Source organism: Passer domesticus, chromosome 2 (assembly GCF_036417665.1).
Source record: "Passer domesticus isolate bPasDom1 chromosome 2, bPasDom1.hap1, whole genome shotgun sequence".
Lineage (NCBI taxonomy): Eukaryota > Metazoa > Chordata > Aves > Passeriformes > Passeridae > Passer > Passer domesticus.
In genome coordinates, this window is record NC_087475.1 from 64,351,821 (window position 1) to 64,423,616 (window position 71,796).

Here is a 71,796-nt window from a genome sequence, read left to right on the forward strand (position 1 = left end):
CTTTTGCATAGACAGGGTCACTGAACTTAAAGCTCTTCATCATCTTCCAAGTTGAACACACCTCTGTGTCCATTCACGGGAAGGGTGGAGCAACAAAGCCTCTGCAGAGTTGGTTTCAGGGAGTCAGCCTGAGCCTTCCTCTGGCCTTGTGCATTTCTGAGCTCTGTCAACTTAAACCAACATACACGTGAGGTGCTTTCTAGGGGAAGGTCTTACAACTCTTGAAAAGTACTAGTCAAGACAGTTGAATCTTGCTTCATTTCTCATTGGGAACGGAGCTCAGGTTGGCCTGCATTGCAGGCATTTGGACTGTCTATCCCAGGAGCCAACTCTTGCTCACAGGAAGGCCACACAGCAGCTTTGTTCCTGGCAAAACCATAGCAGGCTCAGGCTTACATGAATAAAAATCGGTAAGATGTTATTCTTTTGTGAGCCAATACAAATCAGACTCTGAGCTGGTGCCCCTGAATCTTATCCCATTTTGTGAGCATACAGTCTCAGGGTTTTGACTATTCAAAACATGTCAGGATGAGCACATCAAAAGATAAAAAGGGTAATAATTTTAATGAAGGCCTGGGTGATACAGAGTTAATAAAAACTCAACAGAAGGCTAGCCACAACCAGAATTAGTGCTAGCAGTCTGCTTGATCAGTTCTGGAGAGTGTGTTCAGGGTTAGGATTAGTGGCTAGCAGCATATTACTACAGTGAGGCTATTTGTGTAGTACTGGGCTTAGTTCACTTGGAAATGTGAAATCATAATTATTGGGCTCTTTTCAGCTTAAAGAAATGCGGAAATGGTGCATCTTTTGGGTATGTGGGAGGAGATTTGCCTTCTCTTCTTTCTCCCTGGCTCTCTGTCCCACATGTTCTTTTCTACTTCCTGATACTAATGTGTGACAGTAAATAGTACTGCAAAAATAATTCTTACTGAATAATTTTGTTGATATATTTCACCCTGAAAACTCTCCAAGCACATTACTATTTCTCTTGAAGTTGTTTGAAAAATGTTGCTAACTGTAAGCCACATGGTATGGTTTTCTTCTCTAGTTGGATGACTGTCTCTGTGATGATGACACTGATGGGAATGCTCAAATGGGTCAGAAATGTGAAGCATGTCAGGGTTTTGCCAATTTTTCCTGAGTCACAGAATTTCCACCAGGTCAGAGCCTATTCCTTTGGCTTAAAAAAAAACCCCAAAAAAACCAAAAAGGAAATTTCATCTCTTTCATTAATTTCAGAAAATCCCACTCACCCTCCCTCTGGCTGCCTGTTTTCTTGTGTTCTAGGTGAAGAGCAGCCCATGAGAGCCCAAGTTGGCCAAGTTCATCCCAATTTCACTAGTAGTTGTGTTAGGGATGCTTAGTTCCTACGTATTTCCTTTAGTCACTGTAGAGTACAGAGGGTTGGGAAGAGCAGCCTGAGCAGAAATCCAGTGAGTCTGCTGGGAGAGGAAGTGTCACACATGCTCCAACAAAGTGCAAATCTTCACAGCTCAGGCTTTATTCCTGGACAGATAATCCCTCAGTGGATAACAATGAACTGTGGATGTTGTAGATGAATAACATCTTAAACTGTGAATGCTAACAGACAGAAGAAAATTATGTGTATTTATGTCCGTGTGAATGGCCCAAAATGAGCTTTTGAACATCAGGAAGAAGCCTGCTGCTTGCTAGTTGCAACTAATACGTGCTGGTTATCAATTTTGGGGTTAAAGTCTCATGTCCTAAATTCTCCTGTTAATAAAGAGATGTGAAGCAGAAACACCTGTTAGGAGATTAACGGCATATTGTGCTTTTAGTTATGTGCACATAAATTATTTAGATTGTGAAACGTAGGCCTTGATGGCTTGGAAAGCAGAATTGCCCAAAAAAAGTCTCCCAAAAGAAGTGGCACTAAAAAAGAGAAGACAGTAATGGTCCTGGCAGAAGGAAATCACATGATAGTGGGAAGCTTTCCCAGACATCAGGGAGATGGGGGATCATTGCCACCAGTCCTGCTCAGTCACAGCCCAGTTCAGAGCAGCAAGAAGGTTGTGGATGAAAATTCCTATGTGAAGCCCCACCACATGTTATTTTCCATAGGCTTTCCTTGGCCAGCCAGGAGTATGCAGAAGTTGGTGGCTGTGCTCTCCCTTTGACCCCATGCACCTCCTTCTACCCCTGAATTATGCTACCAAGGGCAATTTGTGTTTGCAAATATAGTGATGCAATGATACAGTGTTTGCAATACAGTCTTTAATCCAGGCTGGCGCATTTTAGGTAATGTATAAACATGAAACATTCATCTCCCTGCTTTGAGGACTCCTGTTGAGGAAAGCAGACAAATTACAAAAGTCACAGAAAGGAGAAATTACTGTCTCCAGGTTCATAAAAGGTTAACAGCATGACAGGTCTAATTCCTCCTGATGCTGACCTACTACCATCTGACATTTTTGCCCTGGTAAACAACTATCCAACACCAAATACCTCGTGGCTGTCAGGTACCTTTAGCATCAAATGTTTAACGGAAAGCACTGCTAGTTTGATATGGTTTTCTCTACCAGAGAAAATCATAGAGCTGTTAGCTGTATTACCCAGAGTCGTATTTCCATGTAATTTTTTTATCGTGTTCAACCACGCATGGTTACATTTTGGTGGAGAAATGCTCTAAAAAGTAATATGTAATTTGTAGAAAAATATTTTGATTTAGAAGATTTAAAAAAGGTGCTGAATGATCAGGAGTGAAAAACCAGGCAAAATGTTGATCATGTTAGTGTGACTTAACTAGAAAGAGAGAGAAATACAGTAAATAAACTAAGAGAAACATGCAGTTTCTTTATGGGTTTCTTTCTTTACCTGCTATTTTTCTTGCTATTCCTTGCTTGCTTTTCTTCTTGACAATCTCCCCCTCCTCTCTGCTCCTCTCTTCCCTCTTCCTAGCTAGAATGAGGAAGGAATCAGGTTGGTTGTAGCTTTGATGGTGGGAGGGATGGCCGGAGCATCCTGATATGACTCCAGCTGACATCAAGATTTGTATCTGCTGCCCTGCCCTGTTTCAGCCTGAGAATTAGATCCAACCTGTTGCTAGTGCTGGTGATGGTGAGCTGAGGAGGTTTGCCTAATTACCTCTTCTCTTTCCAACTCACAGGGACCTAGACAAATCGAGGCTTTCAGTTGGAGCCTTGGTTCCCAGTTTAGGGAGATGCTTCTGTCTGGGCTGTTTCTGTGGAAAGGGAGCTGGTCACTGGATCTCTCAGCAAGCTAATGATGGGTTTTGGCAGTGCAGAGATTACAGGTGACATGTCCTTACCCAGCTCCTGGTGTGGATGCCCTCTCTGACAGAGAAACAAAAAACAGAGTAACAGACAAGAGGGGGAAAAAGAGAAAGAGAGAAGGTACAGGAGAGGGCAGGAAAGAAAAGGAGACATTAAAAAACAAACAAAAAAAGCTTTAAAATGAAGACTCACAAAGGGTCTTTTACTGAGGATTCTTGAGCTTGGCATAGCACAGAATGTTACCAGTAAGTCACCAGCAGAAGCACACAGGCAGGTTAATGTCCCTGAAATAAAACATGAGCCAGGAATAACAGAGTCATACAAATAGCAAGCTACAGCTGGTCAGAAAGTCTGCATAGTAACTCACCACTAGATTTAGCAATGACTGTATATGTAGAAGCACATTCCCACTTCCCAAGAAGCTCTGGGATGCACAGGCTTTTGCTCCAGATGACAACCCAGCACCGGCGTGAGGGAGTGCCCAGGCACAGAAGAGGGGCTCAGAGCCCCAGGAGCTGAGGGTGCTCTGCTTCACTGGGACAGCACCAACCTAGGCATTGGCATGAAAAAGTCCCTGGCAAAAAATCAAAAGGGTGGCTGTTTAGGTAACATCACAAATCTTTGTCAATATGACAAAATAATGAGCAGGAGAAAGGCTTTTTTTTCTTGCTCAATTTTCCTATCTATGGTGACATTTCTTCAGGTATTTTTTTTGATAGTGAACTTCCTCTTTGTGGCTAACTGGAGATATTACGTGAAGGGAAAACAGGTCGATTTTCTTATGCTTTAAAAATACAAAGGAAGCCAGAACTTACTTTGTAAAGTATTTCACATTGCATTTTTGTTAATAAATTATTTTATGGTTTTTAAATGCTAGTTCTTCTGCCTGAAAATGTTTACTTGCCTTCTGACATGCTGTGCATATACTAGGCTATTTCTTCAAGAAATACAGTCTGAAAACAATTAACATTTTTAGAGGCAGTGGCAGATATTTCCCTGCTCCCCTACAACATTTAATTATTTTGAAAGTACAAAGAAAACCACCTGGATATGAAATATTATGCCTGAAAAGATCCATGAAGATGGATAAATTTTTAAATTACAGGAATGGAACAGTAATCTATTCACATGAATAACAGCATCCATACAGCAAACCTGTGCAGTCACTGGGAACACAAGGGCTCATCTCCTGGGCTCTCTGCCTAGCTCTGCTTTTTCATAGTGTCATGAAGACACTGCCAGGTTCTGAGAAAGCAAAAATATAGTGCAGGCAATTAGGAGTAACTCAAGTAAGGGACTCAAACCCTGAGAAAGTCATAATCACTGTTAACTGAATATTTATATAGCTCTCAGAGCAGGGTCTGGCTGAATGGGGATCTTAGGAGCAAAGGCTGACACTAAAGCAGGATTGCCCAAGAGCAGGGATTTTCACTGAGTTGGCCAAGATCAAAGGAAAATGGCACTGCTGGGCTGACCAGGCTGTAGCAAGCTGTACCTGTGTAGGAGCAATTCCCTATGTGTTCTGTCCATCTGTAGTTTCTTGCAGGATGAGGCTTGTATTTTTTTCTGAGAGATTTGATGATTCAGTGAAATAAAATTAGTCTCTTTTTCTTGGCATGAATACTCTTTTCAGGATGTTCCTCTGCCCAAGACTGAAAATGCCTTCATAAAGAGATGAAATTTGAAAGGTTATCAACACACCACTGAGCGAGTAAACAAATAACCAGGCAGCAAGAATGGAGAAGACATGTATACCTATAAAATTATGTGGATGATATAATGAAAAACCAAAGAAAGTTTCAGCAGTAGCATTGAATATACAATTTACATATTTACATATTGAATTTACAATTTACACAGTAAACATGCAAGGGACAGAAGAAAAATAGCAGAAGGTGTGTATTCCTTGTCTGCAATCTGAGGGCTTTTTCTAAATAATGTACTAGCTTCATAAGGGTAGGAAATCCCCAATTAATACTGTGGAGATTGACATATGTGGTTGCTATGAATTAGATTAAAAAAGAAGGAACAGCTACATCAGACTCCCAGGACGGCCTCCATCCTAAGACATTATAGCATGGTCTTGCTTTTCACACAGCTCCAGAAAAGATAGCCCCCTTGAGCAGGGAGAGCAGTCACTGGTGGAAGGCTTGGCTTTGTTTGCCCCGGGGAAGGACTTTCTCCTCCCATCATCTCCCAGCTGCCCCCATGTTTGTGCAAGTGGAGAAGTGCAAGTGGGCTGGGTGGTCTCAACCAGAATACGGTGCTACATCTTTATTTAACACAATTATTGATGATCAAACAAACACAGTTTCCAACCTCAAATGGCCTGATAATCTACTGCCTCTCTTGGGCCTGTTCCCACTGTCGCTGCTTTTAAACCCTTGTAATGCCACTGGTTTTGGTGGAGTTAATCTGAAAGGTACACACATGGGAGGCAGATAAGAATCACTTCACTCCTGTGCTGAATGACACAGCCTGCACTTCATAGTTTGGAAATGTGTTTGTTTAGTGGCACCACCACACACTTGGGATAGTAGATGTTGAAATGACATTAATCTGAATTGAATATTCCAAGCAAAACCACTGCCAAAATACACACCCTTTTTGGTAGCAGTGATGGAGGGAAGCCAGTGCTCCTCATTCCACCCCCCCACAAAGACTTCACACAGAGTATTCAAAAAGTTACTGAATGGGTAAAGTGGGAGAAATGTCATCATCACCTGACAGTAATGATTGCACTTCTTGGTAAATAATTACCAGCTCCCAAGTGCAAATGTGAGCTTAAACTGCTGTAATTCATGGCAACATGCTTGCCTGCCTCCAGAGATAAATGACAATTTTTGCTAGGGTGTGGGTGACAGAGCTATCTGTGCTGGTTTGTAGAGAAGCTCCCAAAAATCTCAATTTATCATTATTATATTCATCTTTCTGCCCATCTCCATTGGCCCACACTTGTCTGGAGAATGTCCAGTTCCTCCCTCCCAGCGCAGGTCACCAGGACAGACCCTCCAACACACACACCCAGCCCTGCAGCACCAGTTCTTGTTTGCCCACAGTGCTGGATGGGCTGTTTCACCCACGGGCTCTCTGGTGACCACCAGCTTCAACAAACCACTGATGTGCCTTACCTGGTTTTCAGCAGAGGCTGTTCTCTGTGAGCCCAGCAGACATTGCTCACGTTTTGCCTGGAGGTACAAGGTGCCTCGGTGAGCTCACAGAGCAGTGTTACTCCTACCTCAGCACTCACATCTCTGCCACAGTCCAAGTGACTCATACACAGTGCTACAGCTGTTTCAGAGTTCTCTCTCTCTCTCTTTTTTTTTTTTTAATTCATTTTTTATAACCAGCACTTTTGGCGACTAAAACTTATGTAAGTAATCTAAATACTCAGTTTTTACAATGTAAAAGAACCACAAGAAACCTCTGTCAGATCTTAAGCTTCTGTAGGATTTAATTTGGGGAAATTTTATTTGAAAAGGCAATATCCCTACACCCCCCTTTATTTCTTTCCTATGCAGAATGAAAAGAGCAGATCTTGGATGGAAATACACTATTTATAAAAATGAGCTTACCTCATTTCTGTAAGAAAGGAAAGACTGTCAACCTTGATTAGAAAGCAATAATTTTTAAAAGGAGTCAAGTAAGGTTTAATGTTATTGTTTTCTTTAAGCCTGAAATTATAGAAGTGTTCAGAAATTTTAAATAAAAAGTGAAAAATGAATATGCAACTCAAGAAATTATTCAGAGAACTATTGCCAGACCTGTTAAAAAAACCCCAAACAAACAAAACCCAAATGTCCAAAATAGCTCATCCTCTTTTAGGATTGGAAACCTTACAAAATGCTTAGAGGAGGCACTATCTAGCTATAATGCATTCTGGGTCTTACTACTATGGCCAGCTACAATTCTACAACAGCAGACTTACACTGAAGTATTGCAGTAATGAATCAGGTATCTTTATATGTTTTTTTCATTCACTCTTTCAGCTCATGCTCCTTGGCAAAATAGCAGGATATGAGCCATATAAAATTGACTCCAAAATTATTTACTTGAACTGGTACAAGATGTGGTCACTCAGAGTTATTTAAATCTGCTCTGTATCAATTTAGTATAAATCATTTCCTGATCACATTAAGCTAAATCAATACAACACAACTTTAAAAGTATTCCAATGATAGCACTGGCTTAACTAATTTGATTTTAAAACACACCTTAGTTAAACCAGTCCAATTTTGAGTGTAGAAAAGGCTTTGCAAGGAAGAACTGCTTGTCTGTGATAGTTGGCTAATATTTTGCTGCCCTATTCTGCTGAGACCTGTAAAATACAGTGAAATAGCAATGCTATGCCTAAAAAGCGTGACAGTAGGTGAGACTTTGAAAAAATGTGGTGTCCTTGCCATGGCTTGGGGCAGTCCAGATGTGGGAAGATAGTTCTGGTTTGTCAAAAGACAATTAACATATTTACAAGAAAGAAGTGTTTCATTTATGAAACATGCCATTCTTTAGAGAACTGATATCAGTAGGATAAAGCAGCTGCACCTGTGGCTTGGAGGTTGCTTGAGTAATTTTTTTTATTTTGTTGACATAATTTTTACTTGGCTGTTCTAAATATTTCTCACAATTTTGTTAGCAAGAGAGGTTTGTTTTTTTTTTTTTTTTTTTTTTTTTCCTGGAAAAGAGTGACCATTTTTCACAACTTGGAGAAACATTGTAGGAAAGATTTACTCACAAAGAATATGTGAAACTCTCAGTTTATCCTGGGGTTAGAATTGTGACCGTTCTTTGGGTTGCTGGCATGAGTTTATTTTGCTATCTCCACAAACATTGTTGAGTATACTCTGCTAGTCACATAAATTCTATACTTGATTCAAACTCAGAAATTTGCACAGCCTTTTTGGGTAACAGCCCAAAGGTATTGGAAACATATGTAATCTGTAAATAATTGATGCTCTAAATAACAAACTAGCCAGGAAGCCTACACGTTGTCAGTGCCTTATTGCTAGCAGGGAACTGAAATGCAGAGACACAAAAAACTGAGATCCAGCCCGTTCTCCTGTGCATCTTGCACGTCACCAGGTGGCCATGCACATCTGCCTGGTCTGCTGGGAGAGGTGGGGGAGAACCAAGAGGGGCAGAGAGGGAACCACTCAGGATGACTTTGGTTCCTCTGTCATTCTGTAGATTCCTTAGTGACAGTGAAAATTCAGATGCTAGTGCAAAGAAAGCACACATCCAGGGCTTCTTCCCTTGCTGTGGGATTAAAGTCTGAAATCACCCATCGGGCTGTTACTCTTTGTGTTTGATGGTGCCATGATTTCCAAATCATGGTCAGGGCTGAACATCTGTAGGCACATCAGGGACCCTGTGAAACCCAAGCCCTGGTGCCTGACACTGAAAGGCACGAGTGGTAAGATGCAGAAAGATGGGGTGAGAAACATAGGCATGAAGAGAGAGAGTAGCAGTAACAAAATTAGATGAAAATAAAGTCCAATGTAAGAGGCCATTCATTCAGCATTTGAGAACTAGGCATGAGACACCCTTGGATGGGGCTCAGATCTGTTCACATATATGTGTAATGAAGACAGGCTAGAATTTCAGTCTTCAGCCAGAAATAATACCTAAACAAACCAGTGATGCTGATGTTCCTGCTCTTCTTGTCACAGGCTTATTATATGACCCCCACTCAAAATTGCACAGAAGTCTGAAAACTGGATCAAAGTTTGTCTTTGTTAATGGTGTGGAAAAAGTCTGGGCAAAGCAAATGTTGAAGAAGAATCACAGGGACTGGTCTGAGGCAAGGTAAACATAGTTGAACGTGGAGACAACTGCACACACCCTTCCTCTGCTGATTGAAGCTGATCTCCTAGGGAAAGATCATCATTCCTCAAAGGACTTGATCATTACTGCCAGTGGAATCCTGTGCAGAGGCTCCTACAGGCGTCAGTGGTACTGAATCAGTCCTTTAGAGAGAGATAGTGATATTCTGACGAATTAAGAAAAAAATCTGGGTCCAGTGGCCATAGAAAGATGCAAAGATAACAGTTGGGAGCTCTATAGGACCATGAGTTCACACTCATAAAACTTCAGTTCCACACCCAGATTATTCTTGCAAACTCCTGAATGGAAAGTTTCCAAAAACAATACCACAAAATACATATGTGTCCTTCTCTTTGTGATAGGCAGTGGTGCAGTTAAGGGTAGAGCTGGTTAGACAGAGTATAATCACTTTTTATTTTTGGAGGCAAAAGTTTGCCAGCTTTTTGGCAGCTGTAAATGTGGGTACACCAGGAATAAAAACAACAAACCAACCATCTTGTTTACCTTACATAGCTTCCAAGCCTTTCACTTACTGAAACTATCCTGAAGATGGTACCTTTTAAGGACACAACAGTATACATGACAGTGCTGTGATAGAAGCCTTGATAATATTTCAACTGCTCAGTAAATCAGACATTGTCTTCTTGTAATTGTCTGGGATATTAATTAAAGAAAACAAAAGAAACCCATAACTTTTCCTACAGACTTTGCTCCCCTTGCAGGACCTATTCTTGAGAGTGGTGGCTCTCAAGAGGAGAGCCAAGGGTGGCTGGGTGTCTCCTCGGGCTTCTGTCTGACTTTTTCCCCCCACTGAAAAGCATGAACATCACTGCTATTCACAAGAGTCTGCCTTCCTGTCTTGGGTTTCCAGAATTTGAAGCCACATTGACGTAGATGTACAAGTGACAAAAGTGCTGTGGTGAGTCTTATCTGGCAGCTGAATTGCTGAAAAGGACCAAAATGAAACAGTTTGCTCTATCTGCATCAGACGACTGTCCAACATTGAGGGTTTTTAAAAAGAGCTGCTCAAAGAAAGAGACCTTTGGGACGTGCAGAGGTACATGAAAAGTTGTCTTATTCCTAAAGAAGTAACCAAAATCATAGTAATAAGCCAAACCAATTTAAATAAAATGTATAAATATTGGTGCCTGGACCTTACATGGTCAATTTACAGAGATAGGCAAGAGATTAAGGTAATAATTTATTTACATTTTGCTTGTGACTGCATTAAAATACTATGGCTTGGTCTTATACCCGATGCAGTGAATAGGCAAAATTCCACGGACATTCATAGGCTTTGGATCAAGCCACCAAGTATGATTTGCCCTATTTTCCTCAAAAGCCGAGAATGCCTGTGCCAATACAAATCTGTTTTGGTTTGTCCTGTTATGCATAGCCAGTATGATTGCAAAGGTAAGGGCAGAAAATATTTTTCCAATTAACGTTTTTCAGTGATTTTTTTATAAAACGTGTGTTCCAATCAGCTTTGTGGGATGGCATGCCGCTAGTGATAGGTGCCTTAATTTTATGTTCCCTGATTTTGCCTCTTTAGTTTAATGTTACAGGAAAGTGGATTGTTCTCCATTCTTTTCCTTTGTTTCTTAAACAAAGATGGACACAGGAAATACTTGGATGTATTGTTTGGAGGTTTAACTTTGGAGAGTTACACAGTTTTTGCAATATTTGGCATGAGGACTTCAAAGTCCCTTGAGGAGCCTTTGTCAAGGATCTAAGGATCCATTGCAACCTGATGCAGTACAACTGTGCCAAGAACCCGAGGACCAATCACATTAGAATCCATCTGTCCAGGGGACAAAAACTGGAGGAGGCAAAGATCCATTTTTAAGCATACTCATAATTTCTCAAAGCTAAGGAAGATTCTGATCAAAGACTGACTTTATTTTCTAACAAATAATAATAGATAAAGGTGGCAAATCCAAAACTTGCTTGTCAACCTAGGTCCAACCTTCTCCAAGGTTATTTTTGGGTCTGAATAGTTCTTAGATAACTCCTTAAATATCTGGGAAGAGGTTGAGTGGAGAACTCAGACTCCAGGAGTTATATGATGACATGATGTGTTATCTTTTCCTATTTCTCCACTTATTTATAAAGCACCCATCATGATGGCTCCCCACACCTGGGTAATTATTTTAAATACACACCAGAGCTATGGATAAAAATCCAAGTATCTTAATTTGCCCTACTGGAACAGTTCCTCTGCCAAAGCAAAAGGCTTTCTCAACCTGAAATCTTGATTCACTCAACATGTCATCTTCAATAAGAACTATAAAAGAGGTGGACCTTGCCAGGATACCCCCAAGTCAGTGAGTTTGAGGTTTTTCATACAAATATAGTGGAGACTGCTCCAGATGGAGAAGCCCAGACGGAAAAATGCCTGCTATCAGAGCCTCCATCCTAAACAAAGGATCTTTCTGCCCAGATTACACCTGTGGCAATATCATGTGTGGGAGGAAGATCTCTTTATAGCCACAAGGCAAGCATACCGGCTAAACCCATCTATTCCTCTTTGACACTTTATGTTCTGTCTTATGTTCCAGTGGTTGTAAAACACTAGCCTTTTGGAGCTCTTCCACACTGGAAAATTTCATCGTGATAAAACACAACCCCGAGGAATCTTGGTAACTAAGACAATGCTAAACATGCTGTTAAACATTGAACACAGACAGGGACTGTAATGTTTAACATCACATCAGCTGGTTGTGGTTAAGCCCATGGGCTGACCAGCTGCCACAATGCTGAACATGATGGTGTCTGCCTGCACTGATTATTTAGCAGTGTGCTAGCAGCCCTCCTTCTCCTGGCTCCCTTTTCTTGCATGATCTGGTTTTCTAGCACAGGCACGCATTATACTGGCATGCACAACTCTTGCAAGATACCAGATTAACCAGATTGTAACAGTTGACATGGTATTGTATTTATGTCAAGGGCCTCAGTCTCATAGTTCGGCTCCTGGCTGCAGCAATCACATACAAGACATCAGTTCATACCTTGCCTTTGCTCCTGCACACCGTGTCTCTGACCCCAGGGCAGCTGCATTGGTACTGCTTTGGTGTGATGGGGCAGGGAGCAGACGCGTGGCACCCTGACAAAACTTGGGTTTTTTTACAGAGGTCTTATCCTAACTTGGGAGAAAAGGGAGACAAATGCTTGAACAGTATTTATGTACCAGCAAGATGGTGAGGAAAGAAATGACAAGCATCTGCTTTCCCTCACGTGACTGGGCATGATGTATTGATAGTAGCCTCAGTTCTGCAATGTAAAAGGATAATGCAAAGTTAACTCTACTAATGGATCAGTTCCAGGCCTATTTCAGCTCCAAGAAATATGTGACATTTGGATATCTCTTTTTATTTATTACCAGATATCAGACTCCTGCAGATATGCAGAAACAATAGATCAGTATGTGAATGGTCTAAAAATCAAGGCCAAGTTTGTGATTTTGTGCAGCATGATGCATGACAAACTCCCCACAAGACTATTGAGATGACCAGATATTTGGCTTATGAAAGGGAAAATAAAAACATTCAACAAGTGAAAACAGTGCTTTCTCTGAACATGAGGGAAAGAAACCCAAAAACCCCAACAAATGAGACACATGTCTTAAAGGTAGGAAATGGAAACCTGGGAAAGTATTAGTAAAATAGCATATGGCCTCAGCAATGGTCAGCTCTTATTGCAGCTTTTCCAAAGGCAAAAGGGCTGTTTAGGGTCTTTTTCCTCTCTTTAGCTCTGATTTCTCAGTGGCTGAAATTATATCTTCAGCTGCACTATATAACATTTCAAAGTTGCTGGAACTTAATATTTTGAGACTTCTCTACACATGTCAAATTTTATTGAAATTAATCAGTGGCTTCTGTTATAAAGCAGAAATGATGAAAATAATGGAGCAAATGTTAAATTTGTCTTTACTAAGAAACTGGGCTAAAATGAATATGCTACATTTTAGTTCATGACATTTTTCTTTTTTATATTTTTTGATACTGTGCTGGTTTTGGCTGGGGTAGAATTAATTGTCTTCATAGTGGCTGGTATGACACTGTGTTTTGGATTTGTGCTGAACACAGAACTGATAATATAGAGATGTTTTTGTTTGCAGAGCAAGGATTATATATAGTCAAGGCCTTTTCTGCTTTTCATTCTGAGACACTGGCGAGGAAGTTGGGGCTGCATAAGAGGTTGTGAGGAGACACAGCTGGGACAGATGATCCAAACTGACCGAAGGGATATTCCAGACTGTGTGAAATCATACTCAGTATTAGAAGAGGGGGAAGAAGAAGGAAGGGGGGACATTTGGAGCGATGGCATTTATCTTCCCAAGTCACTGCTACACGTGATGGGGCCCTGCTCTCCTGGAGATCGCTGAACACCTGCCTGCCCATGGGAAGCAGTCAATCAATTCCTTGTTTTGCTTGTGTGCATAGATTTTCCTTTCACTGTTGAACTATCTTTATTCCAACCCACAAGTTCTTCAGCTTTTACCCTTCTGATTCTCTCCCCAGCCCTGCTGGTGGGGCAGTGAGTGAGTGGCTGTGTGGGGCTTGGCTGCTGGTTGGGGTGAAACCACAACAGGTGCTTTCTTGCTTTTTTTTCTGTAAGTTTTATAAGAAGGAAAAAGCAGTCAGTGAAAGAACTGGTATTAGTCACGTGGGTCCAAACTGAACAAAGAAAGGTAGAAGATATAAACTGTGAGTTTGAAGTGGGTGTGAAACTAAAGATAGGGATATTTGCTATGGGAAGGATGAAAAAGATCCAAACAGTAGAAATTCTGCATAAAGGAAAGACTGGGAGAATGAAGAAAACATAACCACAGCTTTCAATATGCCAAGGAAACACGATAGGTGCTACTGAGGTTTGTGGAAGCTTTCTCCTTGTCGTTGGCAATTTGCAAATCTATTGTCCAGGCTGAAGGACTCATCTCACTGAAAGGGGAGGAAGAGTACTGATGAATATTTATAGTCACTTTGCCTTATGCATATAAGGATTTAATTTCTAAACTTCACAGCCAAAGAAATCCTCATTTAACCTATATCCCATTGCCCTGTCTAAATCAAGGTTTCCTAGCTCTTGCTGGACCCCAAAATTGTTTCAGTCTAAAGGTGCACAAGGACTAAACTGGAGTTTAAGTAAGATTAATTTGGGCCAAAGGCATCATGGTATGGTGCTGTCTGAATTTCCCCCTAACCCCAGGCATCAACAGATCTAGTTCTGTATCTCTGATACCTCAGTGCTCTGAAGGAGAGGGAGGTAGGCGTTCCCCAAGAATAAGAAGTGACAACAATCATCATCCTGCTTTCCTGCCCCCAGAGTGTGTGGGAGGGTGACATTATTATTTATTATCTGTTTTGCTGTAGTCCTTAGGATCCTTTACACTCACAAAGTCAGTTGTACTTTGACTTTGGAAAGGGAAAACCTGCTGTGCATGAAGAGGCTGTGTCATCTTAGCTGTGCAAGAATTGCACCCCAAACACTCAGGATTTTGTGCTTGCAAAGGCACAGGATTGTGAAAACTCTTCTTGTCTAGCCCCAAAGTTATGCTGTCTAATGGGATAGCAGAATAAGCAAGCAGAACTGTTGAAGGATTTACTTGCTGAGCCAAAAAATCCTCTAAGTAGTTAACAAGTGTTTAGCCTTGCTGATCTTTCATAACACTGCCATTGATAACCAAGTGGGACCTGCATGGCACAGGATCATGGAAAAAAAGTGCTGGACTTGCCCTTTCTCAATTACAAGAAGTCTCTTAAGCCCCAGGTGGTGAAAGATGTCAAAGTTAAGGTGCCAGTAAAAAGAGACAGCTGAAGGCAAAGCCCTTGCCTGTTTTCTTTGACAAAAGTGGGGTGGTCTGGTAGCACGTGCAGTGGGAGTTGTATTCACCTGAAATGTGAATCTGGGTGCAGGACCACAGAGAACAGAGAGGAGGTCATGATCCTGGGGGAAAGTTTTCCTCTTCAAGTATTTGGGTGACAATGTAAACATATTGTGAGTAAGAAGCTAGATGAAAGGTTAAACCAAGGGCATTTATGCTTTTATTTGTGAGCTAAGACAAAGGCTTTTTTTTTCTCTTCTTTTTATTAGAAGGTTAATTTTTAATTTGGCCCTTGGTATTCAAAGTGCTTGTCCCTTTTTTGTTGAATGAAAACTGGGATTGAGGTGGTTTTAAAAGGATGTTCATTTGGTCACTGCTTTAAAACTTAAGCAAGCTATCACTCAAGACCAATTTTATAAGTTCTTTTTCCCATAATGGAAAGGGTTCAGGTAAACATATACCTAATTAGATGACCATTTATGCAAATATTTATGCAGTTATCTTCCAGGGATATGACCCCCGGTTGGAAACACTCAGTTTTTTAAATTTTCTGTTACAATTCCAAATTTATGACTAGTGAGAACCTAATTAGATTAGGAGTCTCTTCAGGAGTCGATGAACATCCCCAGTTATCAAGATGCATGTGGGCTGACTCATCAGAGCAGGATGGCCAAATTTCTGAGCTTCATACCAAAATATACAAAGAGTCAAGAACTATCAGCTGTCCCATCTGTCAGAGGGCTGTGGGAAGGGAAGACCCTGGAGTAAGAACTTTTCAGAGATTCCAGAGAGCCAGCTGGTGCCTGGGGTTACCAGAGATGTTGGCCAGAGCTGTTCTCCTTGCCCACCTTCTCTCCCAGCTGGAGAAGCAAATTGCCCAGCAGCCTTGGTGCTGCACTTACATTCTTTGCAGGCACATATAGCTTGAATCAGGATGCTCCTTCATCCCCTGCTGTGAACCACCATTAACAGCTCAGGGTATTTAATAGAAGAGGTTATAAGAGCACATAAGAGCTTTTTGAAGCTGGTCTACACTGGATTATTCAGCTCTAGAGTAAAGGAAAAAATACAGAATATATGTAGGTTGGGCCTAAGAACATAAATTTTGCGTGGGATCAGAGTGGGAAGAAGCAGCCAGTGACAACGTGGCCATAGAGCAGCCAGCCTCAGGCAGGGTCTGTGCTGGTCAATGCAGACACTATGGTGCAGTGCTAGCTGGGATGAGCTGCTTCAAGTCCCAGAGAGGCTGGTGAGGCACCTGGCTGAGCACCTCCAGTGCCACAGGGCTTTCCAGGTGATCTGCATGGCCACCGTGCTGTAAGTAGGTATAAACTTCTGGTGATGCCTTGTGATTACTACTGAAGTTGTTGCTGGCTTTTACAAGGGTCTGTTTTCTGTTTGCATACAACAGTGCAGAGAAGCCAGCAGTCAGAGAGACTGTGTTCATGCCGCACAGATGTACAAACCCAACTTCTTCCTTGACAAAGTGCAATTTGTTGTGCTGGTAAGGGAGGTCACAGGCAGCAAAAATCTGCAAGTGCTACATCTAAACCCTTTGTTTCCAGATGTGTGCACAAAGCAAGTTCCCACTGTTCGTCTTGATAGGTGGTTTCTGTCTGAAGTGCTAAATTTGTGCATGGATCTGTAATAACACAGGGTTGCTGCAGTCCTTCTATTGCCAGATCTGCTGAAGAACAGTGAGAAGATTATGCCTCAGTCTGAATTCCTTAGAGGTCTCCAAAGAGTACTTGTGTAAAGAGACTCAAGCCCAGGAAGCCTGTAATTATCAGCTAAATAAATAAATTAATTAATACAAGCTCTGGGCTAAATCCCAGTCTCACTTGGCAGTTTTATTCCATTCTGGGGAGGTATAAAACAGTGCTAAGGGCCTGAAATCTAGCCTTTAGGGATTGTTCTTTTGTACAAAAGTCCAGGTGTTATTCAGAGGAGAGGACCTAGACTTGCAGGTTAGCAAAATCTTTCAGAAACAAATAAGAACTGACAGAACTTCATCTTTTTTGTCCTTCAGTTTCTCAAAAGCTCAGCTCTTTTCCTCACCCCAATCTCCCATCTTTTTTTTTTTCATCTTTACATACCTCTAAATTTCCTGCCTTTTGGCTGGGACCAGGCATGTCAGAGCCAAATACTGTTATAGCTGTTTTTGTGTTGGTTCCAGCCCAACTGGAAGCAGGAAATACTAAAATTCTCCTGGGTAATCCTCTCCTCTGGAGACTTCCAGTCCAATTTTGCAGATTCATGAGTGTTACATGCTTTAGGCAAAGTTCAGAGATGCAACCAAAGCCAGGTGCTACAGATATGTAGACTTGAGATACACAGGGAAGGCAGTGAGTTCTGTATCATCCCTTGCTATCCGGGCACTTACCTGCACCAAACTGCTCCAGTTTCTTTTTAGGGATGAGTCCTAGATCATACTGTTTCTGCCCTTGGTCTGCCCTTGGTCTGTACAGTGTGAGGGCTCAGGTTGAGGGGGAAACCAGCAGAAGAGCCATATCAGAACCTGAAAGTGGGGAGTAGAATAAAGCAAGCAGACTGTATCATCCTCAGTTTGTTCCTCATCTTTGTTCCTGGAGTGTTTCCCCTTTTCTAATGGTGATACTGTGCTGGATTATGCCTCCCTGGCAGCAATGTTGTGTGATGGACTTGCTCAGCAGGACACAAGTGGCTGGAGACACTGCTGGTGCTGTACAGCGGCAGCATTGAGAGTTCAGGATGCTGTCATTGCATGAAGGGCCACCTGGAAAGTCCAGCTCTCCTGCACACAAGTGACATTTGCATTCCCTGTGGTGGGGATGGGACATGAAAGCATTGCTGAGGCCTCATTGGACCTCTCCTGCCAGACCCTCTCTTCTGTGCGTGGATAAATTCAGACTGGTTTGTTCTGGGAAGAGCACACAGAGATTACTGCCAATGCAGTTCCTCTCCATGGTGAACCTCAGCTCAGATCTGCTGATGGCAAGCATGTTTAAAGCAGCTGCCACGAAATGGCACCACTGTGTGATGGCCATTTCTACTGACAGTGCAAAAATAAAATCCTTTTGAGAAAGGAGTAAAAAAAGAGACTGAGAATAGTCTGGGGAGCTGTTGGAGGAACAGGAACGAATGAGTACAGTTAGCCTCATATCAATGTGATTTCTGTCACTAGTGCACAAATAATCTGAGAGGATACCCCGTCCTCATTGTTTGCTCAGCAAACAGCATGGACTCACAAAGATTTATAGACATCATCCACTGTCAGAGAACCAGGGAGGTTTGCTTCATGAGGCCTGTTCTTGGGGAAAAAAATAACCTGAGCATGTGCTTCTTTGCCTGCTTTGGAGCAGATCATAAGATATTAATTTAATAAGACTATTATTCTGTATTGTTTGCATGACATTAGCACAACATTAGTGCTCATTGAAACTGAAGACCCATTTTAAGTGGCACTGTACCCAAGCACAGTAAGAGACAGTAGTTGCTATGCTTATCAGCTGAGCAGACAAAGTGTGGTATGTTCCCTTTCCAAATGGGGAATTGATACACATAAATAATGAAGTAATCTACCCCACAGATATCCAGTGTACAAACACAAGCATGACAGCCAGCTGCAATACTGAACCATGGTAGGAGGCTTAACAACACAGAAAACAATAGGTATTGTATACTGTAGGCTTATAAAATAGGACTGGGTAAAAAAAGGTTATTTTCTCTCCTGGGAATGGACAGATTTTTGTCAAAGACAATTTGGCTGAAAACTGAATATGTGCTTATTGTAATATCTTTTGTTCCATAGTTCACATTTATTTTAAGGACAAATGCAAAAGTGGACACCTCACATGCATAATCTGTCTTTGGCCCAAACAAGGAATAACAATTTTCACTGAAAATTTGCTTTAGTGAAAAATTTGCAGCCAGCTCTGATGCAAAGTACCGTATGGTAGGTGTTTCTTTTCTTTTTGCTCTTGTATCCATTTCTGCAATTCTGCATTGCTTTGGCCCTTACTCCAATACCACCTTCTGCTACTAATATAATGCTGCCAGCTCCAGCAGCTCAGGCATAAATCTTCCTAAATTTGAGCATTGGAGTGTTGTGGGAGAGGAGGAAGAGGAGAAGAGAAGGAGGAGACTAGATGGGCACAAGGGGAATTCAAACACAAGTTTTAGAAGACAGATGTCCAGCTTCGGTTAACAAATGAAAAAGGGAATTAAGTTTTAGCTGTTGTGGTCGTGGAAAAAGCTAGAAAATGTGAAGCTCACGGTCTCAAATAGCACTCAGCCACAGACAAAGATCCTCGATCTTCTGCTTTGTTTGTAGTGCTGAGGCCAAGTGCACCCCAGTTTGCCATGGGCATTCCGGGCAGGAGCTTCTGGCAGCATCTCTGCTCTGGTACCTGCCCCGTGGTGGGCCAGGCCCTGGTGCCAGCAGCTGCCCCTGCTCGTGCATGGCCTCCACACACCTCCTGGGCCCCACGCACCAGCCCTGGGGGGGAGGAGGAGGAGGGGGAAGGACCAGCTGGCTGCAGCCATGAAAAACCCGTAAGAAGTAAGAACAACCGTACAAGGATCATGTGTGGACTTTTGTTTGGAATAGTTCTGTTGCAGCAATGCTGTTTGCAAGCAACACACCCAGCACTCGCATCACCACTTGTTTCCAGAATACTTACATCCATAGGATATAGGGTTACTTGCACCCAAATAATGCATGCTGGTTTTGTGAACCCTAATGCTTTGCCTTAATTTCATTACAGAGGTAGAAGAACGAGTGTGGAGTTGTGTCTATCACTATATCTATCCTAGTCTGAAACAATGCTTCTGTGAACAATCTGTGCTGACAAGCCTAAAATAGTGGAAGATTGTCATGGTTTAAGTTTTTGGGTTTTTTTGGTTGGGTTTTTTTTGTTTTGTTTGTTTGTTTTTTCTTTTTTGTTTTTTTTGATTTTTCTGTTTTGTTTTGTTTTTGTTTTTGTTTTTGTTTTTGTTTTTGTTTTTGTTTTTGTGGTTTAACCCCCTGTTCTGGGTACCTGGTGCTAAACCCCACCTACACTGCCTCTGAAAATTTTTTTGCTCTGTAAATGGCATCATTTAAATCTCAGGAAATAGTGAGCTACTATTATACATATCGAGACCAAATGCCTTTTGATTGAAATAATTTTACAAATTCTAACATTCTAGAAGGATTTTAAAACTAAAGGTAATACCAGATGTTCGGTGACATAAACACCACAAAAAATACATTCTCCTCTTCTCTTATTTGCCTGTTATTTTGTGTGAGAAGTATACTACGGACTAATGAAAAGGCTATGCCAAGCATTTAAGAGAAAATTCTGAACATCAAATACTATATAAAATGGAAATATAAGCACAGTTTTCAGAAGGACATGTCTCCAGGGGCAGACTGGGTGGCCCCAATGGTATGAAATGCCTCATTGCACAGGATATCCTTCACATACAGTCATTTGGGGGACAACACACATTGTTTGTGAATTAATTCCATAGCCAAAATGGGGCTGAGAGGGTAAAAAATCATAAAAATGTTTGCAGATATACCTATAGCTTTTGAAATAAAAATCAGAGAAATAGTTATGTTAGCATGAAGATTTATTTGGGTGGAAAAGACCAGCATGTATGCATTCACAGAAGTACTTCACATCTCTGTCTCTGCATTGCTTGTTTATTTGTTTTATGCTGGTTTTATTTTTCCAGTTTGCAGCAGCAATAAGTTATACAAAAACCCTTCTCTCTGGCCTTTTGGGTGAGTGAAGAACACACTATTGGTATAGGATGTTCTCTGATGTGAGAGATGAGCATGTGCTCCACTTACAATGAACATGGTACATATTCCCTGCATGACTGCTCCAAAGTGATTCTCAGGAAAGAGAAGAACTCCTTTTAATAATGTTCAATGTTTGACATCACTTGTTTCCTCTTAGAAAATTTTTCTTTAGAATAATTTCCATATTCTTTACAATAAAGAAATTTATTTTGGAACAGATGTCTTAGGTCATAAGTTATTCTTTATGTGAATGCCCTCCCACAAAGGCTGTAAGTAAAACCTCCTTGAATGATTTTCAAAGCCTTCTGCAATTGGGATGCTTGACAAGACTATACATGCAACTAGAACACATGTGAGCAACCAATACAGATATGTTTAAAAATGAGTCCCACTGAACTGGCCCCACAGAAATGGCCACAAGAACATCTGTGTATCACTTAACACAAAGGGACCTTGCAGTATTTTTATTAAGTGTTTATCAAAACTTCATACAGACCATCTGCATCATGTTGTCACCCGTTCTCTATTTGTGATCAAAAAGGTGTACCTGATACCAAACATCTCATTTCTTCCTTCAATAATTTTAGGATGCCTAATATTTGTGTTTTGTCTGACCTCAGAGAGCTGTGTTTTTGTACACTTTTTCTAATGGCCTATAGGTTTCTTAGGTTTATGTACATCAGGGGAAGATAAAAAAACAGCCTATACTTTCTCAGCTTATTTTGTTTGTGGAGGTTAAGTACCCATAAAAAGCTTATTTATGTCCTTATAATTTTGTTTCACAAAAGCTACCATAAAAGACTACTTTAGATTCAGGAGACAGAGTGTACAAACACACACACACAATCCTGTATGAGCTCTGGTTACAAATAAATTGTAAATAGCTCTTCCACCAGGGAATCCCCCAACTCTGCATTACTCTGTATTACAAAAGTAGCAAATGAGTCAGGTTTCCCAGTAAACAGGAGCTGAAAGCAACAGCAGGGAGGAAAAGCAAAAGCCACAATGAGACTTGTTGTGACAAGACTGTCATTACCTTTCTTGTCTGTCAAGTAGGTATTAATAAAGTTACCTCAGTTACTGAGTTATTGCTTAAGGGACCCGAGGTAAATCAGACAGGCTACCACTGCTTTTCCATGTGAGCAGGAGACTTCAAGAATTTTCTGAGCTGTTAATTCACTATAATGCTCTAGCAGGGACTTAAAGTTTCATGTGTTGTTTCATCAATAAAAAAAGCTGCCACTGGGTAGTAAATTATCTGTGGAATCCTCCCTCTGGGAAGCCCTGACCATTTCTTGGCTGTGCAATGCATCACACATCTGGGCCTGACCCTTATGTACAGGTAAAAAGGTGTCAGCTATGACTGTTTGAGAAACTGGGCTTTTGATTGCAGAGAAACTGGGCCTTTGATTGCAACACGCCCCCCCCCCCCCCCCAATTTTTCAAGAAGGACAAAAGACAATCCCAAAGTTGATTCATGTTTTAAACCCGTGACAACACAAGAACTGAGGAAAATTATTATCATTAGGCTAGCAAGAAAGGGGAACAGGGGAACTCTCTACGGTGGCTGGCAAATATTTTTTTTTTTTAATGCTGGTGGAGGAGCATCAGGGGGAAACAGCAAAGTGAGGTGAAGATGCTTCTTAAGTGACACCTGAGACAATAGGTCTCATTCTTAAATGACACCTGAGACAACAACTGTGTATAACATTTGTGATAATTTTAGATGTGAGGAGAAGAAATTGGAGAGAAGGGAATGGGGGAAGAAGGGGGAGAAGCAGTAATACTTTGAGTAACGCTTTGCTATTTCAAGTGAGAGTTTGGAAATGAGAGTGGGTACCTGTTCTTCAGTATTCCTGAACTATATCTCTAATGTCATGTGCATTAGGTCTGCCAGTCTGTCCCTTACTGCCTGAAGACCTGACTGATGGTTAGTAATCATAATGCAGCATTTCAAAAAGCAGGAGTAAGGAGCTCATACTAAAAGTGAAAACAAGAATTCCTACTTTCCTTACAGAAGTGCAGAGAATTGTACTCGTTATAAAAAACTAAATGGAAGGCTGCAGCCTTCAAAAGGCAAGGTATGGTTTGTGTGCAGAAACAACTTGGCTTTTGTTGAAGCTGACTTTTAAAGCAGTTTAATTAGAATGAGGTCCTTTTGTGTCTTGTGGTCAAGCAGTTGATCTGATGAAGAGTCAGACACTAAAGAATGAACTGCAGCACAGCCAGCATCAAACCACTTGCAAGCCGAAGTGAGAGCCGCTCCAAGTTAAGGAAATTGTTTTCCAACTCACCCGTGGTCGAGCGGTGCATGTCACATGAATAAAGCACGCCTGCTGGCTGCCCGCTCCTGCCCTGCGCCCGCCCGAGCGGCTCCAGCCGGGCACGGAGCCGCTGCCCCCGCCCCGGGTGGCGGGGACAGCAGAGGGACTGCAGGCACACCTCGGGGGCTCAGCCCGGAGCTTTGGCAGCACAGTGAACAAGGCGCTCGTTTTGAATAAATTGGCTGCAAATCCCGCTTATTTTTGATCCTCGCTTTCTCTTAATGTTTTGCGAGTCTGCTCAGGATGTGAGGTTTCAACAGAAAGTGGTGCTGTGGGGGAGGTTTCTTCATTTATCAGCCTGTTTTACAATCTTCTGCTTCAATTCCAAGGCAGACAGATTGATGGAATAACTACGGTGTGGTGGTGCCACAGTTGTAGAAGTGTGTGATCTGTTAGAGTTTGGTGTGGTTTTGTTTTCACACACTGGCTATTTTTTTTTGTTGAAGTAACTCTCTTTTTCGTAATACCTCCAGCCACAAAGTAGTTTCATCTCAGCAGATGTCTTAAGCATAGTTCAGCTGCATCAGCAGATATTCCAGCGATGGTATTGCTCCCCTGTGACTCTCAACAGGGATTTTTTTAAATTTTTTTTTTTTATTTAAGTGCTGGCAACATGGTTTATTTATAACAAGGAACATATTTCTAGAACATTTTCTATATCCATATCTATTTCTTCAATCTTTATCTCAGTAAATAGAACTTAGTGTTCACATTTAGATTTTTCTTTTTCTCCTCCCTGTACTTTCTGCTTTTCAAACAGCAGAGTGGCTAAGAAATGCTTGGTCAAAGAGCTGTTTGACCAGTGCTATAGTCTAGAGCAGACTCAGCGGCACTAGACAAACATTTTCTTTACAGCATTAGTTCTTTCACCTACAAGATATATCAAGCTAAATGTTCGTAACACTGCTTTTTTTCCCTCATGTGTGTTTCAATCTTTCTGACATCTGGAAAAGTGTTTTTTGACTTGGTCCTTCCTGCATAACTTCTGTTTAAACTCGATTCACAGAAAAAGATATAGTGTTTTCCTAGGGTCTGGGTGATTAAGATCATTTCTCCTTTTGCCTGGCAGTGCTACAACTCTCTGGTAGAAGGAGCCCCAAAAAACTACTCTGGGAATTGTCACGTTTTATGATGTATGGGCTTCTTTTTCTTTTTAATTTTACCACAAGAAAAGAAGGAGCATTCCCCCATCTGCACAGATCTCCTCAGCCCTGCTGAAGGTTGAGACTCAGAGCTGCTTAACCATTAATTGAAAGACCAAAATCCTTCAGAGTGCTCTCAGGCAAAGCTCTTGTCTCCTTTTGTAGGTGCTCTGCTTGATGAAATATGGAAGATCAAATGCTTAACAGTTGAATGAAAAGGCTTTGCTGGACCCCCACTCCTTGGGCTGGGGTTGGGACAGGGTCCTTTTTCCCAAAACTCAGACTAGAGCACCACTAACCATGCAATGTGGTGACATCTGTCACCTTGTTGTCTCCTGTTAATGGGAGAACTTTTTTTCAAATTTTGTGCTTCTCACACTTGCAGACCTACTGGCTGGGTCCCTTCCCCATTTCCTCCAGATGCCAGATCTGAGCAGGAGCACAGCAAAGGCCAGGCAGTTCTGTGTTCCCAAAAGACCAACTAGTCTTCATTTTAAGTTCAGGTCCAGAAGAGACGTTTACATTACTGATCAGAGAGCTAAGGTAGGACCTTTATATTGGAACTTTCCACTGGCATAAAATGACCAGGATGAAAGTTTTCCAGATGCTCCACCTCAACCATAGGCAAAGGGGAAGATGATTAAGCTAAGAAATTTGTCTTTGAGATAATTTTTCTTGGAAGTGAGGTCCAGTGGGATCCTGCCTACTTAGAGCTGCTGAATGTGGCTCCATATTTCCAGCCCCTTAGGTGATGGGAAAGCAATTGCCCATAGCACTGAACGGTTAGCAGAGTCCTTAGCAGGGGTTTGGCTTTGATCAGCTTTCTGTGTCTTACTGGTAGGTCCAGAATTAGTGCAAGAGAGGAGGAACTCCAAATGAACAACTTGGTAATGGCTACACATTTTTGGAGAGTAAGTGAAGTTAGTTGTACAGATGTGGGCTGTTTGCAGCTTGCTACCCCCAGGGACAGGGACTACAACTCATCATGTTTAATTTTCTACTGTATTTACCAGTATAGACTTCAATGCTCCTTACTATTTTTGTTATGGATGTACAAAACCATGAAGGAAGAAGCTATGAAACTGCTTTAAGGTCTTTCTCACTATCCCTTCCTTGAAGGAATACTCTCTCACTGTGTTCATCTGAAGGTGGGACTGTTTTAAAATGCTAGTAAAAAACATAAAGTTCTTCTATTCCCACTCTCAGCACTAGATCCTGTAATGATTAATAAAACCATTTTAAGAAAATTTTCCATTTCTTTTTTTCCATCCACTCTACCTTGCCCTGACCTCAAATTAGTTAAATGAAACAGTGACCCTCCTGAATCTACCTTCTCTTTCTGTGCTATTGATGCCTCAGGTTTTAGCTTTTATGTTTTTCAGATTCTTGTGCTGCTTTGGTTTGTACTTCTGAGCTTCATATTAGGGGACAGTAAGCTCTCTTCACATAGTTGGTAGATAAAACAATTCCTTCTGTAGCTGGGGACCAAGGACAAATGATGCAAATTTCAGGCCCAAGAGCATAAACAATGGTGGACTGAAAAGAGAAAAACAAGAAGAATGGGACTTCATAAACTAAAGCTATAACTCTAATATAGTAATAGACCAGTACTTATAAAAGTGTGAGACCCCATAACCGGTCATCCATTTTGTGACCATATTGGGTTCATCTTGAGTGTGGCCCTGGCTGGGCTCTTGTGCTGCCCAAGGTGTATCCATTGAGGCCTTCTAATAAATACCTGCTTTATTCTTTAGCTCCATCTAGCCTCTGTTCTAGGTCAGCCTTCACAAGGCATCGCTATAATCCCAGTCTCTGTTTTGTTAGACTTAGAATTTTGTTATAAGGATTAACTGTCCATCTCCATTTCTGCTTTTAAACCATCCCATGGCAGTCCTGCTTTGCAGCCCTTGTCATTCATAAATGTCTTGTATTTTCACAGAGGCACCACTGCAGATGGTACAAATGAAAAGAAGAAAGAACCACTCCTCCCTGTTATTCATAGACAAAACATGGTCTGACTGTTCAGCTGCAAAAATCTTCAGAGCAGAGCTGTTTTCATTTCTGACAGTGTTACTTCTGCAGTGCAGAAACAATCAAAACTCTTTTCTTCATGCACAGTTATTATATAATATCTGAGACACACCTGCTTGTAAATAGTACTGAAATGTATAATAATTTGTTCACCTTTGCAATCTTCTTGTGGCCACAGGGAAGGTTTGTTGGGATAAAGGTGTGTTACATGATGTCTTCACTGGAGATTTTCATTATGGACATGTGGGCTGTGCTTGGGCTGTCAGCACACAGCTTCTGCCCTGCTTCTATCGTGACTCTTCTGGGAAGGATCAAGTAGCCTTAAAGCCTTTCCAGTCTGATGTGGTAATTTCAGGGACAAATAAGGAACCTGGGAGCTGCCAGCACTGCAGGTAGAGATGGCACTGTCAACCCTGGCTGGAGATTCAGTGCCTCCCAGCCAGCAATGCTGGGATTTCTGCAGCCTGGCAGGACAATGGGGGCTCCTGGATGCCTCAGCTTCAGACCTTCAGGTGAGTCAGTGCCATAGTGCAGTGGGGACATTTGGGATCATGATCATGGTGTTTACCAGACTGAAGGTGGGATACACTTAGCAATGGTGAAAACTGAGCTGGAGGTGGCAGCAGACCCTTATCAAGAAAAAGGAGGCACATGGTTCCAAACTGGGTTATTTTTCAGATTTTCTGTTTCCAAAGTGTCCAAGGTGCCTTTTCTCAATAGAAGTGCTATTGTTTCAAATCGCTTTCTTGCCATCTTGATTATATAGGCTTGACATCCAAAGCCATGTTTATGGCAGCCTATGCACACAAAGCTTCCTCTGATCCTATTAAACTGTCTCTGGAATCTCAGAGTTTCCATATTCAGCCTCCTCCCCCTTCGGCACTTTGTGCTTTGTAGTACCCTCAGCCTACTGAGCTTTGGGGCAGATCAACATCTCAGCCTTATCACATAAAGTCCCTCAGAGAACCAATCCACTTTCCTTGCTCTTCAGAAGTCAGCGAGCCAAATTTGTGCTGTTAATATTTCACCAAGTACTGGTACAATTGCCACCTACCTTTGTAACTCAAGCATAGAGTTTATACTTAAATTGAGATGTCTGTGTAATTCTACATGTTGAAAATGGCAGACTCATTCTCCCATTTCTAAACTTGATCATGAGTTTCTCCAACTTTTAAAACCATTTTCCCACTTAATATGTTCAGGTGTGCATGTAGTAGGGGAATTTTAACAGTGACATGTTACACCAGAGTAACAGAGAATTTCAGCAGGTTGTATAATACTCCATTTTCATCCTTTCCCCCTAGCATCCTTGCAAAGATGTGTATTTAATTAAAAAAAATATTTAGCAGCAAAATCCAGACTAATTAATCATGGCTCAGCTGTGTCTATCTAGGATCACAACTGAAGTTGCTTTTTAGTTTATTTAACTGAGAAGACTTTAAAGCACAATAGACATTTGCAGAAAAAGAAAAAGTTGCAAAGAAAAATTATTGACATGATAATTAAAAAAAGAATTCCTAATTAGCAATATTGAACTTTGTTTTGCTGACAAAACAATGTTCCAGAAGTCATGTGGAAAAAGTTATTTTATTTGAAGATTTTCTGGCAAAAAAACCCATATACTGCTCTCAGTTCAGCCTAGTAACTAATTTTCTTAGGAGACCAGCTGTCCTAGAGAGTATACACACCCTGCTGTCATTTGTTCAGTTGCTTCCAGAAAGCTACAAGTGAGACATGGTGATGCTAGAGCCCTACCTCAGGCAGCTGATGAGGTTTGCTGACAAGTGGTGGTGCCCTGGAAGAGGATATTTCACGTGAGTGCAAAAAAACCCAGATGATCCCAGATCTCTGATAAGATTATGGCCACCTTGATAAGTTTTAGGTGAATTAAATCTGTGATTCCTCAAACTCACTCTCTCAGCAGGTTCCTTGTAGCGCCATCTCTGATTTGGCCCCAGAGAGCCTCTGGATGCTGGCAGAACCAACAGTCTTTGGGCTGCATCATGTTCCTAACTATCAGAGAAGTATTTTTCATGGTTACCTGAAGGGTGTGGTTGCAGAGTCATGCTCCTTGCACAGAGAACATGAGACAGGAACATGCTCACCATCAGCAGACCTTTCCTCAGTTAAAAAAATCCCTAACAAGAAAACTTCAGTGTCTTTACATATTAGGTTATGAGTTAGGAGCCATGACTAAGGAGTAGGTAAGCTGGGTACACCACTCATCAGCCTGAGGGTGTTCAAACCCACATTCACTACTGAACTGGGGAGTACCTTGAGTCACACCTGTGAAAATAAGGTTGTGTGGGAGTGTTCTTCCAACCTTTCCTACTGAACTGGTGTTATGGTGTCACATATAATGTGGGGATCATGCGGCTTGAATGAAAACCAAGACAGGAGATGACTCAGGCTTCTCAGGACCAGGCTGCTCATCTGGTGTGGTGCACCCCAGGGCTGGTCTGCTTTCCAAGTGAATGCACAGAATGCATTCACTTGGAAAGTGAATATGCATAGAAAAGCATATGCACTAGAATACCCTTAAAAATTACTTCCCCTATAAAATACTGAGATTATTAAAAGAGTGATTCTAGGCCTGCTTTCTAAGGTAACTTTGGTAGATCTCATGGAGCCCTGCAAGTGCTAAGTAGCTGGAGGCACCTTCTGAATTTGGTGCAGAAATCCTAAAGTTATGTGGAAGTCCAAACGCATTGCTGTGGGTCATGACTCCTATTGATGACAGGTGGAATGCCAAGTTTGGGGTTGTCCGGAGTATTTTTAGATTATTTTTCTGAAGCTACAAAAAATCTCTGCCCTAGCTAAACTAATCTGAGTCATGGGTTCTGTTCTGGTGACCAAGATCCCTGAAGACCCATCTTGGACTCAATGCGGCTGTCAATGTGTGCTTTTGAGCAGCTGTGTGAATCCCAGTGCTGAAGGCAATGTGCCATGCCATCCACTTTGCTTAGCCAGACAAGTGTCCAGCATTGTCACTGCCTGGTAACTAATGCATATAGTTTTGACTTTACACAATGCAGTGCAATATGTTTGGCTCCACGATTTGAAAAGGGTCTGCCCTTTGTCTCTCTTTATCAGTATTATCTGACATTGAGTTATGAGCTGCTAATGACCCAGAGATAATGAAAGTCATGTCTCAGAAAGCTCACAGTTTGAAACACTGATGCAAGAAGACAGGAGAACCACTCAAGAAATCCAGTGGGAAGAATAATCTGTGCCTTTGAGCATAATATATATTTTAATTACTGTTTGTTTGGCACTCTGGTGGGGAATATGGAAGAAAAAAGCTTTTAGAAGGATTTTCAATGGGTTGATGGCAGTGGCTTGATTTTCTTAGCTGAATTTCCCTTCTACCCTCAGTTTTTCATCTCAGAGTACTGGCACTTTGATAAGTGTTGATGGAAAACACTGTCTTTTATGCTTAATGTGGGTGTGAGTAGAGGGGAGAGTGTATTGAAAGTTCTGCATGCAAGTGCCAGAAATGCCTGTGGTTCCCACACTTGAAGGAGCAGAACAACTGCTCTCCCAGGAGGCTCAGTGGTGTCAGAAGGTGCAAAGCAAAGCGAAGGTGGGCTGTAGCCCAAGCTTCTGTCTCTTCCCTAATTCTGACTAATTTGGAAAGCCAAGCAAGGTCAGGTAAATTAGGAGCTTAATGCCCTGGCATTGCCTTCTGAAGACATTTCTATGAGGTATTGTTACAGTAGTTTTGCAGACTTCACTTAGGCCAGTCTCTGGTTGGAGTCTGTTGGGCACTTTTTCTCCTCATCTATAATGATTTCTGTCTAAATTATTCAAGATTTACACTGGTATGATCTGGATGAAAATATGGTGCAAGTATCCAGCAGATATGCCAAGAAAGGAGGCAGTTGTATGTGAACACATTCATTATGCATATTACCCCAGAGAGGCAAGCCACTGTCTCCGTTTGCCACTTCAAAGGAGTAGAGTAGGTCTGTTAAGAGAAAAATAAAATCCACAAGATGCCTTGAGGGAGAATGGTTGAGATTTTGTTGATTTGTACAGACAGCAATGGAGACAGAAATCTCACACTTGATTTTAAGTTTATATGGCACCCTTTTCTCAAGTACACTGTTGTATCCGAGTCTGAAATCTTCAGCTAAAACACTCTGCAGCCCAGCAATGAGGCTCCATGATCTTCACAATATGCCTTTGCTTTTGTTTTTATAAGTCAAGAATATGCAGCTGATGAAAGACTGTCACAGATTCCCTGCAGAGCACTCGCAGTCTGAATCTCTCTCTCATGCCACCAGAATGAATCAGTCTGCAGACAGCAGTTTTTAGCAAAGATGCTTTATTACCAGGGCTGTAGCTCCAACTAGAATGAGGGAACTCATTACTTTTAGAAAATTATTCTGATGTTTGAAGTTCTTTTACAGCCCCAAACTGGAGAAACTGCAAAGCTCTACATTTCTTTTTTAATGAGAATGAACGCACTAGATCTCTTTAATTAGACAGAGGTGGGAATGTATTAATTACCAGAGGACAACTCTCCATCTTCAAGTAACAGTACAGATGGACTGACCCGAGCTCCCAGTGGTAATAAAGCATCCTGGCATGTTGACTAGCAGCCTTAGCTCCTGCTGGGATGAAAAGAATATGTGGGTATTTGGGTATTTCCAAACCTTCATGATCATGAAGTACCATGAACAGGAAGGAGAGGCTGGACACCTTTGGAATGCTTATTTTCTAGCTATACACAATGTTTCTAAAGAATCTTACTGATTTGCACATGAAAAATAATTGCCTGTTCCATTTTCCTCTCTGCTTCCACACCATCCTCATTTTAGCAGCAGCTATCTAAAGGATGGAGGCAGTAGACAATTTTAGAACATTGTTACTTCCATTTTGAGTGGTTTAACTCTTAAGCATTATTTGCTGAGTCCAGGACTTTGTGAGAAGCACGGTTACTAAAAATCATGCTGAAACCAAAGTAGAGGAAGGTGATAACCAGAACAGACTGATTTTTAAGTGGGATTGTGAATTAACTTAGCTGCTGCGCCTTTCTGCTGTTATACTTATCAGCTGTTGTCATTCACAAATCTGTTACAAATGCCTAAATAAATTAAATGGAGGGAAACATTGGAAATCACAAATATTGACTAGAATTCAAAATAGCTGGGAATAGTTGCAGTGCCTATGGCTTGAATGCATGACAAGCAATCATTCAGTATAGAAGCAAAACCCTGAGCACAGAAGAGCTGTTCTGGAGCTGAAGGGTCATTATTGACAGCAGAACTTGCAAAAACATTGAAACTTTATTGTTAACAGAGGATTGTACATCTGTGAGTTGAATTAATGTTTTTCTTCCTCTAAACACTGCAAGAAGCTTCAAAAAGACCCTAGGTAATTCTTAGACCTGATAATGTTTATTTTTAGATTTGAAAGGTAAAGAGCAGCTAAAGAAAGTCTCCTTCCATTGGCCAAAGTGAGTAATACTCAGAGAAGAATTACTTCAGAGAAGGGGAATAATACTAATCTATCTTTGCAACTCCCAGATTTTCTCTATCAGCTTGGATGTCCATTACTTTAGTGTTTTGAGCAGTTACATGAAAATTGCACAGCAGGAAGCATTTTAAATTGTGTGAGCAAATCTCTACCTTCTACTAAAGTGGCGCCTTTTCATGTGCTTGCATGGTATCAGTGGTAGTTCTTAGAGTAAGGTGGGTGGTATGTAGGTTCTTTTCCTCGCTGTTATTGTTTCAATTCACAAGCCAATTTCATTAGATTTAATGAAGGGTTAATTCTCCAACATACAAAATTTCTGCAGAAGGTCTGCGACATGTATGGTGAAAGAGCATAAGAATCCACAGTTACCTGACTTTCAGCATGTCCTGCCTTCTCTTTCCAAAAGAAAAGTGTGGCAGAATTCACCACAGGGCACCTGAAGCACTCTTGTGGACTCTGTTGTGGAAAAGTTTTTGACTCCTGACTGGTTGAGCAACCAGTATGGGGTCTCCTGGCCAGTCAAACTGTGCTCATGTAGCCCTGGTCCCTACAAAGGTCTTGATGTCTCTTGGCGCACCAGCAAGCTAGACAAAGTAGATAAAATATCTGCTTAGGAAAAGAACAAATAGAAAAGGCATAAGGATGTTGTGGTAGGGGTCTGAAGAGCCTTGCAGTGAGGAGAAATGAGGGAACTGAAGTTATTGTGGTGGGGCTGTAGGTGAAACAAGGATGAGTTCATTGTTGTGATTTGTTTGAAGGTGCAGTCAACCATGAAGCATAAATCCCGTGGAAATCATAATTAATTAGTGATGAAGCTGTTAGATTTACTTGTTGATAGTGTGTTGCATTGTTCTGCTTAATTCCCTTTGCCACACTGGGAAAGTGCTCTTCTTTTCAGACCAACTGTATGAAAGGTCATATTTTTGACCCAAAAAGGTTTACTTAACAGTTTTAAATGATGGATTGCACTGTATCTTAACTTAATGACAGTGGCACTTGAAAAATGTGGTGCTGATATATGAATGAGAAAAACAAGGCTTAGATCCTGGTCTCATGCCAGTTTTGTGTTAGTCAGGCTCTGGAGTATTCTGTTTTGCTGTGTTTAAGTATGTGCGTAGGACCCATCAACACTGTTCTCAGAGCACCTGACTTCTGCAGTCATGTTGAACAGTTCATTTGCCTAACTCTAATCTAATAGTAGGAAAAATCAGCAGTGATTTGATTTAAATTGACAGAGATAGTGTCATATATTTAATGTGTTGATGTCAGAATCAGGTTTGGACTATTTGATCTGGCCGGTGTGCTCGTACAATAACTGGAAGAAGTGCTTACTGTAAAACAATAGGCTCTTATATTTTCTTTTCTTTCTTTTACTTGAAGTTTTTACATCTGGATCTGAAGAATTGTAACCTGGTGGGAAGCACTGTAGTCTTCTGGCCTCCATTCACCCCCAAAGCAGGAGCAATGCTGATAGCTGATGTGAGCTTCTCTAGAGCACTGTAAATGATAGTGGTTTCTTTAAGATTGTCCTCTCATGGATTAGGAGGAAAATTCAGTGTAGCCTGGCTTTCTGAGGTGCTTTTATACTTAGGACCAGTGGGCAACCTGTTGAAACAGCAGACAGGTCCTTTTTTTACCCTGCACTTACTTTCTGAAACATGTCAGGTATGGAAACCCTTCCTGGCAGAACCTCAGCCATCCTAACCATTTCCTTCTGGCTTTAAATCTGGTGCTTCTTTCGCTTATAAAATTGTGCAGTTTTGAGCTTTGTGGGTTACAGCTCTGGGTATTTGTGGCAGGGATCATCCACTATGCTTCACCACTCAGATGTCATGTTGTGACCAATGCTTTTACGTTTACTGAGAAAGTTACCTGTCCTATTTGGAAAAAAATTCCAACCAATAAACCAACCAAAAAACTGAAAGTTTGATGAAAGTTGATAAATCACTTGTTTAAAGCCAATTTTGAGGTGATAGGAGGAGAAAAAAAATGAAACTTTCTAAAAGGGTAAGTGAAGGAGAAAGAATTAAAACTAATTGCAGGGCGTCCTGCCACTTTTAGATAGGTACATTTGCTATTAAGTTGAGGGAAGGTTTTGGCAGCAAAAGATAGGACCAAGCTTTCTTCCATCTTCTGGCTGTAAACAGCTAACCCTGACTTTATCTTGTGGTGTGGAGTGCCCAGCAGCCTGTAGAAAGTGCTGTTTTGTGTTGTTGTTTGCCCGAGAGCTGTTCTCCTGCCCTGACAAAAACAATGTTTGTGCAGTGTTCTGGTTTATAAACAGGATGTTCTATTTCATGTATAAAATGTGAAATGACTTACCACGAGAGTTTGATTAAAGTAGTTGAAAAGACCAAGAATTGCGTGCATGGAATTAATTTTTCTTTGATATCAAAGACCCTTTGGCTTGGGTTTTTTTGTCAAATTGGAGAATAACTGTGCAGATAAATTACTTCGGTGTCTGCCTCAAACAGCACATGTGATGTGAGAAGTTTGGAGACTTTTTTTTTCATGCCAAGTTGATGCAGGAACACTACAAAATAGTTTATGTAGCATTTGGGCTGATACAGAGCCAGGTGGGCTGCTTGTCCAAAGGCCTGAATGTTTGCAGCCATCCCAAAAGGCACATCTGTAGATCACCAAAATGCATCCCTCTCTTTTTATATAGCTGTTGGATACTGGTCTGTACTGAGAATTTGCACGTGTGAGTAGTGATGACAGTGCTAGCATTAGGCACCTTTTAAGCATGCAGCACTGCCTAGAATGTGTGTTCACCACAGCTCCCCACGGTGTGCCATGTGCTGTATTTCCCACATTAGCTCATGAAGTGATAACCACAGGGGTGCTGGGGGCTGGAAGAAATGAGCTCTGCCCCAGGGTATTGCCATGAAGTTTTGGCAGTCAATAATGGGCACTGCCTGGTCAGTTTGATATCATGAGTATTACCAAGAGGAACTAGCAGAGGCTTTTAATATTTTCTAATCAATTGATTAAGATTCCTTGGACAAAACCCATTTAAAATCATGGAGGTTTTTTTCAGAACTGCAGATTCAAATATGGTTTATTGTCTGAGAGCTGTCGCAAAGTAGCTATAATTAAAACGTGTAACTGTAGCCTGCACAGTTTTTAAGAATAGCAAAGTAAATTATATCCTTGTCTCTATATGGATTATACCTAATTGTTGAATTTCAGATACGTGACTGGGAATAAAATGTGCCTTTTAGCTTTCTTTTAAGACAGTAAGAAAATGGATTGCAACTCATTTCATTCTTGTATTATGCTCATCTCTGTAGTACTTTAGTGTCTTGTGCTATTACTATCAAAGTAATCTCTGTTGCATGTTTGCTATTTCAGTTTCTTAGGGAGAGAAACGAGCATGAGGAAAAGTTTTGAGTTTCAACTGTATGAAATGTGAGAGTGTTTTTACAGATGCACGTGCACACAACCAATCTGATATATTTAAGTTATTTTACTTAATGCTCACAACATGTCATTGGAAGTAGATATGTGTGGTTCAGTTCAACCAACTGATACTCTGAAAATTTGTTTCAGGTTCTCTTATACTTGAAACTTAGTCATCTTACATGGGAGTGTAGCCAAGAGGTCTCATTGCTACATGATGTACTATGAAATCAACACAGAGTACAGACTAAACTAAAACTGGTGTTAGATAAACAGATCCAAGCATGGAGTAAGTCTGGATGACCTGAATGGATGTGTCATATATTGCTATGAGTTATTGATGACCTTTCATAATTCACAAGTGGCTCAGGTTCCCTCCACCACTTCTGAGATATGAGATCATTAAAAATGTGTGCAAATAAATAACATATCTTGAGTCAGCTCATTGTATTTCCTATTGCTCTCCCTTTCCCTCCATGTACGCTATGTATGCATATTGTATTTGTTTCAGAAACAGTGAAATTCCCACCAGCAACCATTGGGAAGAGAGTTATATAGAATAGTTATATCATTGGAGAGCTATATTTCATAGCTGTGAGGTTATAGACATAAAATATAGCCATTTAATGTGTTACGAAAAACTTGTGCAGTTATTTAAACCAATAGGGCTATTGTATTTAAATTAAATAAACTTTACAGTTTGTTTGCATCCACTGGATCAAATTTTACCCTGACTTACAAACTGAACTCATTGAAAATCACAAATGGTGTCATCAGTCTCTACAAAACTGACTCAGCAAATCCTCTGGATACAGTGGAATCACATCGGGGATGATTTGGTCTAGCAGCTAAGGTCTTTTGACCCTAAATGTGCTGTAGTCTCAATTATTGTTTGCCAAGTCTTCTTTCTTTTAACTTGGAGCAATGTAACTCTCTCAGCCAAAAGTGAAAATTATCCAAAGTCCACTGAAGTTAAATCTTTCCATTGAATTCAGTAGGCTTTGGATCAGCTCCTAAGAGCAGCTGCCATCTTGGAGAAAATGTATGTGAAAATTTTCCTTGATTTCACTATTAATGATCTATGTCTTGAGACTACTTAATTTTTATATTTTTCCTATACAGTATTTAAATGCAGGTTTTCATTCCCCATTGTTCATGCATCTTTTGCGGTCTGTTCCCATCAGCGGCTTTCTTACTGAGCTAATAGGAAAAATATTGCAGTTTGTAATCTCTTCTTTCATCTTTGTGTTTATTATGTTTTGAGAGTGTATGCAGTTCCATGGGTCAGTCATGCCTGTGAAACAAGTTTTGTCATATTGCTCAAGGCTCCTGCTTGCAGCCACGTAGCCCCTTATTTCAATTTCTGATAGGCACCACCTGAAGAATGCTGTAGTAATTGAACCAATAGCACATGCCTGTGGGGGAAGGAAGCTGAAGCCTATAATCTTTGTTTTTATGCATGTATGGTCATGTCCTGGTAGTTCATTGATTGGTTATTTATTGGTTACTTCATTTATTGGTTATTTCAGCACATGGCAGTAATCCAATGTGCCAGTAGACAATCATAGCAGTGTTGTTAATGAGGCTGGTGCCAGTTTAGGAAACCTCTGCATTAACCTGATGCCTCTATCCATGTTGTTAGGTTTTCAAACAGCAGAACCCTTATATTACAGTATAAGTGCATGAATCTTATTCTATCTGTTTTTTCTGATATTATTTGAAGTGAGGTTGTGCAATTAGTCAATGAAAGGAAACCTACCAGCATGGTAAGAATCCATACCTAAGTGAATCTTGTTGCATAGTCAGAGAGTCTTAAAATGGTTTGGATTGGGAGGGACACTAAAGATCACCTAGTTCCAACCCTACTGCCATGGGTAGGGACACCTTCCACAAGATCAAAGCCCTATCAAAGGCCCATCCAACCTGGCCTATGGTCCTGCATTCTGGGTCTGCACAAGAACATTTTGCTCCCTCCACTGAACATCTTACTGGGGAGCTTTTTTTCAGTGAAAGGTCATTTTCATAGTGCAAATCATTCAGGATGAGGAAGGCCAGAAGTAGAGAGTTATTGCTAGTTTCTGTACGGCCCAGCACATTTAGCAAAACCAGCAGTGCTTTGCTGCAACGTGTGAGGGATGACTCAATTTACTTTGAGACAGCTGTCCAGTGGAAAGTCTTGGAGGAAGAGTTTGGATGATAGAGAAGAGAGAGAGGGAAAAAAACCCCGGCAAAGTTGTTGAATTCCAGCTAGGAGAGCACAGAGGATCTGGATGATGGTCCCCTCTCTGTAATGAAGCATTTATAGAAATTATTCAATATTATAGCTGAGGTAATTGAGATGATATCTACACAATCACTAAAGATTCACTTTCCACATCTCCCAAAGTGATCAGAAAACCTGACCCTTCCCAAAACTGCCACTGGAGTCACTACTGCTGTTAGCTTACACTGGCAGCACTCTTCAAATTGCAGTGCCCTCAACTTTAAATATGACGTTTTAGGGCTTCCCAAAACACGAGTAATTTCTTCACAGGCAGTTTTTCAAAAATTGTTGCCTCTGTGTTAGCAGATGCCTGTCTTTCTGCTAAATAAGTCAAAGATTCAGTTAATTGTACTAACTGTGCTGAGTAAATCACCCTTTGGCCCCCAAGGGTGCTACCTTTCCACTGTAGCCATGAAGTAATTGATGGAGTAGCACAGCAAAGCTTTCATTCTTGCTGTTTGGCAAAATCATAAAAAAGTGTATTATTTCTTAATGGACTTAGGAGAGATGAGTAATTTAAATCTGGTAAACATATGAGACAGCAGTCACCTTTTCCTTGGACAGTAGAGGAAAACTTTGCTCTAAAAAGTCTAAATGTCCTCCTACATGAACTGAAAAATTGTTTCTTATCTATCTGAAACTGTAATTCAAGCTAATTTTAGTTCAAGCTAACCAGATGCAATATAACCCAGAGGGGTCCTGGTCAAATTTCCATCCACAGAAATTAGCCCAGAGCTTTTCCATTGACCCTAATGGGGTTTTTTGTGTTGCTCAGTGCTGATTTGAGAATAATGGACAGGCTGGCAACGAAAAATTTCGCTGATTCATTACAATAAGGACAGATTTACTGTAAGGGAAGGACAGACATTGTAGGAGTGCACAGATTATAAGTTTCTGCAAAATTTGATGAAAAACCAAAAAATTTGTCCATGGCCTCTTTGATGTGAATGAGGAAATTAATCTGTAGTGCTGGGTTCAGTCCAGGACTCCTCAGATCCATGGACATTCTGGAGACACTCTGAAAAAGGGCCGCAAAAATATTTTATAGACCAGAGCACCTCTTCCGTGAGAAGAGAAGAGAAGAGAAGAGGAGAGGAGAGGAGAGGAGAGGAGAGGAGAGGAGAGGAGAGGAGAGGAGAGGAGAGGAGAGGAGAGGAGAGGAGAGGAGAGGAGAGGAGAGGAGAGGAGAGGAGAGGAGAGGAGAGGAGAGGAGAGGAGAGGAGAGGAGAGGAGAGGAGAGGAGAGGAGAGGAGAGGAGAGGAGAGGAGAGGAGAGGAGAGGAGAGGAGAGGAGAGGAGAGGAGAGGAGAGAAGAGAAGAGAAGAGAAGAGAAGAGAAGAGAAGAGAAGAGAAGAGAAGAGAAGAGAAGAGAAGAGAAGAGAAGAGAAGAGAAGAGAAGAGAAGAGAAGAGAAGAGAAGAGAAGAGAAGACTTTATCAGTGTGTATAAATACTTGAAGGGTAAAGAGGACATAGCCAGGCTCTTTCTAGTAGTGTCCAGAGACAGCACCAGAGGGTACGGGCCCAAACTAAACCACAGAAGGTTCTCTCTGAATATCAGAAAACAGGTTTGTTTACTGTGAGGGTGACCAATCACTGGCACAGGTTGTGCAGGGAGGTTGTGGATTGTCTCTTCTTGGAGGTAGACTGGACATGGTCCTGGCCAGCCTGCTGTAGGTGGCCCTTCTTTGCCAGGTAGGTCAGAGCAGGTGAGCTACAAAGGTTCCTTTCAACCTCAACCATTCTGTGATTCCGTGATGAGTGGAAGAGAATTAAGATTGCAGCTGAGAAGAGCACATGTAGCTTCAACAAGAGATTGTTCCATTGATTGTGGCTTCAAATCACAATGGGACAGGTAATAAAATATGCAGTGGGAGGAAGAGTTAGGAAACCTAGCCAAGACTACTGGGAAACTGTTGTATTCAGTAAGTGTTTTTATTGGTATTGGTGTGGAATAAGTGTAAACTGGGTGAACTTGTGTGTGTCCTGTGAATTAGTCATTGAGGTTAAAGAAAATGAAAGCTTTCACTCCTTTTGTTTTTGTTTTTGTTTTTTTTTTTTTTCTTCCTGAGGAAAAATGGTTCCCTTCCATACCTATAAGGTAAATAAAATCCTCATCCTTAACTTATAAAGATTGCAAGATTAAAAACTTGGGAAACAATCCACTATTAATTGTAAACAGGCACACAATTAGTGGCAATTTGAGATCAATTTGAGAAGCACCTTTTAAAGTGCTTCTCTAAAAAAATTTAAGTGTTGCTAATTTTTCAGAATTCCATCATATGGTTTCTTTAAGGTTATGACAAACAGGTTAAGAAATATGAGCTAGGTCTTAGCAAGCCCTTTGGCTTACCAGACAACAAGCAGTTACTTTTTAAAAACCTGAAAGCACTGAGAAATGACTGGAATAAGATGAGAAGAACACTAGCAAGCCTCAAAAAAGAGAATATTGTAATTACCATTTTTAAAAGTACTTTAATCCAAAACTCAACATCTGATAAGGAAAATAATCTTTGAACGTCTAGAAGACAGTAAAATTATGATCAATAACCTGCGCTGTTTTGTCAAGACTAAATGTTGCCAGACAAACCATTTTTATAGCCTAGACTAATTAATGGAAGAAGAAAATGAGGTAAATGTTATACTGAAGGTCAGAGTCTCAGCTGGAGAAAGGAAACATAACCATATTGACTTCATCATACTTATTAAAGCAAGCTGAAGAACAGCATTTATACTTCAGACCTGCATTTCTCTAAGTCTAATAAAGTTTCACCCAAAAAATTAAATCAAATTTTTAAAAAACATTTCATAACATGAAATCAGGGTAAATGTCCACAAAACAGAGCAATTGGGAATGCCTTTAGGTGTTGCAAAGATTGTTTCTAAAATGTATCTTAATTACTGGCTTCCTTAATAATCTAGGGAAGGTCCAAATTTTATTAATACAGCCTCGTACATGCTGAAAACATGAAAAGAAAAATAAAAAGTATAATAAACAAGAAGAATAAAAAGTATACATTGAGTTAGGGAAAAAAGCTGGGTAATAATGCAAATATGATATTTTAAAGGAAATAATTTCAAAATACTGATATTCAGAATGAAGAAGAAACATGACAGCGGTATTACATTTTTACTGCCTAGATATCTAAGCCCAGTTTTGGTTTGTGTGGGTTTTGCATAAATCCTGTCTTCTATGTATGTATTTTCATGTGAATTAAATAAGTTCAGTGCAAAGGATTCCCATTCTTTTCCTCATATTATTATCTACTAAAGGAATTACTTGGTGTTGACATTACATAGTTGCTGACATATTTATTAATATCCATAACTAGAACTATTTTGGCACATAGAATAATAAAGAACAATCTTTTACTACAAGAGAAGAGGTAAGATTTAGATGTGGACAGTCAAAGAGAAAATGAAAGAGCAGTGACACAATACTGGCCAGCCTGATAAGCAATGATTTTGGTGGAAGGGATGTGGATCTGTTTTTTATTAACTCCATCTTGAGGCTATGCTTCTTCTCTCAGATCAGTGTTGGTTAGAACTCACTCCCAAGGTGAGATTTTCCAGCAGTGTGCTGCATGAGCACTCAGCCATATCTTGGACATTACTTCAGCCCAAAGTCTGGAGCTCTGCAGAGGAAAATCCACATACAGTCATATCATGTTGAGATGATGCAATCACACACAAAAAAATCAGTTTGCAAGGCTCCTTAGGATTGGGACAATTTAATTATATTAGGTTGCTCTTTGTGCAAACCCACAAAATAATTCAGGTGGAAAGACTGTGCACCCTCTGATATTTCAGAGCTCTCTTGGTTTCTCAGGTAGATGGCATGTTGGATTCCCAGGTGCTCCCATAAAATCAAATGCTTTTTGATACACAAAGTGTTGCTTTTCTTGGCAGCACCAACAGGAACATCAGAAGAAAGAATTGCTGTCATTGTGTTGCAGGCATAGCTAAGCATAAACAAAGAAGAGGCAGCCTCATCTGCCTGGATGTTTGTGAGAAAATAAGCAGAAATATTTGCTACTGGAAGCTCATGTGTCCAGAGCTGCATAAAGGTTATGTGCAGTATTACTGTTCACATGCTGCTATTTGTAGTGAGAATGTGGGGCAATTATGAAAGTGAAATTTGCTTTTTCTGCAATGTGTGCAACATTTATTTGAAGCGAATTGTTCCAGGGAATGTATTTGCCAAGAAACTCTTTCAGGAGATAATTTAAGGAAAATGAGCACCAAAGAATGGAAATTATGGGATTGAATTCGCTTAATTCAAATGGAAAATGTCTTCATGGTTTTTACCCAGCAGGTAATGCATATGTTTATTGCATTATAGAAATTACAGAGCTAGTTAAATTATTTCACTATTTCTGACATTCTGAAGATCTTTCCACTCCATACGATCTGAAATTGATACTTTTTCTGCTTATTTTTACAATGTAGTTCCAGAGGGTTTTGCCAGAATTTTTATGATATAATTTTAGAAAATTCGTGTTTACTAATAATCTATTTTCTTCCTGAAACTAGGGAAAATAATGAAAGCAGCAATGTTCAATTACAGTTTAAAAATATTGACATATACATTTGCCAAAATTTTAATAGGAAATGCTGATACTGCTTGAAACATTCCCCTTGTAAAAGTATAGACCTTTTTTTCAACAACATAATGGTGCAGGATTTGCTGAGAGCTATCATAAATCATAGAATTGTGGAAAAATTCAGGCTAGATCTCTGGCGGTGTTGTAGTCCAGCCTTCAGCAGAAAGCAAGGCTACCTTTGAAGTTAGATCAGGTTGCTCAGTCTTGTCCAGTTGCATTTTGAATACCTCCAGGGATGGAGATGTCACGATTTCTAGGGGCAACTTGTGCCAGTGCTCAACCACCATCACTGTAAAAATTTTTCTTTACTTTTGATCAGGGCCCAAATTGGGACACACTATTCCAGATGTACCTTCACAGGTCCTGAGAAGAGAGGAATAACCATTTTCCCCAGAAGGCTGTCTACACTTCTGCTAATACAGCCCAGTAGGTGCACAGCTCTCATTCCCACAGCTGGGATCAGTGGGATCCATATCCACAAAGCAACACCCTGACTGGTTGATTCCAGTCTTGTGCTGAGCACGGCGGGCAGATCCTACCCAGATGCAGGACTTTGCATTGCTCTTTGTAGCATTTCATGGATCTCCTTCTGACCTATTTCTCCAGTTTGTCTGTGTCCTTGGGTGACATCCAGTGTATCAGCCACGCCCCCCCAGTTTGGTGCCACCAAGAGACTGGCTGAAGGCTCCTTACATTCCCCTGTCCAGGTTATTGATGAGGTCAACATTTGTTAGTCCATCCTGGCTGCTCACAGTTGCAGTCTTTCCTTTCACTTGCACTGAAATGACCTGCATAAAGACTTACTCCTTAATTTTTCCAAGAACCGAGGAAAAAGTGACTATCTTTTAGCTGCCTGGATTCTTTTTGTCACTTGTTTTAAAAAATACCTTTTTCTCTTACTGCAGACCCAAAGAGGCAGTCCTCCCCGAGGACATCTCTTCTCCATGGAGACATTTGGGCAGAAGAATTATGTATCATGTAAATAATCACGTCTGTCCTCTCCAACTTAAAAATATTCTCTTTCCTTGGGGGAATTGGGACTTCATGGGGCGCAGCCCTTCAGTGTCCCCAGACACGCTAGTGTTCTCTATTAATCATGAGTCTTTCCTTTTCCTGATGCAGGCTTCTCTGTCTGTCTGCAAACATATGCTCAGGTGTAGGAACAAGCTGAGTTTTGGAGTTGTTTACGAGAACCTAAACACGTCTGGCACCTTTGCACGGGACAAAGACCTTGTTCACTGAAGCAGACTGTGCAGAGGAAGGACCAAACATTCCTGCTAGGTCTGCTGATCCATGTCCCAAACATGGCTATTCCTCAGCACTTCATGTAAGCTTCAAGTCTAGGCCATTTGAAGAAATATCCAGTGAGAAAGACAGAAATTATGAGGGTGATGGGCTCCCACCCACTGTGAGGGGGCGTAGGGTGGGGTGGAATGGGCAGTTTCTCATTCCTCTACAGCACAGGGGGATGTGATGGGCTTGCTGTGTTGCATGGAGTAGAAGAAAAGGTTGTGGGATTAGTCAGGCTTTGCTTGTTCCATGTGCTCACTGCGAAAGAAATGCTAAAATAACAACTAACGAGTCTAGTAAAAGAAAACATGTTGTTTGCTTTCTCAGAGACTCTAGGTGACTTTAGGCAAAATCTGTGGAGGGGTTAGCAATCAGGCTATAAAATTGTTACAGATCTAGCTTTGTTCCATGCTTCTCTATGGCTGAACACCCTCTCACAGCTCATCTCAGCCAGTTTGATCCATAAACTATTCAGATAACAAATATTTTATATTGTCAAATCAGAATTACAGCAACTCCTCTTTTCATCAAACAATCATTCAGGAATGAAGGGGGTCTTCACACCAGAGGGGTGTTTCTGTGCCATGACATCCTGTCTGGGCTCTGGGAACTCCTGTTTCCCTGTGAAAATGAAGGTGGATGAGTGCTTGCTCCAAACACATTGCTGACGGCAGGGCTCAGCCTAGAGCTCCCAACAGAGCCTGAGTAGAAAGTGGCATTACCTCATATGTCACAGTGATATTTTAAAAGGTTGCATAATTACTCTGACTGTTGTGCTCGGACTGGGTGACAAGACTGTGAAAACTGAAATGTGATCCAGAAACTGGTTGGATTTTTTTTTCTTTTTTTTTTTTTTTTTCTGTCTTTTCCCCTTGTAGTCTGGGGGTGCACTGCAGCCTGAATGGTTACAGTGATAAGGAAAGTCAGTGAGGAAGGGGAGAAATAGGCATTTCCAGACCCACTCTTTCTGCTGTTGCTCAAAGCTCAAAGGAAGGGCATACAGCTGCCTAATTTCCTTTAACGTCAAGGAATAACTTGACTTTATAACAATAATCATGATGGCCCTCACTGATGGTGCCCAGCACATTGCAGGGGGTACTTTGGCACAAGACAGCTGTCTCCTCCTGCCATGGAGGAAAGACCAAGCATTACCCAAAAACACTGTGCACCTGAGAAAGTTCCTACCAGAGGTGTCATGACAAGAGAGGGCAGGAAACTTTACCATGTTAGGAACCCCTCTGCCCATTTTGAGGCAATGCCTATTAATATTTCCCTGAGAAGGCACTTTTTGGAGTATAATGATGCCTGTCCTGCTCCTGAGGATTGTGGTCTGTGTTTGGAGGGACACAAGGACCTGGTCCTACCTGACCTCCACAGGCTTGATGTCTGCCTGAGACATGTGGCAGTCTTCACTGAGTGATGGGCCCCAAATTAAAATACAATGAGGTTGCCCTGTGAAAAGTAGAATCAGTTCAGTGCAAAGCAGATGTCCTTGACTTTAAAGGGAATAAGGAGAAAAAGAAGGTTTTTTTTTTACTTTCATAATAGGTTTTTGCATCCAGCCTTTAGACTGGGAATTACATTATCTGATCCAGACTAATCTGCTGGTTTTGGGACCTCAGAGAACCCTGGTTAAGATGAGCACACACTGAAGCATGTGAGGATATACTGAGTGGTCTCAGCTTTTGCACAGAGTTTTTAGAGCAGAGATGAAAAATGAGTTTCAAGAAAGGCATTTCTCATAGGCACACAGAAAGCCCTTTAAGTGTGGACTGCGCTCCACACAGAAAAGAGACCACATTAAAAAGGCATTTAAACCCCTGAAAGTCTTTTTGACTTCTGACTTCAAAAGAGCTCTCTCACAGAACTGTACCTGCAGTAGCTGCCTTTTGATCATATGGTCAGGCATGAGGGAAATTCAGCTGATTTCTCCCTCAACCATACAATGAGGCATGTTAAAAAACATGAAATTAGGGAATTATGTTGGGTTTTCAATCTTTTTATGCCAAACAAATGGATTCTTTATTTTCCACTCTATCTACTAGAAATGCAGACAGTGATGTATAAAATTAATTTGGAAGCTAGATGTTAGTAAGGTTAAGTTTTAATTTTTTTTTCAGGAATGGGGTGAGCAATTAAGATGCCTTGGTGCCTTATCCAAAGTAAAAAATACATTATCTTGGGATAATTTGGAAAAAACAGGCTGTTTTCTCAGGCATCTAAATAAAGTGGAAATGAGTCAAATGAGGGCAGCAAGGAGGGATTGGGTAAATAACCAAGTTATAACTTTGTTGCTGATCTGCAAAGCAATTGAAATAAATAACTAAAATGCAGATTGTGTTCTATTCTCCCAACATTAGGTTTTTTAATTCGCCATAGAGAAAAGGCATTAAAAAAACCCCTAAACTTTGGGATAAAAAGTCACAGAAAGTTTGTTGCTCAGAGTTCTGAGGTAAAAGCCAAGAAAATTAAATTAATAAAGTTGGCAGCAGCTTGTACTTCTCTTTGACTTGAAAGGAGCCCCTGGTTACTCCTCTGCCCATGTTGTACAATGTACTGCTGTAGGCAGCTCTGCCAGCTCTGCTCCTGGCCTCATCCTCACCTCCTGGCAGTGCTCTCCTCCTTGGAGCATCCTGAGCCTCACACGTGGGGTGTTGGCAGAGCACCAGGAAAAACTGAGAGGGACCAACAGCAGGCTGAGTGACCTCTGTCCTCCAAAGGGCTAGAGGGCTTTGGTTCATGCCAGTCCTTTGAATCAGAAAGGACACTTGACTTGCAGACTCTGCAGCACCATCCACAAGGTTCCAGGAGAGCAGAAACACATCAGCACTGACTTATGGCCAGTGTTTTTATCTGGAATGCGAGTGCAGCTCCTTGAGCCATAGGAAGAAATCAAACCTACATCTTCCATTTTTTAGCTGAGGGTATTAATTTTGTGTTATTGGATGGAAAGTTAACTACAACTAATTTTATTTACATGACCTTTGTTTACATGACCTTGATTGTAAGTACCCAGAAAGTTAAATATTTCAAAATGTGAAGGGCTTGTGTTCACTAAGTGTCTAAACAAACTGTTTCTGATAGATTAACTCCTCCACCCTCCGCCTGCCCCCCGCAGTCTTCATTTGTTTTGGCATAACCTGTTTATTGAATTTGTTCAAACTTCAGAGAATGATCAGCCAACCTGAAATGTGTTTTGTGACTAATGATTTACCAAAAGAAATTTACTGTCTTCTTCCCAGGAGACGTATCATTCATTTGGAAGTTCATGGTAAATTTTCCTTTACTCCTTTCTTTCCTTTTTAGTGGATTTGAGCTTCCTCAGGAGACAAGTGTCTCCCTTTTGTATTGCCTATGATTTGGCCTTTAAAGGAGGGAGATTGCTAGCCTCCTACTTTGGATGGGATCAGTAGACCATCCTTTTTGCTCTGCCTCATTAAGAGAAGGGGGCTGCTGTCAGCACTGGGTGGGGTGTGAGTGCAGTCAAAGGGAGCCTGAAACCATGAGGGCTGCAAAATCAGTGTCCAGTTAGTGTCTTGCCTGACTTTGCATGCTGTGTTTGGGCAGATTTGAAAGCAGGCAAAGGGGATTTGGTTACCTCTGTTTGATTTGCACCATCCTCAAGCACATTAGGCAGCTGACAGAACCAATTTGGATCCATGGCTCCTTGCTGCAGAAGTTTTAGGGAATGGGCTGAGATTATACAAAGAGAAGTTGCTCAAGGCTCAGTCCTTCTTGGTGCTCCTCTAAAACTGCTCAACAGTTTGCTTAAATTTACCCCCTCTGGGCGCCACTGCAAACTTTCAGTGTTGTCACAATGCTGGTGTAACTGCAGGAGGGTATTTTTCCAGGGGAATTTGCAATGAAGAAGAATTCAAGACAGAGCAATGGTGAAAAGTTTCCTGGGTCTCTTCCCTCACAGCTGAAGTGGAGCCCAGCCCAGGCAAGGGGCTAACAGAGGGAGGACAATCTAAGCATAACATGGAGCACTGTGGGGTGCTGGGGAAAACACCATCTCCTGATGTGGTAGCTTTCCCATGTCCTGTGTAACACAAGGGCAGGGATCTTGCCAGTCACATGCTGAGCACCATATGTGAGCTGGGTTACATTCACTCAGAGTCATTCAGCTGCTGATTGCAGAAAGCCTCCCGGGAAAGTGGGTGGTTATCTTTAAAATGATCTTCATCCAGCAGAACAAGGCTTCGGTTCAGTTTTGCGAGTGTGGAGCACTCCCATAATTTTGAATCATATCAGGATTTGATTGTGAGTTTAAATATATGTTGTGAACATTCAAGTCCTGTGCAAACAAAGACCAGACAGAGGCCAAGACAAGCTGACGCGTGAGCAGCCATGTTGTTCCCTCTCTGGGCCAAGAACTGGATTCCTTCACAAAACCGTCTGTGTTGCAGTGATAAAAGATGAATATTTGACATAGTTAAATGGATAACACCCTGATGCCTTAGTAAAAAAAAAAAAAAGAATTAATGGTTATGAGGAGACTCTATAACGTGGTTGCTTGCAGCAGCAGTGAGCTGGACGTGGTGCCCCAGAGAGCACCTTCCAGCTTAGTTTTATTGTTTGCTGGTACAGATCCATGAGGACGTGTTCGCTGGGATTTGGGTTACTATTTTGTTTATAGAAAATCTCGCCTACCCCTTGCTACATAATGCACTCAATGTGTTGGAACTCTGCTTGAAAGAACAGATCTGGGTCATAGCATCTCTCTCTTTTCCATCAGACCGAATTGTCATGCTCCCATTTGAACTGACTGGATTAACAATCCCCACCAAAGTCCGTGCAGCTACCTGTGGAACAAGCAGTACTGAGTGCCCTGCCTTTAGCTCCCCTGAGACAACGTGAAACAGTGCCACAGTTCGGTGATGATGATGATGATGATGATGACGATGATGTAGCAGCCACCAGCACTGTGGCACTCACCTGCTGAGACCAAGGGCCCACCACAGAAGTCATGCTGGTGTTCACTGGGATGCAAGAGACTGAAAACTGGTCAGGCTTTGAATCTCTTCAGGATGTGTAGTTCAGGCAATATTAATTTAAAGCTCAGATAAGATAGTTTGCCGGTGTAAGTCCAGTTTAACAAGTGAAATAGATGCCAGTCTGCAAACTGGCATATCAGACTCCTACAGCAGTGTCCAGATTCCAGAGTCCCTGTCCCACCTGCAGGATAGCAAGTTCTTACAACATGAATTCGATTTGTTAGCATGTATGCTGTCAAAAGGTCTGTTTCTTATTTTTGTTGAGTTATACCTTAAATGTGTCTTTTTTTGGCTACTTACATTCTCGTTTCTGCACAGCAGCAGCCAAGCAGGGGCCCAATTCCTGGCCCTCGGATTTATTCCTGTTGCTTTGATGGGCTGAGTCTGGTGCAGCCTGTATCACAGAACACCTGGATGGGCTGATTGCAGACATTCACTGGCACTGCAGTCTCAGCTGTGGAAACAATTTTGCTGGCAGTGGAAGCCCAGTTTTGCTGGGGAGGGGCCACTATTTCTACTTTGAAATGTGTGAAGCCTCATCAGAGCTCTGCTATCAGACCTGCTGGAAATTTTCCCCTCACTCTCTTGGTCCACCTTCTCTCATCCATCCAGATCTTACTTCTGCTTCTTCTTAAAATCGCTGATATATGTTTTCTGGCTTCTTTTGCTGTAATCTCTCCCCTCATTTTTTCTTCATGCATTAGTTCTTCCTTCACTATGTTTCTCCACTGCCTCTTCCATTTTCTCTGCCCTTCTTCTTAATTTCTCAGGACTCTCCTGTTTTTCTCCTCATGTCCACATTTTGGTCTTTTCTCCAGAAGCTCCTTGAATGACAACCTCAGTAATGGAGCAATTCCTTGTAAAGGCCACTGTCTCAGACCTCAGAGCAGCAGTGAGTTGCAGGTCCAGAAGGTATTGCTGCTGTTAATATTTATGAACAAGTAATTCAGGGATGCATGGTGCCAAGCATTCTGCAGCTGGGCAGGAAAACACAGCTCTTGTGCCACAAGTCCTCAAGTCCTCCACAGGAGTAAAGGGGTTGCAGCCTCAATCACCAGCAACTGAGGCATATGGAAAATAAAGATAAATTTACTAAGCTGTTTTAGCACATAAAGTTGTGAACATAATTTTTCTCTCCAGTCTGATATCCTTATGCATGTCAACTGTCTTAATTCCATTCAACCTACTGATTTTACTGGAGTATAGGAATGACACCCATGTAGAAAACAGAGAAAAACTTGCTCTTGGTGTCCAAGTCAAGAGCACTCAGAGAGTTCAAGATCATCAATTTCTCTCCATGGTGTCATGATGGGAAAGTAAAACTCCCAGGAATTAAAGGCAAGGAGAGAGAAGAGTGGGAGAAAAAACAAGAAAACTTTATAGTCTGTGCTCACCACCTGACTCTGGCTGACAGACCTGGACTGGAATGCCTGTTTTCCTGAGGCATGGCTAGAGCTGAAAATTGCAGCAAAGTCCTTGTATTCTGTGATATTCCAGTACAGTGTTCATGAAATTCTGTGTCAGCTTCAGAGATGTATTGAGACAGAAGACTGTAAAGATCTAAGCGTGAAAGTCATGATTTGCATTCTTCCTTTTTATATCACTGATGTTTAGACTTAAGATAAGGTTTGATGTCATCTCCTGGTTAGTAGGTTTTTATGTGCCACAGGCTTTTCTATCAATGTATGATTATATTGTTTCCTGTGGCTTGGAGGTCAGTTGGCCAAGGGATAAGCAGACCTGTAAAGTTTGAGAGCAGTGAAATGGTTATTTTGATAATATTTAACTTGCCTAATACTTAATATGCACGGGTATTGTACTCAGGAGTGGAGCAGGGCATCAGGATCTCCTTTAGCTTGAGTTCAGGATGCCTGCAGAACCAGGAAGGCTATGTATCAGTTTGCAATCAGCTTGGTAATCTTGCATGGGGCCTGTTTGTGTCTCTTGTGCTGAAGGCTGAATGTAAAATGAACATTGTTAGCCAAGAAAGCAAATAAAGGGAACTATTTCCCAAGGTATTTTACTCTGTTTATTTAACGCCTCTGAACAAACCCCTTTCCACATCCCCTGAACCTACTGGCCACTTCAGATAGCTTCATTTCCTGCTGGGTAAGTTTTTTCTAAAATGTTTATTCAGCTCCAGGAAATGATGATTTCCTGAATATTCTGAAACTTCATATTTTTGTTGTATCCCTGTTTATTTAATAGTTTTACTTATTGTGCAAGTGTGCAAGGCACAGCAACACCTCTTGAAATGTAACCGTGAGGACAGAGTGAAACTAGACAAAATACAACACAAAACAGTTAGAGTGAAACTAAATTTGCTTTTGCTAATTTATACACAAGTGTATTGCCATTAGCATGAGCCATTACTCCTTATTTATACTGGCCTTAATGGGTTCAGAAGTAGTTTTTTTAATTTATCCTGCTCTAAGGAAAAGTGCCTGAAAATTCAGGTTAGTGCAGGAGAATTAATTAAGTTAAAGATTTTGTATTTCACAGTTTACATTAATGTATTTTAGTTTTGTTTAAGCAGCAAACCAACGGAAGGGACTATATGTTTTCTTCACCCTACAGTGGGACTGAAAATAAGCAATGCTTATTTTGTGAGGTTGAAATTAACCTGCTGCCAGCACTCCAGCCTGACATGAATGCCACTACAGAGTGAAATTTGTGCACATTCTTAATGAAAAGGCCATAATACTTTATGCATAAAGATGGGAACCAAAATAACTACTCTGAAATGAAACAAGCTTTTTAAAAGTAAATTAACTGGAACTGGTTCCAGAGGAAATTCAGGAATTGCATAGCCTTGCCATTTACCCTGAACTGAGCCACATGTCCCAGTCATGCTCCCTTTGTGCCTACTTGTTTTTAAACTTCCTCTCCTGTCACTATTGACTGTGACTTCCTTTGGTTTTTTCACATCTCTGTTGAGTCTGAAGAGAAATACAATGTGAATATGATGCTTGCCCCATGCTTACCTGGAACTTCCACCCTCACAAAAACCATATCCTTCAACATGTGTCCATTTGGTAAGATTTTTTGCAGGAAGAGACTGAAGACTAAACTTTGCTTAGACAGCCTTTTATTGCTGCTCTGGAAACCAGCCTCCTATACTGTCTGTTAAATATCCTTTTCAGAATTTTCCTTCCTTCCTTCCTTCCTTCCTTCCTTCCTTCCTTCCTTCCTTCCTTCCTTCCTTCCTTCCTTCCTTCCTTCCTTCCTTCCTTCCTTCCTTCCTTCCTTCCTTCCTTCCTTCCTTCCTTCCTTCCTTCCTTCCTTCCTTCCTTCCTTCCTTCCTTCCTTCCTTCCTTCCTTCCTTCCTTCCTTCCTTCCTTCCTTCCTTCCTTCCTTCCTTCCTTCCTTCCTTCCTTCCTTCCTTCCTTCCTTCCTTCCTTCCTTCCTTCCTTCCTTCCTTCCTTCCTTCCTTCCTTCCTTCCTTCCTTCCTTCCTTCCTTCCTTCCTTCCTTCCTTCCTTCCTTCCTTCCTTCCTTCCTTCCTTCCTTCCTTCCTTCCTTCCTTCCTTCCTTCCTTCCTTCCTTCCTTCCTTCCTTCCTTCCTTCCTTCCTTCCTTCCTTCCTTCCTTCCTTCCTTCCTTCCTTCCTTCCTTCCTTCCTTCCTTCCTTCCTTCCTTCCTTCCTTCCTTCCTTCCTTCCTTCCTTCCTTCCTTCCTTCCTTCCTTCCTTCCTTCCTTCCTTCCTTCCTTCCTTCCTTCCTTCCTTCCTTCCTTCCTTCCTTCCTTCCTTCCTTCCTTCCTTCCTTCCTTCCTTCCTTCCTTCCTTCCTTCCTCCCTCCCTCCCTCCCTCCCTCCCTCCCTCCCTCCCTCCCTCCCTCCCTCCCTCCCTCCCTCCCTCCCTCCCTCCCTCCCTCCCTCCCTCCCCTCCCCAGTTCGGGTGGACACATGCTGGTGACGATGTCCCTGTGACCAGGTCACTGCCAAGACAGAACCTTTGCAGCAGCAGGACAGGATCTGCTTCCAGGCCACCCCTTGTGATGCAATGTGACACCGCTGTGCCCCTGTCTGACAGGAGTGCTCTTGCTCCTGACACTAAACGCTTGACATCCACATTGCTGAGCTGAGGGTGCTGCTCCCAACATGCTGCTCCCTCCCTGAGTTCATATTGTGCAACTTCACCAGCAGGATGCAGGGCCAGAAGTATTCGATTTTTAATCAGGCTTTGACTGTTTTTACTTAATCTCTGATTAATTCACCTTAATTCCTGTGTGACCTTCTTTCTCCTTTTGATGGAGGATAATTCCCTCTTCCTCCTGTTTAACATGGCTGGACAGAGCTCCAACCCTTTTGTCTTTTTCAGTCCAGGACTGTTTTTCTTAGTACCTTTTCTGCTCTAGCGTAGATACGAGACCATCAACTCCATCAGTGTCTTCTCCAGTTTTCACAGAAGACTTCATCCTTTTGAGAGATGTGTTACATTTTAGCTCTCTTTAGGCTTGGTGAAGATTTCAGAGGTTATAGGCCAATCCCAATGGAGAGTGGGGTTTTTTTCTACTCCAGAAGTTTATGCTACTTGGCTTCTATTATCACTTCAGCTGCTGGGAATCATTTGCAGTAACGTGTTTAAACCAGAAATTTCATGAGAAAGATCTACCCCAGGCTACAATTACGTTTGTAAAGTAAGCTGCTAGGTGATAGGAAAGCAAGAGAATCACACAAATAAATAGGTTTAAATTAACTCCAGGTCCTATACTAATGCATGATGACATTTACAGCTGCCTTGGCTTACCCTGCCATCTTCTGGCGATACCTGCTGCAAGATCAAAAGTTAAGAGGTGAAATGAGCTGAAATACTTTATTACTAGAAACACAAGAGTTGGCTCCAGTCCAACAGAACAGTTTCCTCAAATAACTATTTTTAATATACAGCACCATATAGAATTCCTGCAATAAATGTTAGTATTTTAGACTTTGATTTAACTTCTTTCAATAATGTAGTTATTTTACTGGATGATATTTCACTAGGCTAGAGAAACCTCTCTGGTCTGACAATGCCTGCCCTGGCAAACACAGATTTAAAAAAATGTACCCCACATTTCTCTCTCATTATAAAGCAACCAAAGATGTTGAGGCAGACAGGGCCACTGACTGGCCAAGTATTCAAGACTGTAACTGCTTGGTCTCCAAGTCTTTAGATGCTCAGTTGGAAACTGCTTCTCAGCCATCCAAAACCAAACCATTTGACACTTCCTACAACAAAACCACCAATCTGAGCTCCAATTCTCTCACTGTGTCTCCCAGCTTAATAGCTTAAATAATTTTCTCTTTTGATGGTTGTGTTGGGTTAGCATGTCAAGGCTTGGGTAGCAACGGGATTAAAGGGGTGACTTCTCTAAAAAGCTGCCACAAGTTTCCCCCATGTCTGACAAAGCCAATGCCACACAGCTCCAAGATGGACCCATGGCTGGCCACTGGCCAAAGCAGGGACAATGGATTCTCTGGGATAACAGAATTCATAAGGGGAATAATTACTACACAAGACCAATTGCAGTGGGAGAGAGGAGTAAGAATGCGTGAGAGGAGCAGTTCTGCAGACACTGAGGTCAGCGCAGAAGGAGGGGCAGGAGGTGCCCCAGGTGCCAGAGCTGGGATTCCCCTGCAGCCCCTGGTGCAGAGCATGGGGAGGCAGAGTGTTCCCCACAGGCCATCGGGGTCCAAGAGGAGCAGAGGTCCAGCCACAGCCTGTGGAGAACCCTATGGCAGAGCAGTGGGATGCCCAAAGGAGGCTGTCACCCTGTGGAAGCCCATGCTGGAGCAAGCTCTTGGCAGGACTTGTAATGTTTTTTCCTGAAGGACTGCGCCCTGTGGAAGGGACCCATGCTGCAGCAGAGTATGAAGTGCAGCCTGTGGGAAGGACTCACCTTGGAGAACTTCATGAAGGGCTGTCTCCTGTGGGAGGGACCCACTGGTGCAGACCTTGCTGTAGCAGGGACAGAGGGTGAGGAGTCCTCCCCCTGAGGAGCAAGGAGCAGCAGAGACAAATTGTGAGGAACTGACCACAGTCCCCAGCCCTCAACCGCCTGTGCTGCTGGATGGAAGCAGGTAGAGAATTCAGGAGTGAAGCTGAGCTCAGGAAGAAGGGAGGGGTTATAGGAAAGTATTCAAAGATTTTTTTTTTTCCTCATTACCCTCTTCTGATTGTTAAAAAATTCAGTTAATTTTCCCTAAGTGGAGTCTGGTTTGCCTGTGATGGTAATTGGTGACCTCTCCCCATCCTTAACTCATGAACCTTTTGTTGTATTTCCTCTCCCCTGCCCAGTTTAGGAGGGGAGCAATAGGACAGCTTTGGTGGGCACCTGGCAGCCAGCCAGCATCAACCCAATACACTGGTTTTCCTGTTTGTTTTCCATTTCTCTTTGTATCTTGCCCAGAATCAGTCTGTTTTTCTGCTTGGTTTTGCTCTTTGACCAGCTCCCAATACTCCCTCTTTACAAAGATCTCAGCACTGGCCATCCCTTAAGGCTGGAATTGAGTTTGAATTTTTTATCTGGATATTTAAAGTGCTGCTGGTTTGGAAAGTGCCCCCCTCACCCAGAGAATAATTTGGACTTTCTAGTGGAAAACCAAGAAGTATTTGGTGTTTGGCAACAAAGGGATTAGTTATGTCTCAAAACTACAGGCCATTCTTTAATTCTCACCAAAAATATTAATTTTTTTTTGTCTGAAAATGTTTAGTTGCCATAAAGAGAGGGTTGGGTGTTTTTTGGCCTTTCCACAAAACATTGAAAATTTTCATGGAAAGCAGCTGTTGTGGGTCAAAAAAAAAATAAAATCAGAGTAATCAAAAAAAGTACTCTTTTTACTGTTCAGTAGAGGAGTTTGGATGGAAAATTTTGACCAGCCTTACTTTAAGACCTTTTATGGTTCTGTGTTGTGAAAGGATTAGACAGGGGTTCTATTGGGCTGCTCCACCTATTTCTGTTTATACTTCATTATGACAGTCTCTTCACTGCCCTTGGGCCTGTAAACCTTTCTCTTATGACATTTACATTATTTATTCACTTGCTTTAAAATGTTTACTTGCTTCTACTTCAATTTTAACAACAGGGCATCTTGTTGGTCTGCCTGATTCCCTCCTGGCTGCCTGACTCTTCTATAACAGATTGCTCTTAGGGGTTGTTCTGTGTGGCAGTAGGTCTTTAGGGCACTTCAGCCTTGCAGAACTTTATGTTTCTTTTGGTGTTCCCCAGTGGCATAAGGCTTCCTTGCATCTTTGCAACATCTTTAGCCTGGGACTTGGCAACACACTCACACCCCTGCCTCCTTGGTGTTTCAATACTGAGGAGCTTCCGTGTTATAGCAGAAATTGTTATTGTTCAGTCATTGAGGGTGATCCGGTTTGTGTTATTGCATTATTACTCATCCTCGTGGTGTCCAGGTTGTCTGAGATTCTGATGATCTCAGCCTTTTCTGCACTGGCTTGTGGCACCTATTCTGCTCTGGGACTGTGCCCTAAGAGCTTCCTGAGGGCTCCTGCTCCCACAACAGCACTAACTAGCACCCTAATTACAGCAAACTGCACAAGCTAATTCCAGATGATGATGGCTGCTGGTATCCTACAGGGAAAAACACTGTGGGGATGCAGGACCATGGCTGCTAAAGGAACTTCAGAAAGACAGAGGCAGTTTTCCATTCCTGCATGAACAGCCAATAACGTGATGTGTAGAAAGCATGCATGGAGTTGTGCTGGTGTCAAAATCATAAGGTAATGTTTTTTTTTCCGTAATGCACTGAAGATCTCCAGGGACATGGCAAGTCAGCTTTGCTGTTTGGCATCATTACCCCCCAGTGTCTTCACCAAAACCAAGACTAATTAGTTCTCTAGACACTATGTGAATGCAAACATACTGAGTTTTATTTTGCTTCCTCTAACTCCCATCTGATCACACTCAGTAGCACCTTCAAGCAGTGAACACATGAAGAAGTCTGCTGTCAGTCTCAAGCTCAGGAGCGGGGGATGCAAGGGGGATTTGCTGCAATTTGCAAGGTCCTGATGGACAGAAGCTGATGCTCACAACGTGCTATCTTGGCAGGTCTGAGTCTCTGCTACCCATCAGCTGAGGCAGTGCTAATTCTAATTCTCATTCTCAGAAATAAAGTGTAGAATCTAATCAAGTCAGGCTACATATGCTCTATACTCCATCTGTACTTCTAAGGCAATGAGCAAAGTGTCACTTTTCTCCCCAGGCAGTCAAATCCCTGAGCCCACTGCTATAGACAGGGTAATTAACCTACGTGGAGCATTGATTCAGATAAAAGGGGCCATTTCCTGCACAAAACCAGACAAGTGTAGGTTGCGTGGGCTCTGCCTCTCTCCAGCCTTGCCAGGATTCTTTTATGCAGACTTGGTCAACAACTGGGCTGAGCATCGACCCACAATATTCTGCAGGCAGTGACGTTGTGTTCATTGTGGTGCTTGGTCCCACTGTGCCCCCTGGAGCACCCAGTGTTGCAGGACAGTATGAATTTTGCAGAGGTGATGGTAATATTTGAAATAAGTGTGACCAGATGGTGAGAGGTTTCTAATAATGTAGGACATGCTCTTAGCCAGTGCCTGTACTGGGAAAAAGATACTTTTGGCATCTTTTTCTAAATATTCCTTTTGAAGCAGGCAGAGAGGCAGAGTTTGATCACAGTGACACTGGTGCAAGTCCAAAGTACCAGCCGTGAGTGACTGAATAATGTTGGATTCACTGCAGGGTAATGAGATCAGATCCTGGTCCACAGTGATCACTCTACTCTGCAGTAGGCATATATAATTTCTCTGTGAAAATGGCAGGGACTGTAGATAAAAATGTTGGCCACGATTATTCTGTGTTTTATAGGAGATGCAACTGTTGGTGGAATCTCTATGATTACAAAATACAAACCCACCAGATTTCTGTCTTGTTTCAGGGGCTGGTGCATCACAGGTGGTGAATTGCAGGTGGCTTGCTGGGGTAGCCACAGCAGTATCCTGCTGGAGGCTCTGGCTCTCCTGCACACAGCATGGGGAGCCGGCAGCCTTCCAAAGCATGGCAAAAAATTGACACCATTTCATGCTGCAATGCTACAGGAAAAAAGCCTGATTAATAAAAGTTAAATTCCTTACTTTTTTCTGCCTTACACCAAGAATTCTCATCAGACTGTTTTCCAGACATCACACACTTATTTAGTCATATTTGATGCATGTGATAGGTAGGTTTGAAATCTTTGTGTGAGGAACAAATTAGCTGTTCAATGAAAGCATACAGGACATGAGAGCTCTTGAAGACTGATAAAATGCCAAGGGGCAGTATAACCTTATGATATTTAGAGAAATATTCTTCAAAGGAAATATAACAGTCCCTCACAAAAGCAAACTGACCATGGCTGAAAACAAACCTGTGAAGAGATGCACCATACTGGGATGTATTTATCTGAGGGAGGGAGGCAGGAGCAAATCACAGTCAGGATGGTAGAGGTTAGAGAGACGTTGATTAAGGATCCAAAGTAATTTTTAATTAAAGTTTGGTAATATATTATCTAATGCTGACATTTTTCAGCATCTCCTTCTCTGTGCTTCCTAATTAGAGATTTTACATTCTGTTGAAATTAAAAAGAAATAAACCCATAAAAAGATTGTTTGAAAAAAATGAAGAGAGCTGTTTCTGAGAAATGCATGGTTTTAGTCATGGTTTGTATTCTGAGAAAATCCTTCAACAATTTTGCCTTCTAGCTGTGGATTTCCCTTTCCTATCTATTATAAGATCCCCCAATAAATCTCCACTTTCAAGGTGAAAAGCCATTCTATATTTTAGGTGGGCTTACTTTAAGCAAAAGATGTGGGCAGATTCAAGTGATCCTCACGTCTGGCTTCTACCACACCCTCCCATCCTGTTTCAAAAATAGTTAACAGCAAAATACATAAGTTTAGTGGAGACAGTGAGGGCTCAGCATCTGAGCCTGGCTTTGGTGTCTTGTTGGGGCTGATGACAGAGGGTATTCAGAGCTCTCAGTTGTGGTTTGGGGCTGTGGTAGGCACATACCACACTCCTTATGCCTGTTTGATGGCTGGAAAATTATTATTGCTACCTAGAAGATCAAATACTCGGCTTTAAAAAAATAAACAAAGAACTGGAAAATGGTGTTTCTGCAGCTTACAGGCATGCTGGGTGGACACAGAAGGGCTTTGGTGAGGACTGAATGCAGTGTGCTGCTTGCTGTCCGTGCAGACCCTGGCCATGAGGGTACACAGGTACAGACAGCATCCCATGGTGGGATGCCATTGCCTCTTTGCTGGGATAACACAAGTGGCAGATAGAATTGGGAGGTGGATTTAGCATGGCCCCTGCCAAGTTGAGCTGAGGTCTTTGCTTGGAGTGGTTATGTCTGGGAACAGGAAATTTAGAGACACATTTATGGGCAAGTACTTTGAGAACACACCAGGTTGCACCTGAGAAAAGCCCTATAATGAGGACTTGAAATCAAAACACTAATGTATAGACAAATAATGAAAAAATAAGAATTTTTCATGTCTTTTCCCCTTCTGAAATAAATTATTATGAAATTTGTATTCAGCAGTTCAGTAAACAAGAAATCTTTTTCAAAATGGGATTTAAACTACCAGATAAATCTGGTAGGACATTACCCTTCTGAAGTATGCCAGATATTCTTTGGCATGCTACTTGTTCTTTAACACATCCATTAAATGTGGGTTATCTGTGAAAGGGGAGAGGGAGAGTAATGAGACCAGCAGAAATGATGAATTAACTGGCTGTGATTAGGTGGACTTGCAGAGTGAGCTACCGTGGTGAACAGTTTTGTGAAAATATTAAAGCTGAATCTCTGGGGAGGATTGAAGTGTCTTGACTCTAGACAAGGAGCTGCAATGGGCTCTTTTCATGGGAATAGGAAACAGACTTTTTATAGGACCCCTGGGAGTGCTGTAGGACTCAGGGCTTTAGGGTACCTGTGGTACCATCTTGTGATCCTACAGTCACATATTGCATACTCTTAAGACATCTCTCTGAGGCTAGGCATGATATTTTGGCAAGCTGCTTAGCACGTTCTTTTCAAATGTAGACTCAGCTTTTTCCAAAGTTTCTTGGGATTTCTTAGTAACTCATGTTGACAGAGAATCAGAGCCTTTGGACACACTTGAAAAAGACCGAAGAACATAGCATTGGCCTGAAGAAAGTTAACTTTGTTAAACAAATCTAATTTGAATGAAAGAGACTTTCGAGGATAATTTAGTGAAACCAGTGCATATCTGTGAACATGCATGGGTGAACACCGTATTCTTCCTAAAATGTGAGGAAGAAGCCAAAGTGCTCAGGTACAAGGAGCAGAGGAGTTGTGGAGGGGTAGGGCAGTGTTTTCTGCTCTACTGAGACCTTCTTTCTTACCTGATTTTGTAAACAAAAAGCTAAAATGACCATTAACTCCCCTGGAGCATTGGAACCTAGGAGTGAACTGTGTTAAGACATAAATGGGTGTTGCCTGTATTCAGTGCTGTAGTGCTGCCTACACCCCACTGGCTGTGCTGTTGCTTCCTCTCATTTGAATGAGTCTGAGTATGAGTATGAGTTTGAATGAGTTCAACAGTATATGATCAGATCCATCCCCAACATTGGGCTATTTAATTGTGGACATGATTATTTCTCTTAGAAAACTGCTATGGTACCATGTTGCAGTCTTTTTGCCAGAGATACCATGGTGAAGTCAGCTGAGTGACACTTCTCTTTGGTGTGGAGGGTTGGGAAATACTAATAAATATGTCAAATGTGCTGAAGTCAGAAAAAACCTTTAAATGTAAAAGAAAAAAAGTTGTTTTTTTTTTTTTTGAAACACACTTGTGCCATGAACATTTTCAGAAAAAAGACTTTTACTGAATTGGAACACAGGAAGAAAACTTTTGTTTCCAAAAGTAAAATAAATATTTCACACTGTGTCAAATGTAGTGTTTTGGGCTGACCCAAAAGGAAGTTTGTCAATTCAGCTTATATTAATGTTTTTCCCCCAACTAGATCATGATTGTCCTGCTCTGCCTGGACCAGGGTGCCCAGCAGGGACCTGTCTGCCTGAGCCCATTGTGAGGGCTCTGATAATGCCTTCAGAGCTGGGGCAGGTACCACTATGGTATCCCTAACCCAAGCTACTCCTTTAACAGCCAAGGTAAAACTGCTGAATGTTCAGAAAATTATTACAGCTGCTTGTGTTGGCCAGTCCTTAGAGGCAGTGGTGCAGAAATCCCTTCTCTCTGGGGCCATGCTCAACCTCCCACCCTGTGATACTTTTACCCACTAAAGAAGTTCCTCTGAAGTTGACAAGTCCTCAGTTAGCTCTGGGCAGGTTGGGCCAGGGGAAAAGAGTGTTAGGACATGGTGTAGAGGGTCTGGGAGGCTTTGTCCTTCAGAGAGCAGACAGAAGAGCAAAAGTTAGCACAAAAATGTGGCTTGATCCCCAGGCGAGTGGGCTGGTTGTGGGACTGGGTGTGGTGTGCCATACCCTGGGGAAGGACTTTGGTGCATCAGTGTTTACATGTCATACCAGTGAAATTTCCAGTCCTTGGAGAAAAAAGGAAGAGCATGATTCTGCATGGGGAATGTGTGATAGCAAATTATGGTGGGGCAGACTAAAGGTCTGGTGACAAGTGACAAGTCTGGTGTCTAGTCTGGTGACAAGTTTTTGGCAGTGTTCAACAGTTGCTGAACGCCTATTATGAGGGTCCAAGTGTGCATGCTACTTCCACAGAAGCTTTCCTAGCATCCAACCATTCACAGACCTGAATCAGAAGTTCTGTAGGTGTTCACTGAACACCTCCAGTGGATTTTTGCTCATCAGTCTCCCTGTGGGCCCATGTAAAGTCTTGGCAATTCATAGTTTAAGTGCATGTTCTGTGCAGAACCACCCTCTTTCATAGGATTTGATCCAACTAACAGCTGTGAGCTCCACAGTGTGTACTGGAAAAGACAGTGAATGGGCATTTTCTACTTAAGCTTTCCATGATTCTTTTGATTATTTAATTTTTGATTGTATTAAACCCTTTCCTTTACTTTCAGGTCTTCTGTTTCCCAGGTTGAAGCATTCAGGGGTATTCAGCTGTTCCTTGTGTGCAAACAGCACTGAGCCTCTGACCCTTCTTTGTTGCTTTGCTCTGACCCTACTCCAGTTTGCACTGCATAATTTTTAATTTGTGTGGGTGGAAGAACATCCAGGACTGTACAAAGTGTTCACAATGCAAGCCCATCCTGGCTTTATAGAGTGGGAAAAGCTGCTGAGTTAGCCTTTGGTTCAGCCGTACCAATCTGAATGGTACTGCAGTCAGAGACAGGCTGCTGTGGTGGGAACAGACCCTCTGAAAAAGGGCAAAGTGCTCTCCAAAAGTGTGGGAGCTCTGTGCCCAGAGTGTCCCATCAGCCTGGCAGAGAGACCTCTTGTAGACTCATCTTGGAGGAAAGAGGAGGAGAGGACATTATTAAGGCATTTATTCTTTCTTTTATGAAAAAACCCAGAAAACCCTCCAGCCTGTGAGCTGTGATATGCAACTCCTCATCAACAGCCAGGTTCTGTGCGAAGGAGCAAGGGCACGGGACACAGAATGGGCTGCTTGCCAATGGGCATGAGCTGGAACAAGGCTGAATTGATAAAAGTAACAGACTTAGGAAGGGAAAAGACCTTAGAGATATCTGGATGTAATAGAGAGTGACTGCTTATAAACTAAGTGGTCTTCTAGGGTCTGGTGCTGGACCCTAAGAAATGGAGAGAAAAAAACCCAAAAAAGAAGGATGCAAACTGGGTCCCAGTGATCAAGGACTTTATTGCCATAACTGTTACACCTGTGCACTCACAGTGGTTCATATTCTGTGTACAAACAGCACTGAAAATAGCCCCTGGAAACCTGTCGTGTCTGATATGTTTGAACTGTAAGTTGCAATTTCTCTGACGTCTGCTAAGGGAACAGAATTGCTTTTTAACCTTATTTTTTTAACCTTATTTATTCTCCCCAGCATGTGAAAAACACATGTTGAGGAGCTGAAAATCACTCATCCAATGAAGGCAGAATCTTGGTAGCTAGCTACCTCTGAAAAAACACTGTTAGAGATTATCTCATTTTAAAATGAACAAGGTTCTTGAAGAATGGACACCGAATATTTGTCCCAAGGTTCAGAGACCTCAGGATGCTGGGTCTTGGCTGTTGCTGTTCCAGCTCTGTCATCTTTGACTTCTGCAAAGCCACCCCAATATAATCTACCAAGGACACGGCCCCCCATGTCATTCACACTGCATTTGCTCCATAGGGATATGGTTTGCCAAAGGCTTCAACATTCTGTTTGTGGCTCGGTTTACCAAAAGCTGAGCCAACACAGGCAGTGTTAAGGGTGGGGCCACATGCTGAAATTTCAGTGCTTGCAATTTCTGTTTCAGATTAAAAAGAGATTAATTTCTGCTTTCCAGTGTTTTGTTTTGCAGCTGGCAGGTAGCTCTTATTTACTTGAGGATGGTTTTTACATCTTCTGTTTGAGTGCTTGGAATAGAGCAGGCTGTGTGAAGAACTGGGAAGAGTTAATCCAAGTAGGAGAGGTTTTGACTGCAGCTGTGTGAAAAATGGGCCAGAAAGTGTTTTATACATTTATCTTTGTTTCAACAATGCCTATTTCTTTTTCATACTTAAAGTACATGAGAGGGGGTAGTCAACCTGAAATGGTTTATTTAATCCAAAATAGAACAACTTGGGTTTGGCCTGCTTAGTCCTAATAAAAGAAATAAATAAAATGAGTCAGTCTCTAACTGAAAACATCTTCTAAACACCAATTTAAGAATATTTCAGTTTGAAAATGGGAATGAATATATCTAGGCTAATAAAAATGATTATTTCAGGTCAAATAAATCTTGTCCAAAAATAAGAAAAATCTGTTGTGGGTAGGGGAGAGAGAGAAATCCACTTTTGAGTGCTTGCAGTTAGGTCAATGGCAAGGCTTGCTGAGAAGGACTCTTTCCCATGTGGAAGATCCAGAGATGCACTCAGTGAGAAAACTTCCCACGTCACCTTTAGCTCAAACAAATTTGGTGTTCTTGAGGAGCTGGCGTCTTTCAATCCACCTTTGGCACTTCCTGACACTTACTTGAATTGGCCCATCTGAGGATTCCTCTGGGATATCACACCACTGCCGTGGCAAAGAGGCCATGTGGGATCCTGGCGATCTCCTCTTGAGTCCTTGGAGAGCTGCTGGGTTTGGCTGCGTGGTGGCTGAGCAGGGCCACAGACCCTGTGCATGCTCAGCTGCATGAGAAGCCACATCAGCCTGGTGCAGGCACCAAGGCTTGGGCAGCTGATCTGCCTTGGACGATCACTGCTGCATTGAAGCCAGGAGAAATCTTGATTGAATCTAACTTATAACGAGTAACTCACTGAAAACTCCTTGAGTTACTTGCACACATTTTTCTAATAAATGAGCCATGCAAATACTTAACCCTATTATTGCTTCTTAAGAGGAACATGTTAACAGTTTATCTTTAGTAGTACACTGATTGAAAGTTTATCTGTGGTGCATTAAAGTTTATAATGAACAATTTAAAACCAAACAAATAATAAAAGTAGACCAAATATCGCAGGTGAGATTGTGAATAATGCACCAATAAACTTTCTGATTAAACACCTGGAGTAAGTGAGCAAGCATTTTACTGCAGGAGTCCTGAGGAGACCTACAGGTGTCCCTGTGTATTACAGGCAGGTTTCTGTCAGGAATCAGATCAATTCCCTGGCAGCTCACAGCAGGCTGTTTGCTGTGCTGATACCTTGGGAGCTACAGCAACTCTGCTGGGTGCCTTGGACCCTGTGGTCCAAACTGCAGGGAACAGCCCAATTAATTGTTCTGGAATAAATCAGCTAGATCTTTTCAATTTGTTTCCTTTTGAACAATGATCTCTGGCAGTCTTGACTCTCTAGCTCAAAGGAGAAATTTTATTAACATCAGAATTCACATGCAACATGGAAAATCCATATTTTCCAGCTGTTTTTACAATTGAGGCAGTAATGCAAACCCATTTCCAGAGCTTCATATTGCCCATGGGACCAGCCACAGCCACAGTGTCCATGTGCTGGTGGACAGGGCAAACAAAAGACTATCTGAGAACCTGGGCATTGCTGGCAGGAAGCAAGGAAGCGTATTGGATGCTCATTTGCCATTCATAGGAAATGCAAACGGCCACCAACAGTTGATCTGTGCCACTCAGCAAGTTTTTTCCTCACTTTATCCTCATTTTTTTCTCATCTATTTTAATCTATCATCTATTAAAGCTCCTATCCTGTTTCTCTGTCCCCCCTGCCTGTGCACTGGGTAACTTACCTCTTCCTATATGCAGGTGAGTGGAAAAGACTGCTGCTGCTGCCTGCTCTGGCTGCAGGGAGAGATCCTCTGCCCAGCATCAGGCAAGTGGAGCAAATGAGGAGCACAGGCACTGTGGTTTCCACAGGAGAATTTCCACAGTGGCTGGGGTGGGGGGGATGACTGGAAGCAGCTGTTTTACAGACCACAGATACATGTAGGACAGTTGTGTGTCTATATGTGGGCACGAAGCACAGGGAGTTCTGGAGTCGTGATTCTCTTCTTCATCTCCCTTGCCACTTATCTTTTGCCTGCCCAGTTTAGGAGACACTGGTTTAAAAAAAAAATAAAAAAGAAGCAAGGTTGTTCTGGCTTTTGAGGCATAGAGTGTAGTGGGAGCAGCAAACCCTTGGCGTGGCAGTCGCAGAAAGCAGAGCCGTTTGCTGAGTCAGGTCCTTGATGAGCTGGCAGCTCCTCATCGGCCCGTCTGGTATTCATTGTCGGCAACTTGCAGTCTCAACTTCCTACATCATCTCTTAATCCTCTAAAAGATGTGTTGCTCTGACTCAGACCGAGTGCTCCCTCACTCTCTGGCCACTGTATGCCTTTCCATGGAGCCGCTAAGGATTGCACTGACCTGGCCATCCTTGCTACGGAGTGATGTCTGCTTGTCCCATGCTTGGATCATGGCAGGCAAATGTCTCCAACTCAATCATGTCCTGTGCCTGGAAAACTATTTGTACCAACCACAGTATATCCCAGCTTTACTTTGTCCACTATATTCAGCATGGTGTGGAAAAGTAGGGTAGGGTTTTCCTGCCATACTGTCCCCACCAGTCGTGTCTTCTCTAGACTAAACAGCAAGAGACCTTCAATCTTTCCTCCAGAATAATTTTTTCTTGACCTCGTTGCTTTCCCCTTGGACTTTCTTTTCTTGCTCAAGATCTGCTGTGTTAAAAGACACAGTTTTGCCTCTGACAATCAGTGTTTTCTCAGGGAGCCAGGAGATGTCATTACAAGAGGTAAAAAGCCTTTATATTTGAGACAGATCAAGCTTTCATGTTACAAATAATTGCTGTTTGCCTCCCACTTCTTGTTCTGGCCTTTATATTTCTGCATTGGCTGTACACCGAAAAGTAAATTGATGAAACTGGCTCTAATCAGTATGAAAAAAGGAGGGCAAGTTCTTAAGGAAGGAAGGATGTTTCAGTATAATATCCTGCTCATTGTTTAAGAACTAGCAGATCTTCATATAATTGAACAGATATGACAGGACTTCAGTCAATATAGAGAGGCAAAGTTCTGTGATCGAGTTACACTGTGCTACATCAGTGGAAAACTTGTCCCTGTGCTGGCAATCTAGGGAGTATAAAATGAACAGTTTTGTTGCCGGGGTTTGTTGTTTGTTTGTTTGTTCATTTGTTTTAAATTAATATTAATGTGTAAAGAAACACAACTGAAAGAGAGCAGAGAAAATTTTTCTTCTGTGCTTCTTATTTAGCTCATTTGCTGTTGTGTATAAACCAAGCCTTTAACATCCCTCATTATCACCTGTTCACTGCATCCAAATACAGAGCATTCTTGTTGGTCTAGGTCCCCCTGCTCGTGGAGGAAAGATAAGCCTCTTTAAAATGGGGAAGACCAGTGAAGTGCCCTAAAGCTGGATGAGAGATTCAGATGTGCAACACTTCAAACACATTTATTTTTAAAACTGACTGGACTGAATCTAGGTGGGGAACCTTCAGAGAAATTAAGAAACTGTCCTTATCATTGAGGACATGCTCAAACATGCCTTCTACTGCCAAGTCACTTACTTCTGTGCTTAAATTTGGAGTTGAAAGTTATTCTGAAGAGAGGAAGGAAAGGGAAGGCTCATTTAGGTACCATATGGATTAATATATGTTATTCTATCCCCCACTCTCAAAGGTGTATTTTTTATTCAAAGCTACTGCAAGTGTACTCTTTGCTGGTCCTAATTCAAACATATCTAAGATAAAATGAAGCTATTTGCATTCACAGATTTGCACAGCATCAGAAATAGTCCACAAATACTAGCTACAAATATTACGATGGGGGCATTTTTATTGCTAATTAAAGAACCACTTTATGCAAAAGCAATGTAAAATTACACCAAGTGTAAAATACGCTCAGTAAAAGCAGTTACTACGTTTAATAAACAGGATTTTAGAGATCTTTTCCCTTGAACCAGAATTAGTTTTAAGTTCTTTAAATTCTCTCCCTACATTGTCTCACTGTACAATGCAGCAGTGGCACAGATGACTGATTTTACTCTATGCTAACTTAAAGGAAACAGTTGTTGTACAGTGTTGTCTGTATATTGCTACAGTAGCTATCATTGAGATGATAACACTTGGACATCAAGAAAAGTCAGCTGGAAATAAATCCCGAGGAGAGTAATTTTCAGCAACGTCTGGGCACTTTTTAACTCTTTTTTGCTACATAGAAGCACGCAATAAAGTTGTTCATTGCTTTTCCTTCTCCCATCCTGTTGTTATAAACTGTTGTGTGAAATCCTGTTCTGAAATTCTCCTTTTCCCATGGTGCTTCAATGGGAGTATTCGATTCTCCTGGTCTTCTCCAAGGGGGACTGTGCTAGCAAAGTAGGATCTCCTCATGTTATTTCGGGAGAATTATTTATGGGAAAAGAGCTAAGGAAATAGGGTTATTGTTAAGGACTTGGGAATGGAGAAAGATGAACAGAACTGGAGGCTGTAAATTAAAGAAAGAATGAGAGTGAAGGAAAAAAAGCCTTACAGAAAGTCACGGGGTCTGGTTCTGCTCTTGCTTCACACCAGCTTGCAATCGCTAACCTAAAAACTTCTACACAGCTTCAGAGTCTGTTTTGTTATTGTACATAACTGGTCTGAGTGAAAAAAAAAGGCTGGGAAAAAAAATTTGTGAAATACATGTAGATTCCAGGACAGATCCCCAGATGAGGGTAAATGACACAAATCTCAAAAGACTTCAGAAGAGCTGATGTGATTTGAGCTCTTGGGGGAAGTTCGGGTGTGTTTAATTTTTTGCTGTAATGAATGAAAGATAATGATACAAGTTGTTACTAAAATTGTTTCAGCATTTTGTGTATGGCTTGCTAATTTTTAAAAAATATGTTTTGTACTTGTTTAGCTCAAGTCAGTACAGAAATACTCATCCTCATTGTCTCCATTCGATGGATTTATGCTCTTACAAAATGAACCTAAATCTCAGTTTGGTGTTTAAGTGCTTTGAAATAAATCACCAAGTTGCAGCCTTGGTATCTTTCCCCTTTGTTTGACCATGCAGTGAATTCTCTAAGTCAGCAAAGTGGCTTTTCAGCCTGACACCCTTCCTTGTCCCCTGGGCAGGGCAGATAAAGAGACAGTTTTGAGGGGAAATGTTGAAAGCTACAGCTACATACATCTCTTCTTGAATGTTTTGGAAACCTTCTGTAAATTGCTTTATAAATTGTTCAAATGATCACGGAATGGGAAACTGCAAGAAAAGTGGTTCAGCCACAAACTAGTGATGAAGGATAATGAACTGCCACTTAGCCTGAGCGACTGACATTTTCATCCAAACTGTCCATTCTTTTCAAATGCTGGCCTGAATTGCTTCCCCAGGATCTCTTTTGGTGATTTGAATCTCTTGCTGGCCGAATTATTTTTGCTTCCTGTAGCATTTCAGATAAATGAGATTGTACTGAGAGAAAAAAGAGCTTCCATCATTCCAGTGGAGAAGTTTTTGGCTCTGCAGCCTGTCTTTTTTCACTTCAGAGACTCTCCAAGTAACAGAACATATAACATGGCCTTTTAATGTGCACATTGTTTCCAGCCTTCCTTCTAATGGCGATGCTGTAAATTGAACTAACTGTTTGGTCATGTTTTAATAATTAACACTTTAACACAAAAGAGTCTTTTTGGTATCCTGTCATTCGTTGAAGTTTCATAGGTGATTTAAAAGTCTGTTTTGTCAATCTGCTCTGTAGTTGTGAGGAAAGAGATTCTAAATTAAACCTAATGGGCCTTTTTAATTTTTTTAAAGGGCATTAGACCTGATTTAATTTGTGCCTGTAATGCCATGGTGTGATGTGTGTGATTTTACTGCCTCTCCATAGTAATGGCTCTGCTACAGTTGCAGTTCCCGTTGCAGCTGGAGGCGAAGCTTTGCCTTAGGTCACATTCCTGGTGCTGGAGGCACAGGTCCTGCTGCTGGAGGGATGTCTGCACGGTGTTTGGCCAGTGATGCCCCCCACCCCCTCTCATTTTAATGGGAAACAGGTTGATTTTCCAGACATTTAGGACATCAGGTTCATCAAGGCATGGCCTGATCCAGTGGTTAGGAATTGCATTTCCTGTGATATATTCAGGACATACTGAACAGCCAGGTACCAGTGCAAACCTTGCCTAGTGCTTTCTTGCAGAAGGTATGATTTTGGATAGCAAAGGGATTCATACTCTTGTTGTGGTGTGTTGTTCAGTTCCATTAGAGTTGGTTTGTTCTGTTACCCCTACCTGTTAAATGGTTCGGTCCTGGGATTCCCCTTCCTCCCCTGGTAACCCCTGCCCATATGTGAGAGTTGTCAGTTTGTTGTCTCCTCCCCTGTTCCCCTGGATACCTTCTGCTAACCGCCCCGCCGAGTTCCTGTCCATCACCCACTGGCTCCTCCCCTTTTTCCAGAAAGTTCTCCCCTCGGCAGTGGGTGATTGGATCAGGAACAAGAGTTCCTCCCTACTACCCTCCCCATTCGCTAGCCAGTATGTCTATTATGATTTTGTTCCCTCCTAAGTTCTCCCTCATTGGTTACTGTATTGTCCCCACCCTATTGTTCCATTGTATTATATACCATTGTATTGCCTTGCTCCTGGTCTTCTCTCGACTGGCTCCCCTGGAGATGATAAACCTTTGGACTTTGCCCCCAAGAGGAGTCCCTCTTTTCTTTACTCTCTTCGCCTTCCTGCTGCCCACTGCTGCCTCCTGCTGAGGCGCTCCCCGGACGCCCCTGGCACATCTGGGAAGTGCCCCCGCTGTCAGCTGCTGTGCCACAGCTCAGCCGGTACGGTCTCCACCCCTGCTCGGGGGAGTAGAGGATTTGGACAGCAGCGCGGCATACTCTGAAATGGTTCAACAGCTCTAAAGATACCTTCACATCACTGCGTGTCAGACACATGCCTGACATACCTGGAATTAAGAAGCTGTTCTCCTTAGCTCTATATCCATAATCTGCTGAGAGAAATCATGCTCAAGCCCTTATTTGTACTCTGGAAAGAGAGAGAATACACAGTGCAAAGAGGGAGACTCCCCTCCCAACATAAACACCTGCTGTGGGAGGTGTGAATACACTCCTTCCCTTGCTTCTGTGATTGAACAGAAGTGCTCTTGGCTCTCCTTGAGTGATCATGAGGCATAAAACCCGCTTTGTGTGGCATCTGAAATGGCTTTCCATTGCCAGCTTCTGTGTCCCTTCCTTCTTCCTGTGTTCTCACTCCAGAGCTGCAAAAGATTCCTTGGGATAGGTAGGTTTATGCTCCATGGTCAAGTGCTATGTAAAGGGAGATGTCTGGGCTAGGTTTGGACAGAGCACTGGGATGCTGCAGGGTGCCAGTGATGGGGAAATATGCCTGTGCAATGCTCTGTGCTTCAGGTAAGCTATGGTGGTAGCCAAGCCACCTGCCCTGAGAAGAGCCCAGGACTGTCACAGCAAAGTGCAGCTGGTGGTTCAGATGAAATAGGTGATTTCACAAAATGGGGGATAAAATGTAATCCTGTCTGGAGAATGGTGTGGTGCTCACTGGTGTACTACCAGAGAAATAACAGCTTACAAAGACTTAACCCAGAAGAAAACTATCGTCAGGGACCACACCCACAATATGAACCTAGATTGCCAAACAACCCACTTTCTTTATGAAATAAACGCATAACCACAATGCTGCAATGAAATGGAAAAGCAATTTTGCCCAGAGAATAGTGCTTCTAAAGGCACACAGGGCAAAACTCAGAACCCACCACACCCAAAGGTCAGGATAACAGTGAGAAATGAAATGCCAAAAAAATAATGCAATCTGGTAAAAAAAAATCTCAACACATACACACATTACTTTTCTCCTTCCTGCCCTTCCTCACTTCTTCATTTTCTCATCCTAAGCAGATTTCCAGATAGCTGCTAAACTGTATGGAATTTGTGAAGAGAAATCCAGATACTGGGCATATACAGCGCCTCTGCTTATTGACACAAATCTCAAACCCTTAGCAAGGAGCTCAGCATCCAGCATATAGCCAGTACCCAGGGTACAGAGCACTCTGAAGGAGCAGTGTAGACCCTCATGTTTTGTTCAGCTGGAACTCTAGCAGAATGGTCAGCTCTCAAGTAGTTCTGCATCACCTCTTGCCATTCACACATTTCTGCCAACATTTCCTCTTTCAATCAGATAATACACAGTTTAAATGCAGGTTTCATATTTTTTTGGAGCAAGCCAAGGTTTTTCTTAATCCAAGATTATATTTCTCCTGGTTTAGCATGCAAACAGACTGAATTTACTTGATGATTGGCATTTCTAGAGCTCTCCTCTCCTCTCCTCTCCTCTCCTCTCCTCTCCTCTCCTCTCCTCTCCTCTCCTCTCCTCTCCTCTCCTCTCCTCTCCTCTCCTCTCCTCTCCTCTCCTCTCCTCTCCTCTCCTCTCCTCTCCTCTCCTCTCCTCTCCTCTCCTCTCCTCTCCTCTCCTCTCCTCTCCTCTCCTCTCCTCTCCTCTCCTCTCCTCTCCTCTCCTCTCCTCTCCTCTCCTCTCCTCTCCTCTCCTCTCCTCTCCTCTCCTCTCCTCTCCTCCCCTCCCCTCCCCTCCCCTCCCCTCCCCTCCCCTCCCCTCCCCTCCCCTCCCCTCCCCTTCTTTTTAATTTTCTTTTTCGTCTTCTTTTCTTCATATTCTGAAAAAAGCTCATGCCATTTTCCCTCTCCCTAGTTCTTCCCAGCCAGTTGAGAGGCTAGAGTGGGTCAGTTGGTATGTCATTATACATCAGTGCCACATGCCACCACACCTCCTCAATTCTCCCTTTAGTATCACAGTATAAGTGCTTGTACGGTTTTTAATTAAGAAGTTATTATAAAACTGGAGCAGTTGTTTGGTTGCTTTTTTAATCTGAGCTTTGTTAAATGTTGAACTCTGTGTAGAGGTAGCCAGCACAAACAGATGGGGCCGTTTGGGTTCTTTCACTAGGGACCATTGATGGAGGAAGTTTGTAAGCAGTGATGACACTGAGGTAAGCACAGTCAAGGCTCTTGCCTTAGGGAGGGAACC

General features: G+C 41.9%; 4 long non-coding RNA genes across 5 annotated transcripts in view; 2 read left to right on the plus strand and 2 right to left on the minus strand.

The window, feature by feature from the left end:
- Positions 1–859: 859 nt before the first annotated feature.
- On the minus strand, positions 860–6,504 carry LOC135295481 (uncharacterized). 2 transcript variants are annotated; one of them, XR_010357594.1, is made up of 7 exons: positions 6,386–6,504; positions 4,750–4,916; positions 3,622–3,828; positions 3,447–3,538; positions 3,106–3,314; positions 2,836–2,919; positions 860–2,304 (listed from the first exon to the last, which is right to left on the minus strand). It is a non-coding gene; the product is annotated as an uncharacterized LOC135295481 (long non-coding RNA). The 2 variants fall into 2 exon arrangements; XR_010357593.1 differs by having other exon boundaries at positions 2,836–3,314.
- Positions 6,505–6,554: 50 nt separating this feature from the next.
- On the plus strand, positions 6,555–11,712 carry LOC135295482 (uncharacterized). Its single transcript, XR_010357595.1, has 4 exons — positions 6,555–6,627; positions 8,921–9,056; positions 9,946–10,131; positions 11,633–11,712. It is a non-coding gene; the product is annotated as an uncharacterized LOC135295482 (long non-coding RNA).
- Positions 11,713–52,417: 40,705 nt separating this feature from the next.
- LOC135295483 (uncharacterized) lies at positions 52,418–55,133 on the minus strand. Its single transcript, XR_010357596.1, has 3 exons — positions 55,066–55,133; positions 54,080–54,172; positions 52,418–52,616 (listed from the first exon to the last, which is right to left on the minus strand). It is a non-coding gene; the product is annotated as an uncharacterized LOC135295483 (long non-coding RNA).
- A 13,937-nt stretch (positions 55,134–69,070) lies between these two features.
- LOC135294060 (uncharacterized) overlaps positions 69,071–71,796 on the plus strand; it is a 10,218-nt gene continuing 7,492 nt past the window's right edge. Inside the window, exons 1-2 of the long non-coding RNA XR_010356203.1 lie at positions 69,071–69,261; positions 71,787–71,796. The exon at positions 71,787–71,796 is cut by the window's right edge and continues 129 nt beyond it. This is a non-coding gene — a long non-coding RNA (uncharacterized LOC135294060). The remainder of the gene's footprint in view (positions 69,262–71,786) is intronic.